Raw genomic sequence first — 72,089 nt, forward strand, 5'->3', positions numbered from 1 at the left:
AAGGGGAAAAAAATGAGATTACATGTAATTGACAGGCTATTCAACAAAGGTTTTAGTGTTTTCCTCCAGATAAAAGGCCTAATATCAACAACAGTGAAAGATAATTACCAAGAGTTTTCCTTTTCTTTCCACCTAAATTCCAAAAACTAAATGTTAAGTGTCTGATCACAAGTGTTAGCTTGTGAAAAGTAAGACCAGAGTGGTTCCCTTGAAAAAAATTTAAGATAGGAGGGAATATGGTTAGCAGAAGCCAGATCACTAGAAGAGAAGCATTTGGTGAACCACATTAGTAGGGTAAGGGTATGAGGCAAAATGTCCAGGGGAACTCAGAGAGCATGTCACTTAGGATTCATGAAGGATACTGTTTGCTAATAAGCACATCGTTACTTCTGTTTTATCTCTAAACAGAACGTAATATTGGATTTATGAATTCTATAGGTTTTGACAGTTAGAATTGGACAATGATAGTACAAAATGGGGTGCTAGTATGGAAAACACTGGTAAGTCGGTTATGCCATGAAATGGAAAGAACTGTGATGTTTAATTTAGAAAAGAGGCATAAGATGCCACAGTCACTAAAACATCAAAGTGGAGTGCACGGATAGCTTTTCAGACAGAGTCTCATAGGGCTGAGTCAAGAAGATTCAAAATCTGGTCCTCCTCTGTGTGCATTAAGCTCAGAGAAGGAATGGCTCTTCTGATCTGTGCTAACTGCCAACCTGTTATCTGCAATAAGAGTTTCCGAATCAGCCACATCCACTGAGAATCTGACTGGTTTCCTATAGAAAACTGACAGTGAGCAGCAAAATCAGTTATAATAAAGTTTCTTGGCATCTAAAGAGTTGGATGGTCATGACAGCTAACGCCTTAAGCAATGCAAACTTGATACATGACTGGAAGCTCACTATGTTCTACACCAGTGATAAAGCTGTTACTTATTTCTATATTTTTAAAAAGTCACTTATGGCAGCACTAAACTAAAACCTCTTTTAATAATCTAGTTTTCTAATAGGTATCCAACAAGTAGGAAATCAAGAAAGGAAGTTCTTTAGGGGACTGGTAATAAATCTTTAACCTATGATGATCATAGAGTGATCTTTTACTCTGCCAAACTTTTCTTTTTTGTGGGGTGGGCATGCCCCGAGACTTGTGGGAACATAGTTCCCTCCCTCAAGGATGGAACCTGGGCCCTCCACAGTGAGAGCAAGGTGTCCTAACTCCTGGATTATCAGGGAATTCCCAATCACATTTTTATTAGCATTAGTTACAAGCCATATTCAGTTCAGTTCAGTCATTCACTCATGTACGACTCTTTGTGACCCCATGGACTGCAGTACGCCAGGCCTCCTTGTCCATCATCAACTCCCAGAGTTTACTCATGTCCATTGAGTCAGTGATGCCATCCAACCATCTCATCCTCTGTCATCCCCTTCTCCTCCTGCCTTCAATCTTTCCCAACATCAGGATCTTTTCAAATGAGTCAGTTCTTCACATCAGGTGGCCAAAGTATTGAAGTTTCAGCTTCAACATCAGTCCTTCCAATGAACACCCAGGACTGATCTCCTTTAGGATCGACTGGTCGGATCTCCTTGTAGCCCAAGGGACTCTTGAGTATTCTCCAACACCACAGTTCAAAAGCATCAATTCTTCAGCACTCAGCTTTCTTTATGGTCCAACTCTTACATCCATACATGACTACTGGAAAAACCATAGCCTTGACTAGATGGACCTTTGTTGGCAAAGTAATGTGTCTGCTTCTTAATATGCTGTCTAGGTTGGTCATAACTTTCCTTCCAAGGAGTAAATATCTTTTAATTTCATGGATGCAGTCACCATCTGCAGTGGTTTTGGAGCCCCCCAAAAATAAAGTCAGCCACGGTTTCCCCATCTATTTGCCATGAAGTGATGGGACTGGATGCCATGATCTTAGTTTTCTGAATGTTGAGCTTTAAGACAACTTTTCCACTCTCCTCTTTCACTTTCATCAAGAAGCTCTTTAGTTCTTCTTCACTTTGTGCCATAAGGGTGGTGTCATCTCTTACAATTTACTGTTATTTTATCAGTGGATAAATTCACCAAATACTGGCAGAAAAAGAATGATATATCCTAATACTGCAAAAAGAGCAAGTCTAGGGGGAAGACTATAATAATACCCTGAGAAGCAATTTGACATCCTGTGGGGGCAAGTATATTGAACCACTCCCCAACTAGAATTCAGTCAAGTATCAAAAGCCACCAAGTACCACTCATTTCTTAACTCACAGTTGGAAATCTACTGAAGGATTTATTGCAGTTCAATTCCTTGAACATATTACATTTATTAGTGCATAATAATGGTCAATTAAAGAAAGTGCATGAGTGATAAGAGGTTGAGACAGCTAAAAGGCCTGGGCAAAAATTACATGTAATTTGTACTGTTTCTGTCACATACCATAAAGTTAACACACACCCACAATGAGTACAGCAAATAATAGTATCTGGTTTTCTTCATGTTTGGAGAACATGAAATTCTGCACTAATATTTCCTCTCCCTACAGTCCCCAATACATCAATGCTCATTTTCACTTCTGTTTTTTAAAGTGAAGAAGTGAAGTGAAGTCGCTCAGTCGTGTCCGACTCTTTGCGACCCCAGACTGTAGCCTACCAGGCTCCTCTGTCCAAGGGATTTTCCAGGCAATAGTACTGGAGAGGATTGCCATTTCCGTCTCCAGGGCATCTTCCAGACCCAGGGATTCTGTTTTTTAACTCTTTGCCTAAGGCAACTTTGAGACCTGATTATGCTGATCTTTTCTCCTTTCTGATAATCTGGCTAGAGCTGTTTGTATTCCACGCACGTTTTTTTGTGTTAAATACATAAATAAGATTACATTCTCTGAACTCCATGAGGCAGTCACCTCATCTCTTAAGACATTTGCTTAGCTACAGCTCTGTTTACCAACGTCCAGTCTCTGGATGCCTCCTGCTCTGCTATGCTTCTCAAGCATCCTTCAGCCGCCCCTGGGCGGACCCCTTCCCTTCCTAAGCCTGATAAGTTACGGCTCATCTCCTCCTATGGAAAAACGCTTCCACCGTGGCACTTCATTTGCCTAGCAGACTGTTGTCTTTATCCCTATTAAGAGATTGTATACTACTGTTTTGTTGTTGCTGTTTTTCCCTTTTGGCCGCGCTGAGTGGCTTGCGGGAACTTAGTTCTTCACCAGGGATGGAACCCGCGCCCCCTGCAGTGGAAGCGCAGAGTCTTAACTACTGGACCGCCCGGGAAGTCTCCATACTGCTGTTTTTGTTTTAGGAAGTCATATACTTCTGAGCTCACATTTAGTTCTGAGCGATCGGTACAAATTGTATCTTGGCTTTTCAGCCTGGTACAGCCCTAAGAAAACCGTGCGCAGAAAACAGCAGCCGCCTCTCACACTGACCCTAGGTCAATTAGATAAGCTGTTAGGGGGGATCAGTGAGTTTTTTAGAAAAGTTTTATGCTGCACTGAAGCGGGGGAGTCCCTACCAGGCGAGGCTCGGCCGGGGATGTGGAGCGCGGCAGGCTGAGAACCAGTGCCCGGCGCAAACGGCGCCGGTTACATTCAAACCACGGCGGCGGATCCGGCCCGGGCCGGAAGTGCTCGGCGCAGAAGGGGGAGGGAGGGACTGCCTCGCGAGCCGCCGCCGCTGCGCGCACGCGCGCTCGCGGGCTAGGGCTGGGGCTGGAGTCGCAACTCGGAAGCCGGGGCCCGGACGGGCCCGGAGTGGGGGGGCTGCCTGGGGGCGGGAGCAGCGGAGGCGGCCGCCCCTGGCGGCGGGTTTGTTTATCCCGGGGAAGAAGTTTAGGAGCGGGAGACAGGGGAGAAGGGCGGACTGGGGAGGAGGGATGCGGCTCGGCGGAGGCGGTCGCCACAGGGACTCGCCGCCATCACCTCAGCCGGAGAGGAGCCGCCGCTGGGACTGCCCGCCGCTACCCCTCACGTCCGGGTAGGTGCCCCTCCCCCGCCGCGGTCCCGGCCACAGCGGTGGTCGCTTGCTCCCCCCTCTTCCCTGGGACTCACCTGCACTGGAACCCAGCGGCCTCCTCCCGCATCTCGACACCCTCCTCTTCCTCGGCCCAGGACCCCCGCTCCTGAGGTGTGCCTCCCGTCCCCCGGACCTCCCTAACCTCTCGAGTGTCTACTTCCCCTGGGAATCATCCCCTCCCCCATTGACTCCCTGCTTCCTTTTATCAGGATCCCCCCGACCTTCCTCCGCAAGCCTTGCCCCTTTGCCTGGCCCAGTCTCCCCCCTTTATAAACTGTAGACCTCCGCGCCCGCCCTTTAATACCTTGTCTGTTTCCCACCCTGAGTCCTGCCTAGAGCGAGAAACTGCCCTCCACCCCCGCGTTCACGTCCATACCTCCTTATCCGAAAAGTATATACACTTGAAGTATCTCCATTACCCCGTTTCACGATGAATTCTCAGCTCTCCAGCCGGACCTCTCGGTGCCTCCACCCTGGTGGCCCTGCCCTCAATCTCCCTACCCCCAGATATGCATTGCCCTCTCAGAATTCTCTCTCACCAGGGACATCAGACGGACTCTGCGGGTCAGGGTCCACGACGTCCTGACTTACCATCTTTCTGCTCCCTCTGCCATCATTTCCCTCACTTTTGAATCTATGCATTTGTGTAACTGAATTACAGAAAGGCAAGGGGATGGGCAGGATTTTCTCCTTCAAAGCAGTAGGTCGAGTAGAAATAGGATTCACCTTCTGCTTATCCCAACTTTTGGCATCTTTCTCTGTGAATAGTGTCTTTCACAGCCAGACTTCTGAAGCTTCTGGTGCTTTGTATTTAAAAGACTCCTGGGCCTATATTATTTCATTATAATACTCATCTTCCTAGTTTTTCCATAAAACTGATGAACCTCCTGTTTCTTAGACTGGAAATTTAACTAATAAAAAAGTTCATACTTTGAAGCATTACATCTCTCCTGTCATAATGGGGAAGGTGGAATATTTCAAATTATCATCCTACTATTCTTGAGATAAATGGTGTCCAGTGCTTAAGAACTCAGACTCTAACTGAACTGTCAGGATCTAAATCCCTGCCTTTCCATCTACCATATCTGGCCTTGAGCAAGTTATTTAATCTCTCGGTGCCTCATATTCTTACAGCTGTAGAATGTGGATAGGAGTGTACTTCATAAAATGGTGGTGATAATTGCATAACTTAATTCAGGTAAGATACAACAGTGCCTGATAAAAGTTCAATAAGTGTTTTTTATCATCATTTCTTAGCTTGATTTGGCTATTGGTAGGTTAATTTTGAGAAAGGAAGTGGAGGGAAGGAAAGCTGTCTTTTGCTTTTTTTATTTTAACAGCTTTTTTGATGTAGGTATGATTCATATTTTGTTTCTGTATAAAGTAGTTCCTTCTGGTGTGAAGAGTATAGTTTTAGCTCCTTATTTTCAGGTAAGTTACCAGGCTATACGTTGTATCATTTTCAAGTTATCTATTTGGAAATTTAAAATTATCTTTGTTTTGGGAGTAACTGAAATTGTGCAGCATATTTATCATAGGGAAAAATGAGGATTTTACTGAGGAAAATTGTAGTACTACAATTAAATACTCAAAACTGATAAGATACTTCATACCTGCTTGTCCTTTATGTTGAATTGCTACTAAGGCTAGAGCTTTGGCTTCATTCAGAAGACATTGCTTTTCTCTTGTTGACGGGTTTTATTCACATGACTGTGTCTTAATGTTCCCCAAGTTTTGCTCTTTAAAATCCTGACTAATTTTGTCATATTTGCTCGCTTCCTGTGCATTGTTTTCTTGATACTTTTTTCAAACAACTCACTTCTTTGAAAAGTCCAAATAAGTTCTGTTAACTTAATGTTGTTACAAGTAGTAAAAGTTTGGAATCACAATTTGCTGTCCTAATTACACATAAAAACATGTGCATATGGAACTTTCAAATATTTTGCCTATGTATAGCTTAAAATTTTTTTTTTTTTTGTATCACCAATGGAATGTTCTTTAAACTTTGGGTGACACTGCCTCTGCTGCTTATGCTATTCCTTGACCTAGAATAACCTTTGCTCTTTCCCCTGCATATCCAAATTCTACCTATCTTCCACCTATTACTGTTTCCACATAGTTCCTGCCAACATTGGTTTCTATTTCTTGGCTTTCCTACTGTCTGTATTCTGCATTTTTGGCTTTAAATAATATAGACTCCCCAGTTCAAGAAAAATGAATCTGGTAGAATCATACTTTTAAAGTTCATAGAAACTTTGAAGGGGTGGAATGAAATTAACAATTAGTAGCTACTTTGTGCTAAGCACTATTCCTTTGGTTTTGAAAAGAACCATTCTTTCCAAAAATATTTAATGAGCACCTACATCATGCAGTCCATGGGGTCGCTAAGAGTCGGACACAACTAGGCAACTTCGCTTTCACTTTTCATCTCATGCATTGGAGAAGGAAATGGCAACCCACTCCAGTGTTCTTGCCAGGAGAATCCCAGGGACGGGGGAGCCTGGTAGGCTACCGTCTATGGGGTCACACAGAGTCGGACACAACTGAAGTGACATAGCATAGCATAGCATACATCATGCCAGACTTTGGGGAATACAAAAGAGCAGCCCTTTTCAGCAGGGGTTCCAGTAACTATCGGGCCCTATTGCTCTAAAGCATCCAAAGTATGTAATGAATTAAACTGCTCTTCAATGCACCTAGATTGGTGCTAGCTCTGCCCTATGCTTGAGAAAGAACTGAGGAAATAGTCACTTAACTCAGTTTCTGTAGGGTTTAAGTCCTCTGAGAAAAGTTCTATTAGAGAATAATAATACGGACTTTTTTTTTTTGTAATTTATATCTTAATGTGGCACTGACAGACAGTAAGCAAGCAAGAAGATAAAAGTATCTTCTAAGAGCACTAGTAAAATGTTAAAGATAATGATAATCACTAATACTTCTAAAGCACTGGGCCAGCCATTCTTTCAAATGATTTATATATATTAACTTGTTTAAACCTCAGCAATCCCCCTTTGAAGAGCCTTAATTATATTTCCGTTTCACAAATAAGGAACCTGAGAATCAGATTACTTCCACAAAATCACACAGCCTAAGTAAGCAGTGGAGCCAGGTCATATGGTTGTAGAGTCTATTATCCTTTGTTGCCTCTCAGATCTTCCAATTCTTCGTTGGTTACTTTAAACAAGATTCTTCACCTTTCTGGAAAAAAAAATTTATTTTGTAAAAATCTCAGCAATGGGGTTTACCTGTCTTTTGTAATTAATCCTAGGGGTAGTGGGAAGCCATTGGAGAATGTCAAACAGCTGAATAAGTTGCTTAAATTTTTGCTTTAAAACCATCACTTGGCCGCTCTGTTGAGGACATATTGGAGATAAGCAATAGTAAAAGCAAGGAGACCAGTTAGGCCAGTGCTTCTCAAACTTATCTGCGGTAAAGGATCTGTTTTGTTTTGTTTTACTTTATAGTTTGTGTGGTATTTTGGTAATGTACAATAAAATGGATATTGTGGCAGTGTCTGTCAAATTGCTCTAAAAATTTCTGAGTGCTCTCTGTTGCTGTATTTACCTTGTGTCACACCAGTAACAGAGTTTGTGGATCAGTATGGGTCCACAGATCACACTTTGAGCAGAACTGAATTCAGCTATTTTTGTAATTTAAACAAAAGGTAATGAAATCTTGGTCCAGACTTGGCAGTGATAAAGTAGCTAAATTCAACAAATATTTGAGAAGTAAAGTTAATAGAATTAGGTGGTGGATTCGATTTGGAGGTCTAAGGAGAGGAGAAGGCTGATTTCCAGGGTTGGTGGTTCTTGTGCCTAATACAGGGGAATACTGGGGAGAGGAGAGCAGTTTTGTGTTAGTTTCTGGTAATGGAGGACATGCTGATTGTAGTTCAGTGGGGAATAATCAGTATATAGCTGTTAGTGGATGTCTTAATGTGGAAGGTGGGGGATGAGATTGCCTAAGCAGAAAGTACATAGAGAAGATACAGGAATGTGGCCCCCTACGACTCTTCAGTATTTAACATTGAGAAGAAGAAATGGAGCAAAGGGGACAGAGAAGATATAGCCAGAGGTTGAAGGAGATTTTCCTTAGCAACACTGAAGCCAAGGCAATAGACCAAAAAAGGAGGGTGTGGCTAATCTATGTTGATTGAAGCTGAGAAATCAATTAAGTTGGAAATTAGAACACAGGGCTTCCCTGGTGGCTCAGTGGTAGAGAATCCACCTACCAATATGGGAGATGCAGGTTTGATCTGTGGGTCAGGAAGATCCCCTGGAGAAGAAAATGGTTAACCCACTTCAGTATGCTTGCCTGGGAAATCCTATGGACACAGGAGCCTGGTGGGCTGCAGTTCATGGGGTCACAAAAGAGTGAGACGTGACCTAATGACTTAAACAACAACAAAGAGTACACATTGTATTTTATGGGCAAAACATTTTATGTCTCGGTTGCCTGTCCCTCCATAAACTATTTGATTATGAATTTTGTTTTTTGTTTTTTGAATTTTGTTCATTTAACTGTCTGCCAAAGCAACAGTTACAGATTTAGGGTAAAATGTTATCTATAACATGAGCCATGTCTTCCTTCCTGAGCTCAGAGCCATGTTTCTGTTTATCACTATCTGGGTGTTCTATAAGCATCTCAAACTCATTCATTCATTCATTTAGAATATATTCAAATAGAATATAGTTTTTAAGTACTATTTATCAAGTATTAACTATTATTAGAGTTTTCGAAATTCACTTAGACCTCAGAGTCTAGGGGCAATGGACAGTTAAATGTTGTGTAGTGTGATTAGTGCTATCATAGCAGTTTATTCAGGTTGCCTTGTAAGCAGAGAGAAGGTGCCTTAGGGAAAGCTTTCAAAAGAAAGTAGACCATTGGGCAGTACATTTTGGAAGGACAAATAGAGGGATGGAAAGGGCAATGCAGGGGTAGAGGAGTTTATTTTGAAAGCTTGCAAAGGCAAGGGATTGTGGCTGTCACGTATGGGTGCTAGATGAGAGAGTTTGGCCATACTATCCAGAAGTTTGTTTCTTGAACTTGAACATCTTTCTGTTCGCTGTTTTGATTAATATCATCACTACCTATTTAGCCACCAAGCATGGAGATAGCTTCTGAATACCTTCAAAACATAAGGATTTTCTTTGTTATTGTCCTAGGTGGTGTTTTGTTTTTGCTGGTTAGCTTTATATTTTATAACCTATATTTATAGGATCATTAAGTAACTGATAGTATAACTTGAATATTTTGGTTATATTTTAATGGTTTTCTTTTTTTGGATGGGAGAAATTTTATACATACAACTTTTTCTCAGATTTAGAGAATTAAAATTAAGGCCTTGGTAAGGATTGCTAGGAGTTTACTCCTATCCATCAGATATATGGTCAGTGATCATACTTTGGGTCTCAGTGGAATAATAGCAGTCCCCTGATACCGTAAATGCTATTTTAGATAGTCTAAATGGTTATATCATAGTAGAACACAGTTTATTTTCAGGGATTCCTTCACAAAGAATGTTGTAATTGGCAAAACCTTAGTTGACAAGAAACAAGTGTATTAGAAAGAGAAATTATGTTAAGATGGGCTTTGTTGTTGTTCAGTCACTAAGTTGAGTCCGACTCTTTGATTTCAGTTCACTCAGTTGTGTCTGACTCAACCCCATGGACTGCAGCACACCAGGCCTCCCTGTCCCTCACCAATTCCCAGAGTTTACTCAAACTCATGTCCATTGAGTAGGTGATGCCATCCAACCATCTTATCCTCTGTTGTCCTCTTCTCCTGCCTTCAATCTTTCCCAGCATCAGGGTCTTTGCAAGTGTGTCAGTTCTTCACATCAGGTGGCCAAAGTATTGAAATACTGACTCTTTGCAACCCCATGAACTGCAGCATACAAGGCTCCTCTGTCCTCCACTATCTCCCAGAGTTTGCTCAAGTTCATGCCTGTTACATCAACCATCTCATCCTCTGCCGTCCTCTTCTCCTTTTGCCAGCATCAGGGAGCTCTTTTCCAGTGAATATTCAGGATTGGTTTCCTTTAGGATTGACTGGTTTGATCTCCTTGCAGTCCAAGGGACTCGAAAGCGTCTTCTCCAGCAACACAGTTCGAAAGCATCAATTCTTCGACACTCAGCCTTCTTTATGGTTTACCAACACAGTAAATAAAGGTTCTAGAAGACATCTGTTTTAAAAAAAACAGGATAGTCTCTATCAAAAATTTTGCTTCTGATAACCTTTCTTAAGTTTTTGTAGAAACATCATTAGATTATTCTAATCTGCTAAGGCAGTCTTCCTTCTATTTTATATTAAGAAAATTGTAACTTAAAAAAAAGTGCTTTTATTAGTTCCTTCTGTCTTTTGCTCCTCTTCTCCCTGGCTTTTAGTTTTTTAAATCTTAATAAATTCTTGGACGACAACTATATATTTTTTGTATATTATGGTTCTTACAGGTACACTTTCCCAAGTCTTTTATTTATATATACATATGTAGAACTCTTCAGATATTCTTCAGACTTACCTACATGTTCTAAATGAGGACAGGATAATTATTAGCATTAAATTCTGAATTATATAACTATGTGAAATAGAACTTTACATACATAAAAAATAGTTTTTTAAAAATTTGATCTACAGATATAAAATAGCATTGCCTCAAACTATGGCTGGGATAGGTTGTTTATACACTTAAAGCATAAGTAATATAGGAATAAAAATAATTAAGAATAACGGATACAAAAGAAGAGAGGTTTCACTCTGCTATTAGGTGATGCAGTATCTCAGAGGTTGTAGTGTAACTGAAAAGTAGTATGAGGCTTTTAAAATATTATTTGAAATTTAATACACCATTAAAGAAGATACCATTGTTTCCTGTCTGGGTATATTTACAGAACAAATTTTCAGTTTTGTGAAAGTTCATTTCCCTCCTGCCCTATCAAAATTAAGTGATTTTTAAGGTAAAGTGTACAGTTGGGTTTTTTTTAATTGAATTTTTTAGTTGTAATCTGGATGCAGTTTTGGTGTTTTAGTGGGAAATTACCCTGAAAGGTAGCTTTAACCACTAAGACAAAAGCAGACAAAGAAAAAATTGAACATTATTCATCCTGAAATTATCAAGGCAAATATTGACAGGAATATTTAAATAAATTGAATTTTTAAAAAACATTTGTTTATGGACTACACTAGTTCTTTTTTGCTGTGTGTGGGCTTTCTCTAGTTAAAGCAAGTGGAGCTACTCTTGGTTGCAGTGTGTGGGCTTCTCATTGGTGGCTTTTCTTGGTGTGGAGCACAGGCCCTAGGCACACGGGCTTCGCTCGTTGCAGCACATGGACTCAATAATTTCAGCTTGCCGGCTCGAGAGTTGGGGGCTCAGTAGTTATGGTGCAGGGGCTTACTTGCTCCGCAGCTTGTGGAATCCTCCCAGATCAGGGATCAAACCCATTTCCCTTGTTTTGGCAGGCAGATTCCTATGCACTGTACCACCAGGGAAGTCCTGAATGAATTGAACTTTATTTAAATTTTTTTGGTGGCCACTCTTAGGATCAGTTTAAACGTTTGTTAAGCAGTTAGCTATGCAATATGGCCATTAAGTTTAACATGTCCAGTTTTGTTAGAGTAGTTCAAGTAGGGTATGGGCATACACTGAGCGTATTTGATCAGTTCTGGTTGCATTCAAAGTATATTTTTTAAAAAACTGAAGAAACTTAGGTGAGCATTTTTATCAGTGGCGTTTGAGAACTGGCTTGAATCAAGTGGTACTGGTGAGGTATCTTGATTTATGCTTTCCTGTTGATTTTATTTTCTCAGGTATCTCATTTTGGCTGTTATTTTGGCTGCCAGCTTTTTTCCCACCCAAAATTCTTTATTTTTTCATCAAATTGTATAATGAAACTAGTTATTTTTCCCTAGCAGTATATAACCAGGTTAGTTCAATGTGGGCCTGAGAAAGTGACAACTTACTCCAGTGGAATTTACCTTACGTTTACCTGGAATTTTGTCATAGATCATTTTGGGGAAGAAATACCCTTTTTAAAGCCCCTGTACCAGACCTGTGAGGTAATTTAGATATTTTGTCTTACTTACTTAGCACTAACCCATGAGGGCCACAGCTTTTGAAGTGTACTTGCCAGCAGTTACCAGATGCACTGTTGTTTTATGTGTGCCAGAGAGAGAGCACTGTCAGTTGCAGTTGTAAAATGCCATCAGTTTCAGACATACTAAAATATATGTATATAAAAAGATGGGTATCTTAGAATTTGTGAAATGTGCCGTTAGTGCTGTTTCACTTTGTGGTTATCACCCAAGATCATCAACATAACTAGCCTCCCAACATCAAGTGAAGTCAGGATAAATTTAGTTTTACTTTACCTCAGAGATCTCTAGGCAGTATAGAAGTTAAGAGTGCATCCAGTCTGCTTTTTAATAGCTATCTGACTTTAGGTAGGTTACTTAGCGTCTCTGCCTCAGTATTCTTATCTGTAAAATGGAAAGGATCACCGTACCTACCTTGTAAGAGTTGTTATAAGAACCAAATGAGTTTTATTTACATTTAGAGTAATGCTTTCCACATAAATCACTTTGTGTAAATGTTGGTTAATTAAAAACAGTTAATTAAATAAGATTCTTATTCTTAATCTAAGAATAAGGAGATGCTTAAAAGGAAGGGGGAAAGGATCTAATAGTTCATTATTATTTTGTGCATACAACAGAGATTAAAAGTATTTTACTAATTTGTCTTTGAAAGTCTAATGTATTCGTAAGATTGCAGTCTTGACGATTTTGATACTTAAATTCATAAAAATAATACCACTGTATAAGGATTCAGTGAAATCCGCTTTCCTTTCTGTTATGACATATTTAATCAGAATATTGATGTGCTGTGACAGATGTCTTAAATATAACCTGTTATATACTTGTGATTCCTGTCAACCTCATAAGGAATTCATTCAGAAATGTTTTTAAGAGTTTCAATATTAAAGAACTGTATTTAAGACATCTGGCTTCTGCACTGTGAAATATATGGAGGAAAAGTTTTTATTTTTATATATGAGGCAGTTTTTATTTTAGAAGTTTTAATATGTACGTGATTTTGTTGCTTCACTTTTTTTTTTTTTTTGGCCGTACCAGGTGGCATGTGGGATCCTACTTCCCCGACCAGGGATCAAACCCGTGCTCCCGCCCCCCCCAGCATTGGAAGCACAGTTTTAACCTCTGTACTGCCAGAGAAGTTCCTATTGCTTCATATTTTTTTAGGTTTATTTCTTTCTTTTTGGCTGCACTGGGTCTTCCTTCTTGAGCCAGGGCTCGCTCTAGTTGAGGGGCTACACTCTGTTTGCAGTGTATGGGCTTCTCACTGCAGTGGCTTTTCTTGTTGGGGAGCATAGGCTCTAGGTGCACAGGATTCAGTGGTTGCAGCACGTGGGCTTAGTTGCTCTGTGGCATATGGGATCTTCCTGGACCTGGGCTTAGTTGCTCTGTGCCATATGGGATCTTCCTGGACCTGGGCTTAGTTGCTCTGTGCCATATGGGATCTTCCTGGACCAGGGATCAAATTCGTGTCCTGTGCATTGGCAGGTGGGCTCTCAGCCACTGGACCACCGGAGAAGTTCCTTGTTGCTTCATTTGAGATTTAGAGTCTTGTCATTTACCCTGATGTAAAAATAAGCCCTTCCTTTGAGCTTCTTGGTATTTCCCCTTTTGCCTTGTTTTTATTTCTTTTTGTTTTACACTCACATCATTCATTTATTCCATAAATTGACCAACTGTTAAATGCTGGATTCTGTATTTCAGTAATGAATTGGAAATAGCCCTTGACCTGGAAGACTCACTATTTGGGATTTATTACTACTGTTTAGTCATTCAGTGCATAGGCACAGTACTGAAGACTTGATATATCCACTCTTCTTGTTTCAATCCTCGTAACTACCCTGCTAGGATAGGTCATTACTTTTCAAATGTTTCCATTAAATAAATGGCAGAGAAGAGTGCCCTTTTAGGTGGTGAAGATCTGAGTGTGGACAAGGTAATGTGGAGAGGGAGAGCTTTGGTGTTAAAATTCTTTTCAGATTAGTGTCTTGTCCTAAAAATGATTTGACTGTTGCATTCTGTTACCCTAATATAGCCTTCTTTGTTTTAATGTAGAAATGGTTTAGATTAGCATGAGGGAGGATTTTTTTTTTCAAGTGTTCTATCCCAGTTTTGGCATGGAGGAGAGGTGGCACTGGGAATCAGATTGTGTTATAAATGTTTAGCCATCAAAGTTGCTTATTTATTATATATTGATTTGTTTTTCCAATTTTAGGTAGACTTTTATTGGAATGTAACATACGTTCATGGACATGCATGTAACATCATACAGCAACAACACCCTTGTGTATGCCTTCTTAAATCAATTTTTATGTGATCCATCGGTATAGTGTGGTAGCTTCTTCATTCTCTTTCTATTGTATTCCATCCTGTTGTATGACTGTGTATATATAAATACTGTAATTTATCCCTTCTACTGTTGATGAACATCTTGGTGGTTTCCAGTTTTGAGTCACAATGCCTAATATCCCTATATTCTTGTACATATCTTTTGCTGCACATGTGCACATAATTGCTGTAGTAGAATTTTTGGATCATATGTGCTTTTGTTCCATTTCAGTTTATATTACTCAGTGTTTCCAAAGTGTCTTTTCAATAGTGAATGAGGGTTCTATTTGTCCCACATACTCTGCAACATTTGCTTGATATTGTTTGATTTATTTAGCTGTGCTGGTGGTTGTAAAGTGGTATGGCTAGTTTTTCAAAATATATGTGATTCCTTTCTTCAGGCATACTCACATACCCCTCCCGTGTGCACACCAAAGGAAAATAGAGACTTGTATAAAACTCATCAAATGATTCTGGTTGCCTTGTCAGTTGGTAAGATGCAGAGTATAAAACAATTGTAAGTATAATTTAAGGAAAATAATGCTGTCATGAAAATTGCAGCTTCACTATATAGTCTACTGACTTTCTGATAAATGGTGCATTTCTGCCTAGCTGTTGCTAAACATGGGAAAGGTTTTAGGATTTTGCAAGCTGGCAAAAAGTTCTGTAGGCCCTTTTATTGAGTTAGTCTGTAGGATTGCCCCAAAGCTCTAATTATGCAATGCTGAAATGCACTTGCTCTTGACTGTCTACCCAGATTGTAGGTTGTGTTCATTCATTTTGTGAGGTTTTGCTGCCCCTTAAATAAAGGAAGTGCTGTCTACACAGCCAAGCTTACTCAATTTTCAGAACTTGAAAGTTGAGCAAATTTTACCAAATGCTCACAGCTTGCTATGTTGTTTTAGACTTAATTTTCTGTTATATGTGAAATCTTTCTTGTGTCACAGAAGACAGTATTGCTACTAGTATTTTTTTTTTTTAATTATCAGATTGTATAGCAAATACCAAGGATGTGACAAATATTTTTACTTGTGTATCTTTTTGAGGCTTAGGATGTGGTAAGTCTCTTCTCATGCCCCAGTGAATATAGATCATGTTAGAATCATATGTAGGGAAGCACCATTCCTGTATCTTTCAGAAACCATAATTAGTTGTTGATTTCTTCCATTAAAACACTCATAGAGATTCATAACTGCAGATGAACTCATAGTTTTCCCTTTTTAACATTGTCTTAGGCATTTGTAGAGCTAGTATTTTAATATCTGATCTTATTTTTTAACTGCTACAAAGTACTGTTCCTGGGTAGTGCAGCTCTTTGATTAATACTGGTGCTCTACATATTCTTGACTAGCTACTGATTTGCTAGTCATAAGAATCTTGAAATTATTAGCTTATCATGAGAAGAGCTGAGATGGCATTCATGTAGTTAAAGTGTTCTCTTGAAGGTATAAGAACATCTATTTTGCAAAGCTTTTCCTTGAGAGGTCAGGGCTGGTGGGTAGATGGCAATAGCCTCCTTTTATATACTCTAGGTTGACCATGTGTTACATCATTTCAAAAACACTGAATTAAAACCCAGGGTCTCTTAACACAGTGTTCTTCATGGATCAGCTTCATTTCTTTCTCTTTCAACTTCTTTCTCTTTGTCTGCCCCCTTCCCCCCTTTTTTTTTTCCATCTTTTTTTGCCTCTGTAAACTAAGCAGCTATACGAAATGTTTTCCTTTAAGGAGGATTAAGCCATTTTAATGGTTATAGACATGCAGGATATAAAGATATAGACAATTTCTTTCCCCTAGATTTTATAATTTAAGAGTTCCTAAAAGTTGTAGTTCCTCATATCTTTCTCAAAGATGATGATTTTTCCTAATTTTGTCTAGGTTAGTACTAGTTTATGTCTTCTGTCCCAGCATCTTGTCTGACTTAACATTTGTAATGTCTAATTTTTAATGAAATATTGTTAACAACTGCTTTAAAATAAGCCTTAGTAGTTTGGTAGAATTTTTATTTCTAGCTGCTGCCATGGTGTGGTCTAGTGATAGGTAAGAGACATGTGTAATAGTGAGGTCTGTCTTAACAGGTGGTAAAATTTTAAGTACTCCTCTCTTTCCCGAACCCATCTCAGATACATTATAACCAGTGACAGTATCAGGGTGGGGCTCTCCATGATTAGAAGTGGGCTTGGACATTAATGATAAGGAGCAATTAACTCCTCTTGGTCTCAGGTGATGGTAAGAGACTTGATGCCTCTGCCTTCATCTCTTTGGGCACCAGCCTGTTGTTCCATGTTCATGCAGCTTACAAGATTCATGAAATTAGAATGATGGCAGCAAGTGGTATCAGTGGAAAATTGTAGGTTATATAAGCTGAAATTGTGATTGAGTGGTCCTGGAATAGAATGGGTAAGCAGCATTTTTTAGTAGAGCTTTGTGTGATGGTGGAAGGGTTCAATGATCCCCACATTCCATCATTGGTAGCCTTTGGTCACTTGCATCTATTGAGCACTGAAAATGAGTCTAGTACAACTGAGGAGCTGAATTTCTAGTTTAAATATTTTGTTATTTGGTAAGACTTTTTTATTAGCAGTTCTACTTGAGCTGCTTTAGCTAGGTATTTGCCTCCCTGACCTTATCTATGTTTCTTCACTGCCTGGCTGATTTAGGTTCTTAATGAATGTTTGCTCACTAAATGCTAGATGAACGTGAAATTGTTCCAGTGTCCTGGAATTCTAGAACAAAGAACATTGCTTCAGTTCAGTTCAGTCTGTTCAGTTGCTCAGTCGTGTCTGACTCTTTGTGACCCCATGAATTGCAGCACGCTAGGCCTCCCTGTCCATCACCAACTCCTGGAGTTCATTCAAACTCACGTCCATCGAGTCGGTGATGTTATCCAGCCGTCTTATCCTCTGTCATCCCCTTCTCCTCCTGCCCCCAATCCCTCCCAGCATCAGAGTCTTTTCCAATGAGTCAACACTTCGCCTGAGGTGGCCAAAGTACTGGAGTTTCAGCTTTAGCATCATTCCTTCCAAAGAACACCCAGGACTGATCTCCTTAGACACTTTTTAAAAAGTGACTTGAAAACTAATAAAAGTAAACTACTGTGTTTTGTTTTTGGCCATGCCACTTGGTTTACAAAATTTTAGTTCTCCCACTAGGAATTGAGCCCTGGCCATCAGCAGTGAAAGCACGAGTCTTAACCACTGGTTCACCAGGCAGTTGCCATGTTTTTTACTGTAATTAAATGAGAAGAAGGAGAACTTTGAAGAAAAATGACTTATGATTTTTAAAAAATAATACCTTGTGGAGGCTAAAGCTTTAATCAAATGTTTATTCATATTTTCCTAAAATAAAAGAGATGAGGGGAAGAGTAGGAAAAAGGAGAGGGAAGGGAGGAAATACAGCTTTTATTATGGATGAATGTTTTAGGACTCAGATAAATCTGAACAATGCCTAGGGTTAATGTAAGTGGATCAAGAATTGGCAACTAACTGTGCAGAAACTACAGTAAGTATTTTACGGACCTTATCTCTTAACACTCATTATATTCTTTCTGAATGAAAAATTATTCCCTTTCTGAGGATGAGAAAGGTAAGGGCCAGAATGAGAAAGTAACTTGTTCAAGAGTTATAAAATCTAAAAAAGTTTTTTTTTTTTAATTTGCATTATGTCATGTACAGATCTTTTCCTTTGTGTCCATTTTGATGAGTTTTGACAGGTATATTCACCTATGTAACAACAGCCCAATCAAGATATAGGATCATTTCCATTACTCCAGAAAGTTCTCTTGAAGATTATGCAATTTTTAAGAGACACTTTGGGCATCAGTTTATCTTTGTACAGCTACACCTCCATGTTACTTGCATTAAAAGGGAGGTGGAAGCTGTTAGAGATAAGCAGTGTGAGAGCAGCAGCATTCATAGCTCAGTAATAGCTGATGAAGAGCCAAATGATAAAGGTTAAAAAAGCAAAAACAACCTCAAAAACATATTAAGGCAAATTTAACTGTTCTTCATAATTCATGAGATTATTACTATTTTGTAAACTAGTTCTATTTTTGAATTTTATATGAGTACTCATACACATTGAACCAATTTATTGAGTGCTTTCTGTGTACCAGGCACTATATTAGGTGTTGTCTATACAGTCTCATTCAATATAGCAGTCATTTGAGATATTACCATTTATTATTCCCAATTTACAAACAAGAAAAATGAGACCCAGAGAACTTACACAGCTGCAGGATTTTTACCCAAGTCTAAAATCAGAAACCAAATTCTTAACCCTGATGGTGTTCTGTCTATTATTCTATAATACTAAATGCTACCTGGTACTTTGATTTTTAGGAGGCAACAAATGATATGCTGTCTAGTAAATATGTAATACTTTTCCAGTCAGTCAGTTCAGTCGCTCAGTCGTGTCCAACTCTTTGCGACCCCATGAATCGCAGCACGCCAGGCCTCTCTGTCCATCACCAACTCCCAGAGTTCACTCAAATTCACATCCATCGACTCGGTGATGCCATCCAGCCATCTCATCCTCTGTCGTCCCCTTCTCCTCCTGCCCCCAATCCCTCCCAGCATCAGAGTCTTTTCCAGTGAGTCAACTCTTCGCATGAGGTGGCCAAAGTACTGGAGCTTCAGCTTTAGAATCATTCTCTCCAAAGAACACCCAGGGCTGATCTCCTTCAGAATGGACTGGTTGGATCTCCTTGCAGTCCAAGGGACTCTCAAGAGTCTTGTCCAACACCACAGTTCAGAAGCATCAATTCTTCAGTGCTCAGCTTTCTTCACAGTCCAACTCTCACATCCACATGTGACCACTGGAAAAACCATAGCCTTGACTAGACGGACCTTTGTTGGCAAAGTAATGTCTTTGCTTTTCATTATGCTATCTAGGTTGGTCATAACTTTTCTTCCAAGGAGCAAGCGTCTTTTAATTTCATGGCTGCAGTCACCATCTGCAGTGATTTTGGAGTCCAGAAAAAATAAAGTCTGACACTGTTTCCACTGTTTCCCCATCTATTTGCCATGAAGTGATGGGACCAGATACCATGATCTTCGTTTTCTGAATATTGAGCTTTAAGCCAACTTTTTCACTCTCCTCTTTCACTTTCATCAAGAGGCTTTTTAGTTCCTCTTCACTTTCTGCCATAAGGGTGGTGTCATCTGCATATCTGAGGTTATTGCTATTTCTCCTGGCAATCTTGATTCCAGCCTGTGCTTCTTCCAGCCCAGTGTTTCTCATGATGTACTCTGCATAGAAGTTAAATAAGCAGGGTGACAATATACAGCCTTGACGTACTCCTTTTCCTAGTTGGAACCAGTCTGTTGTTCCATGTCCAGTTCTAACTGTTGCTTCCTGACCTGCATATAGTTGACTTCAAATCTAGTCAGTATGTCTTTGCTTAGTATATGCCATCTTATACAATAGGCAGTAGTTATGTAAAGTTGAAAATAGAATCATCTCAAGGAGTTCTTCCTGTTTGATGAATTGAAAAACCATAGTATTTGCAATTAAGAATCCTGGATTCAATTTCTGAGTTACTTTTTTGGGTTTTGTTTGTTTTGTTTTGTTTTTTAACTCTGTTATTTTAGATCATATTACTTCTCTTTGTCAGTTTCTCTGTAGAAGTAGCTACTTCATTTAGTTGTTTAAAGGATCGAATGAGATAATATGTGTAAGAATAAAATTCTAAACTATGAAGTAAAACCTTATGGATTACTATACTAATAACTACATTTGATTAATTCTGTATGTGAGGCATTGGTTATGAAAGTGTTTGGGTAGTAGCTAAGAAATTATTCATTTTGCTGAAGAAAATGGTATGGGAATAAACTTAAGTGTTTGGTTAGTAAATGTTTTACAGAAGTGGCAATTAAGGTGGGCAGATTAAAACACTGTTGGTGCTTAAAGAAGAGATATGGTTAACTTATCTATTGTTTGTTCATTGAGATAGCTTCTCTCGAATTTGAGAAAAAAGTGCTGTTATAGTTTATAAATTAGAGCCCTGATAAAGGTTTTACCTGAAGGGACTTGGGAGGTCTAGTTCATATCATGTCTTCGTTCCTTGTTTCCTCCACTTGTGCTCACTGTGGAGCACAAGTCAGTGATTGCGGAGGGGCTGAGAGAAATAGACTATAAAGGAACAAATGAATGAGTAAAAACAAAAAAAATAATAGGTTAGTGGTCTTGCAGCTTGCCATACTGAGTTGTCTCCTGACTGCTAGTTTTGCCCTTTTTTGGTTCACCACAGTTTATATATCACTATAATTTAAAATCTTATTTCATGAAGTTTAATGAACATAGTTATAAAGTGCCATGCTAAGCATTTAAATAAGGCTGATTTTTTAAAATCCCAATACTGTCTATAAGATTTCTGGAAATAACCTCATTTTAAAAAGTGAAATTATATGCTTCATATATTTTTAAGGGAATATGGCCGTTAATACAGATCTATCTAGGCTTCTAATTTTCTTATTGTGCCTTGTATCTAAGTTATTTACATAAGTAATAAGAAAACAAATGAGCTTGTAGCAACTAGCATGACATACATATCTAGTTATTTTTAAATGATGATTTTTTTTGAATGATTGCCAAAGATCCAGAGTGTCCTTAATATATAATGCTACAGGAAAAGCAATCAGGTTTTGAAGTGATTGGTAGTTTATTTTTTCCCCAAGAAGGTCATTGATTTGCCCTGTGAGGAGATCATGTAGTGATACCAAGTACCTCTTGGTCTACAGTGTATGAGTCTTCCTTTATAAGCTTACGATAAAACTGGATCACATTTAGTGATTCTTGCCCTGAATGCTTTGTTTAGCCAAAAGCTCAGTTCTGTGCAAGAGCATATGTGATCTGAAGCCAAAAGGGACTAGGGGTAGAATCCAGATCTCTCAACACAGACTCCAGGGCTTTTTTCCATTTTTACCTTTATTAAGATAAGCTATAGTGTGTCTCTGTTGAGAAATGTTAAATGATTTTTACTTTTACTCCTTTAAAAAAAAATGTTAAAACAACAGAAATGTAGTGATTTTTGTGGGATTACAGTGTGTGCACACAGGGATTCCTCTCTGTTTTATTTTTTTTTTTTTAAGGAGAACTTTGGTGTTGAATGATAAGGCAACAGTAAGCAGAGGTTTTAAATTCCTGTTTGTGTACAAACCTTCCCCAGCAAGTATTAATGACTTTAGGACTTATCAAATAGAGAAAGAGTTGGTCTTAAAAAGTCTATTTTGTCTGTTCTAATTAAGTTTCCATATATGTATACTTAAAATTTCTTCCTTACTATTGGTGTTAGAGGATGTTATAGATTTCAAAAGAGGTGCCATAACACTGAAATAAAACCGTGGGACAAAGAAGTTGAAAAATAGCCTAGTCTCTCAGAATAACACCTAGGTAGAATATTGAAGTCTGTGAAGACTGAGTCATAAGTGGAGGACAAATGGATAGCTGCAGCAGTGATGATGAGATGAATGTATTATTGGTATTAATAGCTTTCTAGTCTAATCCTCACACTAGAAATGTGGTCCTCAGTGTGAAATTCCTAGATCAGCACCATCAGCACTACCTGAGACTTGTTAGAAATGTAAATTCTGGGGCCTGACCCAGACCCACTAGACCATTAACCCTGGGATTGGGGCTCAATAATCTGCTTTAACAAGCCTTCCAGGTGATTCTCATGCACAATTAAATTTGAGAATCACTGCCCTAGAGAAATATAAAGCTGTGAGTCTACCATTTGTAATTATGTAAGAGGCTGAAACTACTTATTTGGACCATATCAAGTTACAGATAGTCTGCTTTTGATTTACAGAAACTTCAAATTACCAAATTCTAAAGAAAAGTCACCTTTTATTTTGGGCAGAGAGTTCAGACTGTAAACAATTACTTCACTTAGGCCTCTGTTAATAGCCAAAATAGGAAAAAGTTAAAGGCCCAGGTAAAGTAGACTATGGGGCTTTCCTGGTAGTTCAGATGGTAAAGAATCTGCCTGCAATGCAGGAGACCTGGGATTTGATCCTTGGGTCGAGAAGATCCCCTGGGGAGAAGGAAATGGCTGCCCACTCCAGTGTTCTTGCCTGGAAAACTCCATAGACAGAGCCTGGCAGGCTACAGTCCATGGGGTCACAAAGAATCAGACATGACTGAGCAACTAACACAACAACAACAAAGTAGACTATAAAGTAAAAGGAAGTATTTGCTCAACCCCTGTGGTGGGGAAAGGCGGGGAGTAAGGCCCTGTGGAATTTCATCATCGTTAGCTGTAACTCCTGGAGGCCAAAACCCTCCTCCTGCTCTCCCCAGCTCTTTCCTCTTATGTAGGAGTATATATAATCAGGAGGAAAGAAGGGTCTTTCCACCCTTAGCCAGCTTTTTTTTTCTCTCTCGAGGTTTCAGAATATTTCCATTGCAGTATCCTTTATCACCCCCTGTTCTTGTTCCCCAAAGACTTTTACCAGTACCTGTGTCTAGGTGTGATGCCACTGAGTCTAATCACTCTCCTTAGAGTCACAGTTGTTTCTGTTTCAAAGAGAAGCCTTTCTCTCTGTGTTATATACACTCTAGTGAACTTTAGTAAACTTGAAATAAACTGGTTTAAGTGAATTATAGCTACAAGATGGCTATTCTCTTTTTGCATCTAGGTTTGACTTAGCTATTCCATTAATTCCTCAGACCATTTAATTAGTCCCTTCCTTAATTTTAAAAAATAGATTCTAGGCCTTGCACTGCAGAAATGAAAAGAAAAACCTTCATGGAGATCATAGTTTAGGTAAATACAAAACTGTGCACCTAAATCTCAGTCATAAAAGACAGTAAATGACGGGGGTACGTGATAAAGGTGGTAGGTATATTTAATGTGAACTGACTATGACAAAATGTGGTCCACTGGAGAAGGGAATGGCAAACCACTTCAGTATTCTTCCTTTGAGAACACCATGAACAGTATGAAAAGGCAAAAAGATAGGACACTGAAAGATGAACTCCCCGGGTCACTAAGTGCCCAATATGCTACTGAAGATCAGTGGAGAAATAACTCCAGAAAGAATGAAGAGATGGAGCCAAAGCAAAAACAACACCCAGTTGTGGATATGACTAGTAATGGAAGCAAGGTCCCATGCTGTGAAGAGCAATATTGCACAGGAACCTGGAATGTCAGGTCCATGAATCAAGGCAAATTGGAAGTGGTCAAACAGGAGATGGCAAGAGTGAATGTTGACATTCTAGGAATAAAAGCAAACTAAAATGGACTAGAATGGGTGAATTTAACTCAGATGACCATTATATCTACTACTGTGGGCAGGAATCCCTTAGAAGAAATGGAGTAGCCATCATAGTCAACAAAAGGGCCTGAAATGCAGTACTTGGATGCAGTCTCAAAAACAACAGAATGATCTCTGTTCGTTTCTAAGGCAAACTATTCAATATCACAGTAATCCAAGTCTATGCCCTGACCAATAATGCTGAAGAAGCTGAAGTTGAACGGTTCTATGAAGACCTACAAGACCTTTTAGAACTAACACCCAAAAAAGATGTCCTTTTCATTATAGGGGACTGGAATGCAAAAGCAGGAAGTCAAGAAACACCTGGAGTAACAGGCAAATTTGGCCTTGGAGTACAGAATGAAGCAGGGCAAAGGCTAATAGAGTTTTGCCAAGAGAATGCACTGGTCATAGCAAACACCCTCTTCCAACAACACAAGAGAAGACTACACATGTATATCACCAGATGGTCAACACCGAAATCAGGTGGATTATACTCTTTGCAGCCAAAGATGGAGAAGCTCTATACAGTCAGCAAAAAACAAGACCAGGAGCTGACTGTGGCTGAGATCATGAATTCCTTATTGCCAAATTCAGACATAAATTGAAGGAAGTAGGGAAAACCACTAGACCATTCAGGTATGACCTAAATCAAATCCCTTATGATTATACAGTGGAAGTGAGAAATAGATTTAAGGGACTAGATCTGATAGAGTGCCTGATGAACTATGGATGGAGGTTCGTGACATTGTACAGGAGACAATGATCAAGGCTGTCTCCTAAGAAAAAGAAATGCAAAAAAGCAAAATGGCTGTCTGAGGAGGCCTTACAAATAGCTATGAAAAGAAGAAAAGCCAGAAGCAAAGAAGAAAAGGAAAGATATAACCATTTGAATGCAGAGTTCCAAAGAATAGCAAGGAGAGATAAGAAAGCCTTCCGCAGTGATCAAAGCAAAGAAATAGAGGAAAACAATAGAATGAGAAAGACGAGATCTCTTCAAGAAAATTAGAGATACCAAGGGAACATTTCATGCAAAGATGGGCTCAAAAAAGGACGAAAATCGTATGGACCTAACAGAAGCCGAATATGTTATGAAGAGGTGGCAGGAATACACAGAAGACCTTTACAAAAAAGATCTTCACAACCCAGATAATCACGATGGTGTGATCATTCACCTAGAGCCAGACATCCTGGAATGTGAAGTCAAGTGGCCTTAGAAAGCATCACTATGAACAAAGCTAATGGAGGTGATGGAATTCCAACTGAGCTATTTCAAATCCTGAAAGATGATGCTGTGAAAGTGCTGCACTCAATATGCCAGCAAATTTGGAAAACTCAGCAGTGGCCACAGGACTGGAAAAGGTCAGTTTTCATTCCAATCCCAAAGAAAGACAATGCCAAAAAATGTTCAAATTACTGCACAGTTGCACTCATCTCACATGCTAGTAAAGTAATGCTCAAAATTCTCCAAGCTAGGCTTCAGCAATATGTGAAGTGTGAACTTCCAGATGTTCAAGCTGATTTTAGAAAAGGCAGAGGAACCAGACATCAAATTGCCAACATCTACTGGATCATCGAAAAAGCACAAGCATTCCAGAAAAACATCTATTTCTGCTTTATTGACTATGCCAAAGCTTTTGACTGTGTGGATCACCACAAACAATGGAAAATTCAGAAAGAGATGGGAATACCAGACCACCTTACCTGCCTCCTGAGAAATCTGTATGCTGTTCAGGAAGCAACAGTTAGAACTGGACATGGAACAACAGACGGGTTCCAAATAGGGAAAGGGATATGTCAAGGCTGTATATTGTCACCCTGCTTATTTAACTTCTATGCAGAGTACATCATGAGAAACGCTGGGCTGGCTGAAGCACAAGCTGAAATCAAGATTGCCAGGAGAAATATCAATAACCTAATATATGCAGATGACACCATCGTTATGGTAGAAAGTGAAGAAGAATCAAAGAGCCTCTTGATTGAAGTGAAAGAGGAGAGTGAAAAAGTTGGCTTAAAGCTCAACATTCAAAAAACTAAGATCATGGCATCTGGCCCCAGCACTTCATGGCAAATAGATGGGGAAACAGTGGCAGACTTTATTTTTTGGGCTCCAGAATCACTACAGATGGTGACTGCATCCATGAAATTAAAAGATGCCTACTCCTTGGAAGAAAAGTTATGACCAACCTAGACAGCATATTAAAAAGAAGAGACGTTACTTTGTCAACAAAGGTCCACCTAGTCAAGGCTATGGTTTTTCTAGTAGTCATGTATGTATGTGAGAGTTGGACCATAAAGAAAGCTGAGTGCTTAAGAATTGATGCTTTTGAACTATGGTGCTGGAGAAGACGCTTGGAGTCCCTTGGACTGCAGGGAGTCCAGCCAGTCTATCCTGAAGAAAATCAGTCCTGAATATTCATTTGAAGGACTGATGTTGAAGCTGAAACTCCAATAGTTTGGCCATCTGTTGTGAAGAGCTGACTCATTTGTAATGACCCTGATGCTGGGAAATATTGAAGGCAGGAGGAGAAGGGAATAATGACAGAGGATGAGATGGTTGGATGGCATCACTTACTCAATGGACATGAGTTTGAGTAAACTCCAGGAGTTGGTGATGGACAGCAAGGCCTGGCGTACTGCAGTCCATGGGGTCGCAAAGAGTAGTACACAACTGAACTGAACTGACTGGCAAACCAATTTCAGTTTTCTAAATGGGTTGCTGCTGCTAAGTTGCTTCAGTCGTGTCGGACTCTCTGCGACCCCATAGACGACAGCCCACCAGGCTTCCCCGTCCCTGGGATTCTCCAGGCAAGAACACGGGAGTGGGTTGCCATTCTAAATGCGCATATCATGTTAAATACTCCCCCCCGAACCAAGCTTATAATACTTCTTAAAAGTAAGTGTCATGATTATATTGAGGTTCATTTTACATTAAGAGTAAAAAGAATAGGAAGCTACCTTCCCACTCCCAGTTCTACTTCCCACTGTTTTTCTATAACTGTAATTTCTCTTACTTTATTTACAGGCCAGTTCTAAAACTTTTAAACCCAGATATTTATAATGTGATAATATAAATATTTACTATAGAACAAAGTTGAATGGCCTCACAGAATGAAATGAAATCCTGTGTACAATGGAAAATTTTCTAAATATCAAATTATAGTGGATTCTTCTAGTTTTTTTTGGTTTTTTTTTTCAGTTTCTTTCTCTTCCAAGACCTATTCAGTTCTATTGTCTTTTCAGTCCCATGATTTTTTTCTTTAGATTCCTTTTTCATTTGGTTAGCGCTGTGGTCTTCAAAAGAAGCATCCACGTAAAGGGATTTCACAAGATCATTTTAGGGGGTGTCAGAATATATTAATAATTAAATTATTTGATTTTATCTGATTATTTTTAATTCTGTATGCTTTGTATATATGTTAGTATAATAGTATGTTAATTTGTAAATAGACATGTGTGCTGAGGGCATATGTTTTTTTTTTTTTTACTCATCAAGTCATGTCATACAAAAATGTTTAGAGTTCATTGAGTAATTTTCAAAATAGAACGGCAAACTTCAAGTATTTGCTATCTGAAAATGTGCTTTATTCAGCTTGCAAATGAGGGCTACACTTCATTGCAGTGGCTTCTCTTGTCCCAGAGCACAGGCTCTAGGCACATGCGCTCACTGGTTGTAGTTTGCAAGCCCTAGAGCATGGCCTTAGTAGTTACGGCACACAGGCATTTGCCATGCATCATGTGGAATCCTCTCAGACCAGGGATCAAACCTAATTTCCCTGCTTTGACAGATGGATTCTTAACCACTGGATCACCAGGGAAGCCCTATTTCTGTTACCCCTTGAGGAACACCTGTTAGGTCTCCTTTTGGAATATTGTATCTTTTCTATCTGATCTCCAGCTTCCTAACTTCTCTTATTTCCTATATTCTTTGCATTTTTAGTTTGTCTATTCAAGAATAATTTTTATCAAGAGTAGTTTCCGTCATTTTATTGTTTATCTTGCCCATTGAATATTTTATCATTTACATTTTTAATTAACAAGAATTATTTTCTGACCATTTTTTCAAAGACGCTTATATTATTTCCGTCTCCTAAATTGTCTCCATTTCTACCATTGTTATTTTGTTCTGTTTTACATTTTTGGACTGTTTCCCAAATGTCTGTTGTGATTTTTCTCCTTTAGTTTCTCTGCTAATCTTTTCTTATCTAATTGATTTTTCTGCTAATTTGTCCCTGTTTATCTACCTTGAACTAGTCAAAATTTCTGATATACCAATATCATCCTTATTTTCCAGTCCTGTTATGACTTCATTGTTTTGTTAAAATGTGTTTTCATCTCATTGGAATGTTGGGAAATAAGAGAGACAGCTAAGTGTGCTCACTTCACTGCCTTGAACTGTGCACTGTTTTCAGGGTTCCATTTTGGCTATAGTATGTGATCCAGATGTCTAGAAATTAGAAAGTTGATAAGGCCATTTATCTATCATATGAGTTTGGAGGACAGTATGAATTACCTTTGCTTTGTCTTTTCATTTCTTTGGTTTTGTGTGTGTGTGTGTGTTTTCTGTTAGTAACATGCTGGAAAGATTGTCTTTAAGAATTTAGTGTAAGCTTAGGCTTGAATGTAGCCTAGGCAGGCATTGCCAAATTTTAGCGTTATAATCCTGGGCAAATTACGTAAACCTTTTTGTACTCTATTTTACTCGCCCGTAACATTGGCAGAAACAGTGATTACCCTTCTCATAGAGTTATTTTGGGAGTCAAATTAGACAAATACTTAAGCCTGGCATATATCAAGAAAAAGCCTCTACAAAATATTTATTCTTGATATTATTAGATTGCTTTCTATTCAGGAAAAAGTTACACATTTTAGATAGCCCTTTCTACAAAGTGGGCTAATGAAGTGGATTATTATGAAATAAATTTTCACAATGATTCTCTGTATAATACTGAAAATGCATTTGCAGAGAAAACTTCCTCTGATCCATGAGCTATTCCCTCTTAGTAAGTACCTACTGGAATAATAGTAGGATCTTTACATGATTAGGCTCGTAGGGAGCTAATAATTAAACACTCAACTAATTGTATCATTTTTCTGTGTGTATACTTCTGTAAAGGTATAATAAAAATGTATATTATTCTGGTCTTCTTGACTGTGTTCATAATTCCACTTCCTTCCCCACTCTCAAACTCTTTAAGTTGTCCCAAAACCCAGCTTCTTCTTGTGACTTAAATGAATCCCCTTTATCATTGACTTACCTGTTTTCTAAACTACAAACCTTGATATCACCCATAATTCCTCAAAACCTTATCATTTATACCTCTGCTCTTCTGACTTCTTAAATCTTAAGTTAGTTTTGCCTGTTTAAAGCTTAGAATGGATTTATACAGCATGTTTGACTCTTTGGCTTAACTTTAGGAGATTCGTGAGATTCATTCAGCCTGCATGTTGTAATAGATCATTCTCATTGCTGTATATTTCACTATATGAATGTACCACAGTTTATCCATTCTATTACTTATGAACATTTGGGTGGTTTTCAGCTTTTGGCAGTCACAAGTGCTTTATTGCTTTGTCTGTATTTATACCTAAGGCCAATCTATAAGCTGTCTTGTACATATATTTTGAAGAACATGTGAGTGTATGCTTTTGACGGTGTACCTAGGAGTGGAATTGATGGGTTTCAAGGTATTTAGTTATTTAGCTTTAATAGATATTGCAGTTTTCCAAAGTAGCCACTAAGTAAAAATAGGACTATTTATGATTTTTTCTTTCACATTGTATGTCAGTTTTAGAAAGTGATGTTCTTCAGGTGATTTTCTCATTTTATTTAAATTATCAACTAAGTTGGTAGTTAAGTTGATGTAACATTTTCATGATATCTTCATTATCTTTTAGAGCATTATTTTTAGTGTTGAAAATTTGGTTCTGTCTCTTCTGATGGTTAGTCTAACTAAAGCTGTCAATGTTACTACTTTTTTCTAAGAGCCAGCTTTTGGCTTTGTATTTTTTTCTCTTGTACATTTTTTTCCAAGTCACTGGTTCCTGTTCATACCTCTGTTATTCATTCTACAGTCTTTGGGTTTTTACTTATTTTTTTGTAGCTTTTTTAGATAGAACCTTAAATCATTGATTTTCAGCCTGCCTTTTCTGATATGTGCACAAAAGGTATAAATTTCCTGAGTATTATAGCTACATCTTTAAAAAGTTTGGACATTCCTTATCTTTAATATTCAGTTCAAACTGTTTTTTAATTCTCATTGTGATTTCTTTCTTCACCCATACATTTAGAAAAGTTTCTTTAATTTTTGGAGATACAGGTATTTTCTGGTTATCTTTGCCTTATTGATTTTTAACTTAATCTCACAGCAATTAAGGTTTATACTCTGAATGATTTCAGTGACCAGTATTTGCAAGATTTTCTTTATCCTGCAGTAATATGGTCAGTTTTGGTAAATATTTCCTATGCTATTGAAAGTAAATTTCATTCTTTTGCTTTTGGGTATTACGTCTTGCTCCTTGCCTCTTGCCTTTTTCCGTTCCTTCCACCCTTCATAAATACATATAAATATATGTATATATGGAAGGGACAGAAAATGTATATACATATACATTCATATATGTATATATGAATACATATATGTATGTTTGCATATTTATATATGTCATTAAGATTGTTCTTTCAGAAGTGAATTAAAGTCTCCCACTGTGATTATTTTTGAATCAATCATACTGCATACAGACAATTTAGAATTGTTTTCATGATTGACCTTTTTTCACGTTTTATTTTCCTCTTTATGTTCCCTAATGCTTCTTGCTTTAAAATCTCTTTTATCTGATCCTAATATAGCTGTACCTGATGTAAGTTATATATTTTCTCTTTCTTTTTAACCTAGATCTTTTTATACACTTATACAGGCACAACTTTTATTGCATTTTACTTTATTGTGTTTCACAGATAATGTGGGGTTTTTTGGTGTTTTTTTTTGGTTTTGTTGTTTTTACAAATTGAAGGTTCATGGCAACCTGGTTTTGACAGATGACTGTTAGCATTTTTAGCAAGAAAATATTTTTAATTAATGTATGGACATTTTTTTTTAACAGAATACTACTGCACACTTAGTAAGCTACAGTATAGTATAAACATAACTTAGATGCACTGGAAAAGAAAAAAGTTCTGTCAGTCACTTGTGTTATTCACTTTATTGCAGTGGTCTAGAACCCACAATATCTATGAGGGATGCCTATATTGAAGTCTTCTCCAAACAGCAAATACAGTTGACTCCTGAACAAAATGAAGATTAGGGGCACCAACCTCCTAAGCAATTGAAAATTCTCATGTAACTTTATAGTCAGCCCTCCATATGTAGTTCCTTCATATCTATGGTTCTGAATCTGAGGCAAAGCTACTATACACTGTGGCTAGACTCAGCAAATATTCTTAGGAAAAAAGTATCTGTAGACTTGTTGGCTTGGCTTCAGATTATTCCCTCTTCTCTGGAATCTTGGGACCCTCTGTTCTGGTTGCTTGAGTAGCTCTTAACTCCCTCTAAATAGATAGTTACTTTATTTTTATCCAGGTTTTTCTGCTACATAGCATAACTTAGTTCTCTTGCAAGCTTTTTCGTTATACTCAGAGGTAGAAGACCCCATGATAGCCTCTAAGTACTTTTTGTATACATTAAATTATCTTGGTTATTACCAGTCTTAACCACCACTGCCTAAATTATCTTCAGCTGTCACCTGTGAAGTTTTCCTTGCTCTGTGTCTGTTCTAGTAATCACATTATGCTAAGTGTAAGTACTTCACCTCATTGGGAAATGAGGTACTATAAACTTTTAATAGGTAAAAGAAAGAACCAGTATCTGTAAGATTACAGAATTCATGACAAAGCAATGATTCACATCGGTCTTAGAATAGAACTCTTGCTATTAAAATCTCTGCTATAGTTGTGGTCTTCTATAATTTGTTTGCTTCCTTTAGAACCCAGCTCAGGGACCACATCCTCCTGTCCTGAAGGTGCTCCATTATTACTCTTTACCTTCCTCTATCATATTACCATATTGAAAGTAATCACACATGTACCTGTCTCTCCTACTGTATTATAGTCTTCTCCAAAACAAGGACTGCATGTTATTCATCTTTGTAGTACTTCCAAGTTCAACAACTAATTCCATTAGTCTGGAAGCTTGATAGCTAACACACGTAGGAATACTACACAGTTGTTGAAAATGACTCTCTTGAGGGTTTTTAAAAATAATCCTAATAAACTAAAGTACTTTATTCTCTAATAGTGGCTAATTTAGTCTCCATAGTTATAGAAGAGACTAATTTCATGTGACTTGCTTTGTGATAAGTGCTTTATTGTGGTGGTATGGAACTGAATCCTTAATATCTTGAGCTATGCCTATGTATGCTAGTTAAAGTGAGGTCCTTAAAGGCATATTCTTATCTTTTCCCATAGTTGTTAATACTTGTCTCAAGATAAATTTCTAGGATGAATCTGACCAAAAAAAATTTCCCTTGATATTAGCTATAAAATTGTCCTAGAAAAGATTTGCCAGTAACATTTATATGCTTCCCTGTAGTTTTCCTGGCTGTATGAATTAATAGTTTAAAAGAATCTTGGACTATACTGTAGTGAAAAATGGTATGGGTTTTTTTTTTATACTCTACTGATTACAAATGAATTACAAATTATAAATTCAACTCTCCCTCCCACCCTGCTTTTAGCTATTTTCCTGCAAATTGCTTCTTCATTTTTTCCTGAATTTTTTTTGAAATAATTCTTGGTTGACAACCATCTAATTGGTTCTCATGGACATCAAATAACACATAGGCATTTTTATACTTTTAAAATTAGTAGCTTATTAGTAGTATCATTTCCTTTCCTTTTTTCCAGAAATTTTACCATTAAAAAATGAGAAAGGAGGTTATTAAAATGTTACATATATTCCCACAAGAAATGTATGAGAGTGCCTATCCTTAAACTCTAACCATTTTTTTTTTTTTTTGGATTATTACGATAATGCTGGGTTAAAACATGGCTTCTTAATTTAGTTTTAATTTATACTACTATAATTATGAGTGAAGTTCTTTTTCTGTGAATTAATTTGTATTCTTTTTTCTTTCTAATTTTTAGGAAATCATTAAATATTAGGGAAATTACCCCCTTTTTGTGCTCTATACATTGCAAATACTTTTGTTGGTTTGTTGATTTCAAGATTGGTCATGGTGGCTTATTAGCTTGCTTCAGAATCACTGGCAAAAGTATTGACTAGGATCGGGCTCTTTTCACATGGGTAAGTCAATAATCATTGCCCTTTTGGTACATTTATTAACTATGAGTTTTCTTAGAAATATCCAACTCATATTTCTGCTCCTGTTTCTACCTTCAGCCCAGTAGACGACAGTGGTAGTTTTACTAGAATGGGGCTAGCCAGGAAAATCAGAGCTTTGCTGCCGGATGAGGTGGACTTGATCTGGGGCCAGGAGGGGGTGGGAAGACCATGGCTTTGGCAACTGAAAGTAGCAAACTTGGTTTAAAAGAAAGGGGACAAACCAGGTCAAAAAAAAAAAAGAATGAAAAGCCAAACAGGTATCAGCAGCAACTGCACAATATGGTAGAGATAGATACTGCAGTGAAGTCCTAGCAAGTTACTAAGAAGAAAACAGCCATGCATAGAAAAAATAAATCATTATGCAGAGTTGCTGCAGTCCAGCTTTAAGCCAAGTATTATGAGATATGCAAAGAAATGGGAAACCATGATACATATTCAGGGAAAAAAGCAGAAGCCAGACATAAAACTACATATTGTACAATTCTGTTTACATGGAATTTCTAGATAACATATAACTATGGGGAGCACATTAGTGGTTCCCTAAATTTGGGGGTGGGAAGGACTTTTGGGGATACTGAAAGTACTCAAACTATATAAATGCACAGCTATATAACTAAACTCACTAAAAATCATTGATCTGTACATTCAAAATGAGTGGATTTTGTGATATGTAAATTATACCACAATAAAACTGTTTAAATGTGGAAGGGGAACCAACATCTTTAAAACAACAGTACTCTTATTAGTGATCTCAGCTCCCTGTTGTGACTGTCAGTCTGCTGTTGTGTTTTCAAACGTAAATAACCAATTGTAGTTTATAAAAGTAATTGAAGACAACTGGAGGTACTTCAATAAGAGAAGTACCTAATTTTTATGTAGAAGTGAATAATTGTTAAAGTGACAGTGTACAATACTCTTAAACTGTGTATTCACTTTTCTTTGAGACACTCTTACTACCTCCAACCATTTATCTCCTCTCTTCTTGCTTCATTAAGGAGCATCTTCACCTTCACTCTTCTTCACGTCTCCTTTAATGGTCGTTGTGACTTACAAGTGCTCCTCATAGAACATTCTGAGTGTTATCATCCTGACTTTCTTGTCTGGCTACTTTGCTGGTTCCCTAGTTTATTGCATTGTGCTCCAAGTATGTGATACGATAGGAACTCTTCCGTATGTGAGGAACCTACATAAATAACATTTGGGTCAGTATATTAGTATAGACGCCATTATTGAAAGGGGAAATAATTTAATCATAAAGGAATAAAAACCTGACATAGTGTACAATCTTTTTGCTACAGCCCCTTTCTCCTTAGAACTCTGTAATAATTAATCCTGTTTCCTATATGTATTTAACAATGAGAAGAAGAATGGGGCCATCTTGATTCTTATTCCTTTAATGGAGCATAATACTTACTCAGAGCAAATATTCTGCATTTTGAATGAAATCCTCCCCTTTTTTCCTTTAGTAGTTTCTTCTTATAGGACTCATATGGTTTTCTTCGCTCATTAATTATTCTTAAATGAAAAAGAGTTCTCCAGACTTGAATCTTTGTACTAGAATGTAATCTTGAAACCATCCATACCCCTGAAAGTACAATAATTATGTATATCTTTTGGATTTTGCTTCTTTCTTGTGTAGACTTCTCCAAATTGGAAAGCATCATCTAGTTACTAATGTCCTGGCCAGGTTATGATGATTGTGTGTCCAAATGGATATAGTTCAAGAACAGCTAATTGGGAAGAAATTTTATGATACAGTAGATGTTATCTGGTAGGAAACACCGATGTGGACAGAGTCTTATCAGAGAACCTGTGTGTCTGAGATAGAGGTAGAGTTCTGTGAAATATAATTCTTCAGCATTGCCTGTTAGGTCACATCCTTTGTTTATAGTTGATCAAAGCTTTGGGCTCTGACAGATGAGTAAGTGATATTTGTAGTTTCCAGGGCTGTTCTAACTTTCTAACCCTTTTGATTTTCACATATATGTCAATAGAAAGGTGAAGGAAAGTGAATCAGATATTCATTGCTGTCAGTAAGTTTCCATGTGATTTTTATGTTTATGATCTTGCTGTTACAGTATTTTATTTTTGATTTGTGATTATTTAAGTATGCCTTTGTAAAATAGCTTCTGTAAGTATTAACTTCATTTAGATTCAAGTATTACATGGCATAAAGGCTTATGATTTATTTCTTAAAAAATTATTTTTCGTTAATTTAAATGAAATCACATTTCCTCATAATATAATTTGAGAAAGTAATTGTTTTATGACTGTTTAAATACTTCTTCCATCTTGATTCAGTTAAACTTAGTGGTTATTAAATGAAACTTCTTTTCTTTGTAGTAAAGTACTCACCTGTGTGGGATATTGCATACATCTTAGAAGACTGCAATAAAGTGGCAATGTCTCGGGAACCCACCCCACCTCTCTCTGGAGATATGTCTATCGGTCCTATAGCAGAAAGCTGGTGTTATACACAGGTACATGCTATTAAAAAATGCCTTACTTTATGCTAGATATTGTATAATATTTTGAGAATACTATGAAGCACTTCAGCATTGTTATTAGAAGTGTTAGGAGATGAGTCATAGGATGTTCAACATGTGACAAGTCAAGAATGTAAAAGTCATCATTGTAAAAGTTGTTTTCTGAATGTTCCAGGTTAAAGTAGTAAAATTTTCCTACATGTGGACCATTAATAACTTCAGTTTTTGTCGAGAAGAAATGGGTGAAGTGTTAAAAAGTTCAACATTCTCATCTAGCCCCAGTGACAAAATGAAATGGTAAGATTTTTGTTTTTTTCAGATATTTGTTTTTGATGTAATCATTAGCACTTTATAGATTCATTGTTAGTTTCTAAATGGATATTTGTCAGATTTTTACATTTGATTTATAATAAGTTCCTAGTAGTATAGAGAATTATAAAGAACTGTGAGAATATTGACAGGAAATCTGTTGTATTATTTAGATTATTTAACAGATGATTTCAGTATTGCGTCTCTCTTGAATGTTTAAACTATTATCTTCCTCCATGTGAGCCTATTGTTTTATTTTAGGTGCCTGAGAGTAAATCCAAAGGGATTAGATGATGAAAGTAAAGACTACTTGTCCTTATATTTGCTTTTAGTCAGCTGTCCAAAAAGTGAAGTTCGAGCAAAATTCAAATTTTCCCTTCTGAATGCTAAAAGGGAAGAAACAAAAGCAATGGGTAAGTGATTTCCAAACTGACTGGAAGACGTCTTTATGTAACTGTGTACATGTACTGTGACTTTTGCACTTTTCCCTAGAAAAACTTAGGATTTTTTTTCCTAAAATCTGCTTAACCAAAAACATTTCATTTTGGCTGATAATGTTAAATGCCAGGGTAAAATTACAGTTGTTTTACTAAGTCTTCATAAGACGTGTAAAATTAGTTTTAAATCATATTTAAATTTTTCATGTCCTAAAATGACATTCATTTTTCACTTGTAAAAATAGCTGCTGTTAGGACAAGGTACCTGGTTCAGTGCCTGGCATATATAATAAACGTTCAGAAAGCATTTCTTTTTCTTCCTTGCCATTTTTGCCAGATAATAAAATCTAAAGAACAATGTGAATGGTGTTTCAATGCCCTGATATTTTGTCACTGTAATTTTTTTGAGCAGTGGACTAAACAGTGACTGAAAGGAAACGGTTTTTCTTAGTCTTAGAACCTGTTAAATTCAGTTCAAGCCTCTGAATTATAGCCAGCTGAAAAAGTAGCCTGGCACTTCATAGTAAAAGATCATTATAGAAAATGTACAGTGTGTATAGTAGGAAAATATATTGTGCATTAAATTTTAAGTGATTTCTAGAAGGGATTAACAAAATCAAGTAACATCATTACAAAAAAACTCTCCAAAACACATTTTAAATACTATATCTCCTTGCTGAAGTAATACATAGTTTCACATGAATTTTCATAATTCTGACATGTAAGATAAGATAATGTCTTAGTTCAGGCTGCTGTAAGAAAGTAGCATAAGACTGGGTGGCCTATAAGCAACAGACATTTATTTCTTACAAATCTAGAGGCCGAGAATCTAAGGTCAGAGTTCTAGCATGGTCACATTCTAGTGAAGGCTCTACTTACAGACCTGCCCACGTTGCATTGTGTCTTCACATGGTGGAAAGGACTACGGAGCTTGTGGAGTCTCTTATAAGAGCACTAGTCCCATTCATGAGCATCTCTACCCTCACAGTCTCATCTAATCCCAGTCATTGGCCTCTTAATACCATTACACTATGGGTAGGGTTTCAACATAAAACTTTTAATGGTATACATTTAGTCCATAAAATGGAGTATCTCAATTAGATGTATTACTGGTTTTCTACCTTCAATTTGTATAGCAATAGTGAATATAGAAAGGACCTTGTTTATTTCATAATATATAGTTATTAACCTGTTTATATAAGGCATAAGAAACATTTACTTTAGACATTTATTAAATATTTTACCCATCACACTAAAACCATCTTGTGGACCTTGATGAAAATTGTTTTTAGAGGTAATGGGATTATGTTTAAAGACCTAAGCAATGATAGGGGACTTTTTTTTTAGCTTTTTCCTCCAGTTACTGGATTTTTCTCTAGTTCCATAAAACTTATATCAGTGGGATGGTTATCCCAGGAAAGCTCATATCACCAGGAATTATCACCAGGAAGGCCCTGGTGATTTAGAGCATCCTTTTTTTAAAGGAAGAAGCAAGAAATTAATATTTCTAATCTTGTTCTGATATTAGATAATGAATACTATGCCTTTGCCAATGTGTTTTGATCCTACTTTATTATTAAATGGCTTAGATTGTTTGAAAGATCTCTTACTTCTCCTTGAGATTTGATCTGGCTTTTCTTCTACTTAGATATCTAGGAATCTGGAAGTGAGCTCATTGATAATAGCCAGAATTCGTGGTAGTACTGTGAAATGATCTGGTTCTATCTAGTGTGACTCTTACCATTTTACTTATGAAAACACATATCTGTAATTTATATGATGGATGTATTGGTCAAGTCCTGTTTTTGCACATTCATTTAATTGTTATTATTAGCAGAATGTTTCTTGAATACTTGTTTTATTTAAACTTATATTGTGTTTTCCACCAGAAAGCCAAAGAGCATATCGATTTGTACAAGGGAAGGACTGGGGTTTTAAAAAATTCATTCGAAGAGATTTTTTGCTTGATGAAGCTAATGGTCTTTTACCAGATGACAAGCTTACATTATTTTGTGAGGTGGGTACATTTTTTTATTCAAGGAACTCAGTGTTTGGTTATATTTAGTAGTAAAGCAAAAACATGCACTAGAACAATATTGATTGCACTTTTTAAATTAACTAACTGGTATAATTGGCAAGGTTTTATATAAATATTCTAAAAGTAAAAGCTAACAAGTTCTTAGAAATCAGTATAGTAGCCAGCCTGAAAAAAGTCCTATCGTTAGCTATAAATTGTTTATACAGTTATACTATCACATACTTCCTCATACAAAGACTCTGAATGTGTATGACTTTATATGAAAATTTCTAAATATCTTCTTCATTCTGAATAATTCTAAATGGCCAGCATTTTTTGTCATATTCAGATTGATGATATTAAATATAGTGGCTTATCAGTTTGAATCCATACTTGCATGGTAGTGAAAGTGCCTGAGAAAAGATTGGGAAGCTTTTTGTTCACTTATTCAAACAGATGTTAGCATTATAAATAATGGCATCTCAAAATTTTTAAGCTACACTTTTGTTGTCAAATATATGATATAATCATATGCATGAAATGCCATCTTTTGAAAGTTGCTAGCATTGCCCCTTCCAATAATTTACACTTATGATTTGTCTTAATTTGAGGCTTGAACTAGCTTCTGTCATTGTTATTACATAGCTTTATCTATATGAATTGTTGAAATGATTGGGTAACCTCAACATTAAATATGTTTCAGTAGGTTATTTTAGACAGATGAGTGTCTTAAAAGCACAATAACTTACTTAACTGCTACTGAATTAGCTTGACGCTTCTTATAGAAAATGTGTAAAATTTCTTGGCAGGATTACAAATTAATTATATGTCATTATGCTGTGTCAGAAGAATAATTGAAATATGGCCCCAGAGACTACATAGTGCAAATGGAATGCATCTTATTTTCACTTAGACAAGTTAAATGAACTATAAGATGAATTTGTTATGAATACTATTATTTGGTTGATAATGCACATAGCACAAGTGTCTTGAGCAGAGCTTATCATTAAATAATTTGATAAAAATACACACTAAAGCATTTGTTGCCAATAGAGAGATATTCTAAGTAGTATTTAAATAATTATAGGGTGTGTTATTTAAGCATTCTTAATATAGAATATTTTCAGAATTTTAGTAGTTATCCTAAATTTCAACATACTAATTTATTTTAATCACATAATCATAGAATTTAAAGGACATTAAAGGCTATGTAATCCAATTAAGGAAAAAAAAATCTACCTACTGCAGCTAAAAGTCGTTTTGTGAATTTTAAGAAACTGTTTCTGTTTTTAGAATTGAAATATTGTTTACTAAAGTATGCTTCCCTAAGTATATTTTATTGGAACCTAGACAACTAAAAAATTCAGAATGAAGGCTGAAACTAAGATTTATTTTGATACATGTTTTTGAAGTATATTTTTTATCTACATGCTAAATTTTACATGCTAGTCATCTCCTAAAAATAGAATCCACCAGTGACATACATTTTAAGTTGATCACATTTAGTGTTAGATACTATAATACATACCTTTACTGATAGAGACATTGATACCTTGGGCACTGTATATAACATAGGTGGGCTTTGAACAAACTTTCCTCATGCCCTCCACCGTTTCTTCCATACCTCTCATTGATGCCCTTCCTTCTACAGCATCTCCAGCACTGCTTGCAGAAGAGGAGGAAGCATTGCACTGCCCTACCTAAAGAACTGCCTCCTCCCCCTCCCCTGCAAGTGGTGCTGTAGACAGGTAAGGCAGTTTGGTGCTACCCTTTTGTGCAAGACATAAGTAATCTTGCAAGTCCTGTGAATCAAGTAGCCAGAGCTAGAAGTTTCTGTCAGTGTAAACAGTTCTTTCTGCTGCTGCTTTTCCAAAGTGATGCAGAAAACAGGAATTGAAGAATAAGTAGGAAAAATAGAAAATTGGTTAGATTAATTTATCTTTTGGAATCCAACAGATTTTAAATAGTCTCAATCTGTAGATCCATGCTAGTCTGTGGTAAACAGAAGACTCTATATACAGATAGATAATATAGGTAATGAATTTTTCATAAAATTAAAAAAATTCATTTAGAATTTTCTTTCCTCCTATTTTTCTGTTACTAAGTTATCCTTTCTGTTTTAATATACTTTTGGTAATGGATGGGAGTTGTGTTTTATTCTCTAAAAATGACAGAATGGAAAATTGACAACCATATTTCTATCACCCAGTTTCTAAAAAAGGATACCTATATTTGAAAGCCAGAAAGTTTAAGACCCACTATTCAGGAAAATGATATGAAATTGGACTACTTAGAAGTTTCTCATTTTAGAGCCAGTGTGAGGGATGGTTCAATAGTTGATTAGAGCATTAAGATTTGTAGTACTATGCACCTTTGTAAATTCCTAGCTAGTCTTTACAATTTGTTTAGAGAATCGAGACAATTTTAAAAATAGGAACCAGTAGTCACCTTAATTCCACACTAGAGGAGACCCAGATTTCTAGGACAGTCATAGCTGATTAGAGCCTGCACATGCTCATCTTTAGTCTGAATTATATCCTCAGAGTTGAGCCAAAAGCAGATTTGAAAAAGAGCTGTCAGAGGGGTTTGAGGTATTACTTTGCAGCATTTGTCAGTTTTGATTATTGTGCATTTGTCATTTTATTTTGAAAGAACAACCACTTCAGAAAAGAATCTCAGCCTTTCTTCTGAATTTTTTTTTACTCTTAAGTTCCATTCATAAGAATGTTCATTACCTATATTTGAATATGTACTAGAAAAAGCTAAAATTTTACCAATTTCTTTATTATAGGTATTAGAAAAAATAATCATCACAACTCATTGCATAACAGTTTAAATTAGATCATTAATTTCTGCTCTGTAGTCCCTTGAATACTCTTCAGAGTGTATGAAACGTTAATTCTGTCTTACTTAAAATTTGTGGCTGCTGTGATAATTATATGTAGATGCGTATGCCAATAATATAATTTCTTATGAATTACAATTATATATAGTCAAATATAACATCAATATGTATGAAATATCTTTTTTTAATCTTTTTTCCTTCTATCACCTGATTTTTGTGAAACTTACACATTAAATATATTGTTTTGAGTTAGGATTATTAAACAATAAATAGAACTTAAGAAATCTTTTCCTAAATTTAAATATGATCACATTCTTATGACTCCACTACATCCTACGTACTTTATGCAAGTAATTGAACTGTTCAATTCACTCCAGCTTTTGCTCACTAGAAGTTACAAGAGCAGTGCTGATATGAACAAGTGAATAGTGTCTTTGTGACCCTTGACTAAACCCTGAATAGTGATACCAGTATTTTTTATTTAAGTATCATTAAGTTATAATGTATGATATAACAGCAATCAGGTAAGAATTACTGAAGATTTTTCCCGTTTTGTAATTTGTAAAATTTTAGAAACAATTTGAATAGTTAAAAGTTAATAGAAGAATTTTTATTGGAGGACTTATTTGTATGCATAATGTCTTAGCTCCTGTACTTGAAAAAACTTCTTGCAAGATTGTTGCAATAAATCCCTTCAGAGCCATAACTGCATTAAAGTATTAATACTGCTGCTGCTGCTAAGTCGCTTCAGTCGAGTCTGACTCGGCTCCGCTGCCCCTGGGATTCTCCAGGCAAGAACACTGGAGTGGGTTGCCATTTCCTTCTCCAGTGCGTGAAAGTGAAGTCGCTCAGTCATGTCCGACTCTTAGCAACCCCATGGACTACAGCCTACCAGGCTCCTCCATCCATGGGATTTTCCAGGCAAGAGTGGGGTACCATTGCCTTCTCTGACTATATAGTGCTGCTGCTGCTAAGTCACTTCAGTCGTGTCCAACTCTGTGCGACCCCATAGATAGCAGCCCACCAGGCTCCGCCGTCCCTGGGATTCTCCAGACAACTACACTGGAGTGGGTTGCCATTTGCAAAGAATGCTAAAAAAGGGAATCTGGGAATGTAGGTCTAGTCTTCCTCTGATACTGACTAGCAGTGGGTTTAGGATGCTTTAGTTATCTTCTCTGGATCTCACTTTTTCAAATTTTTTAATAAAATAAGGTGATTGGATTAGATGATTTTTATGACATGTTTTCAAAAAGATTAGTAAAATCAGGAAAACAAAATGGTTAATGAGAATATCCTCGGAAAATAGTGTTTGTTCATTCGTATGAAATAGATGTTATTACATCTAGGTGAGTAAGGACTAATGAGACTTAATATTCTCAAGCATTTTATATTAGACTATTATTATACTTTCTTAGCATGTTAGTAATTTGGTCCATTTTATCCATTTCTAGTGTACAATTTCTACAGTTTATTTGTCCATATACATACCAATACTATTAATTAAAGAAAACCTTATGAAATACAGCTTTAAATTAACAGTCATCTATTGCTGCATAACAAACAACCACAAAATTTAGCAGCTTAAAACAGCATTTTTTGTGAAAGATGGTTCATTTACTCTGAAACATTTGCCTTACCAGTTGAGGTAGTATTTTCTTCCACTTATTAAATATAATATGAAATTTCTAGTAATATTAATAGTGTATTCCTTTTCTTAAAGTTTGTGCCAAACTTAGTGGTGTTTTAAGATTTCATTTAAAATATAGTCATCTTTAATGAGAAATAATTTAATCCATATTATGTTGGGCTCCATGTAAAAGCAAAGTTTTAATCATCAGTTCAGTTCAGTCACTCAGTCGTATCCGACTCTTTGCGACCCCATGAATCGCAGCACGCCAGGCCTCCCTGTCCATCACCAGCTCCCGGAGTTCACTCAAACTCATGTCCATCGAGTTGGTGATGCCATCCAGCCATCTCATCCTCTGTCATCCCCTTCTCCTCCTGCCCCCAACCCCTCCCAACATTAGGGTCTTTTCCAGTGAGTCAACTCTTCACATGAGGTGGCCAAAGTATTGGAGTTTCAGCTTTAGCATCAGTCCTTCCAATGAACACCCAGGACTGATCTCCTTCAGAATGGACTGGTTGGATCTCCTTGAAGTCCAAGGGACTCTCAAGAGTCTTGTCCAACACCACAGTTCAAAAGCATCAATTCTTCGGCGCTCAGCTTTCTTCACCATCCAACTCTCACATCCATACGTGACTACTGGAAAAACCATAGCCTTGACTAGATGGACCTTTGTTGGCAAACTAATGTCTCTGCTTTTTAATATGCTATCTAGGTTGGTCATAACTTTCCTTCCAAGGAGTAAGCGTCTTTTAATTTCATGGCTGCAGTCACCATCTGCAGTGATTTTGGAGCCCAAAAAAATAAAGCCTGACACTTGTTTCCACTGTTGGTTTTAATCATACCAACGTTTATTTATTGATTATTTCATAGATAAATTAAAGGTCTTTGAATCGAACTAAGTTATATTGTTCTGTTTTTTTAATGAAAGATTTCCATGAACATTAATAATTACATTGTTTTATGAGAATCCTTATACTTTAAAATTTAAATCAATATTACTAGATATTTAAATCAGTGTTATTAGCATTGAAACATGTAGGGACAATACTTATACTTAAAATGCTGCCCAAATTGCATATTATAGTCTGTAGTTTTAAACATTTTAAAATATTCTAAAATGTCATAAGTGTTATGCTGTGTTTATTATATGTTCAATAAACTTTAAATATTGATAGTTCTGTAATGTGAGGAAATAAAAAATTAAATTTCTTTCTCCTCAGAAAAGTATTTTCTCCTATTTGAATTTGGAATTATATTATGACCTTTTTTTGTTGTTGAGAAATAGTTTTTGTGATTACTTTAATAACTGAGCATTCTCAGAAATCAGTAAGCCATTTATTTACATAAAATGTCACTTAAAATGATCTAATTCGTTTCAATTTTTTTTTTTCTGTATCATTTCTCTCTTTTAATTTGTGACTTTAAATTCAGTTCCCAAATGTTAGCATTTTTGATACGGAGTACATTGAATTTTCTACGTGATTTTAATGATAAGTTTAGGTTGAAACTTAGTAGCTTACTACTGATATTAATTTATGAAAGTATTTTTTCTTGCTGTTCTTTTTTTTATTAGGTGAGTGTGGTCCAAGATTCAGTAAATATATCAGGACATACTAATACAAATATGTTAAAGGTACCTGAATGCCGACTAGCAGAAGATTTAGGTAATCTCTGGGAAAACACAAGATTTACAGATTGCAGTTTTTTTGTGAGAGGACAAGAATTTAAAGCTCATAAATCTGTTCTTGCAGGTACTTTCTACTTTTGAGTAACATATTACATTTCTTTCATAAATTTTTGCATTAAATAATGATGCTTAATCTTGTTACAGCTCGATCCCCAGTTTTTAATGCCATGTTTGAACATGAAATGGAAGAAAGTAAAAAGGTAAACCTTGTTTAAAGGGCTCACATCTAATTTATATACATGTAGAATTTTGGAATGTATATTTTACAAGTAACAGTACATGTTCTTATTGTTAGGATTTTAGAAAGAAATAAGAGGATGGGGTGAAATGGGTTCTGTAGTAGAAAAATAGATTTAGCTTAATGTGGGCTAACATTCCAAATAACAGCTATTGCTATTGTGGTGTGTCACAATAGCAAAATAAGTGAGTATTTGTTATTAAAAAAGGATAGCTATCTGAAAGGACTGTTCTGATCCATACCTATTTGAGAGTTCTCCGGTTAAGGTGTGTATTCCTTATTTCCAGACTTTTGAGTTGATTTTGGAATTTGTTTTCTAGAACAGAAACAATTCCTACATTCTTTTTACCACTATAATCAGAATAAGTGTATTATATTTAATAAAGGACATAAATGATGTTATTATTAGTCTACTTGAACTGTAATACTACCCATTTGGTTTTCCCAGATATTTCTCTTTTATCTGCCATTTTGAAATGTAATCAGACTAAAGACCAGAGATTGATTTTTGCTGGTTGTATTACATGTGCGCCAACTGGGCAACTCCTTCCTAAGTTTATTTACGTGGCTCAGCTTTCTCCTCCCTAAAGAACTAGAGGAACAAAAAAAGTTAATAGCCATCTTCCTCTAAGATAGAGGTCAGAAACTGAATAAAGATATATTTAGTTTGACCTTACACATTTGTTTTTATTTATATTTGACTTTTTAACTGAGAAACTGGGGTTTCTATTTCTACATGGTAGTGCTTGACTTGGTATACTTCTTCTTAGACCTGCCTGCTTAACTTTTAAAATATACTTTAATGAATATTTGAGTTGTACATGGCTTAAGTGCAGATTTTGGGCTTTTAAACTATTGTCAGTTTTGCTCTGGTTCATTATCTATGTGCTTTTTTGAAATACAACATTTTTTGTGTTTTCAATACCAGAATCGAGTGGAAATAAATGATGTAGACCCTGAGGTTTTTAAAGAAATGATGAGATTCATTTACACAGGGAAAGCGCCAAACCTTGACAAAATGGCTGACAACTTGTTGGCAGCTGCAGACAAAGTAAGTAATTAGGTCTTAAAGAGCTGAAAAATGTCCTCAAGCTTGACATATCTAGAAAGCTATCATCAAATGAGAACCCTCAATAACTTGAAGTATTGAATTAATTTATACTATTTGAGGATGCCTCTTGAGAGTATTATGAAATAACACAGTGGGATAATATGGAAATGAAAAAATTTTAAATCAGTAAGACATAAAAATATCTTGAGCTGATTTAGAGTATATGGAGCAAATGGAATGTTAACTCAGACACAGTAGTTTTGAGTGTATCTTTACTCTGTTTTATGAGAACACATGCAGTAGTGCAAATAATTTATTGCAATTTTGAGATAGTCTTAAGATACATTGCATGATGTTCATCTATAAAAAAGGAAGAAAATATTGTGTATTTTTTCTAATTTAATCCTGTATTCATAGATTTATTTTTTAATACAAGGATATAGAGAAAAAAAACATCTTATTTTGTAATGTTCTTTCACAGTGCTAAATTCTTGAAGATAGGGAAACAGTGTAAAAGTGGCAGGAGATTTCAAAGTCAGTAGTTCTCAATCCTGAAAATGCTAAAGCTCATTGGGAGCTTTCTCCAAAAGTACTAATATCCATGCTGCTTCTGTCCATGTATATGTCTGTATGTGTTTGCATGAATATGTATTTATAGTGATAATCATACTCATTTTGAAAAATGTTACCATAGGGAGAAACTGGGACAAGTGTATATGGAATCTTATTTCTTATAGCTTATAGCTTTCTTATTTCTTATAGCTTATTCAAATCTGTAACTGTCTCAGAATTTAAATGTATAAATGCCATTATAATGGAATGCAAAATACAAAACACGTAGACATGAGTCTGACAAAAGATGTTCAAGACCTGTATGCTGAATATTACAATATACTGATAATAGAAATTCAGGTACACTTCAGTAAATGGAGAGAAAGTCTTGTTAATGGACAATGCACTTCTCTTTTGATTAGGAGAAGCAGCAAGTCAGTATCAAAATCCTAACCTGCCTTTGCAGGGATGAGGGGTACAAATTGACAAGCTGTTTTAAAATTTTATATGCAAGTGCAGGGACCTAGAATAATCAGATAACTTTGAAAAACACTATTAATAAAATGGAGAACTCATAAAGCTTTAGTATTTAAGACACGGTTGTATTGGTGACAAGATAGACAACTCATTGAAACAGAATAGACAGTACAGAAATAGACTGTCACATGTACGACTCTATAATTTTTGATGAAAGTGCAAGGATAGTTGATTGGAGAAACGATAGTCTTTTCAGTACATGGTGCTGTAGGAATTGGTAGTCTGTACCCAAGAAGATGAACTGTGGTTGAACTCTTGAAAAAACCGAATTCTGTATGTGTACTTCACATCATATTCAAAAAGTAACACAGAATAGATTATAAACCTAAAAAAATCTTAAACTTCTAAAAGAAAATACAGGAGAATGTCTTTAAAGTCTTACATTAGGCAAAGACTTCTTGGCTATGACACCAAAAATATATAAAAGGAAAAATGATAACTTGGGCTTCAATGAAATTTAAAACTTCTTCAGAAGACACAGGTGAATAAAAAGACTAGCCACAGACTGGAAGAACATATTTGCAAAGCATAACTGATGAACAACTTTTATCCAGGATATATATGATAAAGGTCTTTCATATTCAGACTACATAAAGAACTCTCAAAACAATTATAAGTAAACACAGTTATTTCTAAAACTAAAAATATTTGAATAGACACTTCTTAAAATAATGTCCATTCAGTATATCAAAAGATGCTCAACCTCATTAGTGTAGTATAAGTTAAAACCACCATGAGATACATCTATGATTGTTACAACAGCTAAAATTATTAAAAGCATACAAAGTATGGTCAAGGATGTGGACTCTCATATACTGCTTATGAGAGTGTAAAATGATACAACCACTTTGAAAGACCGTTTGGCAATTTTTTTAAAGTTTTACACTTAACCATATTATCCAGTGCATTTATTTATAGGTTTATACTCAAGGGAAAAGACAGCATATGCCTGTTTAATGACATATGAATGTTTGTAGCAGCTTTATTTGTAACGGCTAAAAACTGGAAACACCCAAATGTTCATCAACAGATCAATGGGATACCACTGAGCAGTAAAAAGTGTAGAACTATTGATACACAGACAACAGCATGCATGAATCTTAAAATAATTATAATTGCTGGAAGCCAGATAAATACAAGTGCAAATTGTATGATTTCTTTTATAGAAGACTTCAGAAAATGTGAATTCTAGCAGTAGAAAACATATCAGAGGTCTTGCCTGAGGTGGGGTAAGAAAGGATTACAAAGAGGTAGAAGGAAATTTGGGGGATAATGACTATGTTCACTCTTGATTTAATGATGGTTATGTGGCTGTATAAACTTCAAATATGTGCATTTTATTGTATGCCAGTTATACCTCAGTAAAGCTGCCAAGTATGTTCTCTTCACATGTATGTCAAATACAAGTTATGGTTATGAGTATTAAGCTTTATCATTTTTCTTCAGGATTAAGTAGTGACAATATGCTGTGTCCTGACTGGTGTTTAAAATATTAGAAAAGAGAAATATACTCATTAAGAGTATTAAGTAATAAAGGTATTTTTGTTTGTTTGTTTTTTGAGTACTAAGAGGATTTTAAAGAAACTCTTTTTTAAAAATACACTATACCTTGCGTGTGTGCTCAGTCACTCAGTCTGTCCCTTTGGACTTCAGCCCTCCAGGCTGCTCTGTCCACGGGATTCTCCAGTCAAGAATACTGGAGTGGGTTGACAGTTCATCCTCTATCTTGAACTAGATAGAAATTTTCTTAAGATAGAAATTTCTTAAGAAAAATTAGTCTTTATCTTGAATACAGTAACTCATACTTTCTTTATATTTAAAATAAAAACTTTTAAAGTACCCTCAGTTCGATGTATAATATGCTTTAAATATCATGTATTTAGAACTTGGCAGTTTTGAATAAATGTTTAATTTTGTGTTTTCCTTTCTGGATAGTATGCACTGGAACGGCTGAAGGTCATGTGTGAAGAAGCTTTGTGTAGTAACCTCTCAGTAGAAAATGTTGCTGATACCCTTGTCCTTGCAGATTTGCACAGTGCAGAACAATTGAAAGCACAAGCCATAGACTTTATTAATAGGTAAGCTGTGCTTGTATTTCAGTGGACATGACACCTTCAACAGTTTTTCACCTGACTTTTTCTTAAGTGTGTTTAAATCTTCAATGCAGGTGCAGTGTACTTCGACAGCTTGGGTGTAAAGATGGGAAAAACTGGAACAGCAAGTAAGATGACATCAGTTTCTGACTTAAAGTTGATCTGCATACATGAAATTAAGTGTTTGTTGCATAGCCTTTTGTTCATCTACAATAAGTATGAATCCAGATATTAATGACATGAAGCAAACTGCCAGTTTAAAAAAATAATACTTTAACCATGTAGTGGATTCTTGAGGCTATGCTCCCTTGTAGATCAGCTTGTAATGTGAACTGGGATGGACACTGTCTTTTCTTAAGCATATATGTTCACATTAGCATGTGGCTCAGTCCAGGTATTTCAGTGACTACTAGAGACCCTGTGCCTGCCCCTTCAGAAAGCATTTCTAAAAATGTGGGAAATATTTATTTTATCCTATGAGGAAATGTACCCTCCAGGTTTACCTGGAAAGTCTTGACATTTGAGTGCCACTGCTTCTTAGGGCAGCCAGGTACCTTGCATCACATCTGCATTAGGTTAATTACCTAGCCTTCCATAAATGGTAGCAATTTGATCTTTCCCCTGGTAAAACTGGTAAGGAGCAGGGTAGTCGTGACATCTTTCTAAGCCTGAATCTTCAGAATGACATAACCATGAGAATTTATTATTCCCTTTTTTTCCCCCTTCTTCACTCATTTTTTGAGTGACTTTTTTACTCTTTGCAGTTACTCAGAATCAAAAGGAGAGTCAGTAGGTTGAAGAATTTGCATCTGCTTTTGATTAGTTTTTACCTATGTACCATTAAACTCTGTTCTTGGAAATTATCAAAAATTGATGTAAGAAATTAAAAAAAGATTGTGTCAAAGACAAGAAAATGAATGTTTGACTTACAATTCCCTTGCTTTCATCTGTTTTGATAGATTTGAAGTTAGTTAACTGAATTCTTAATAGTTCGTGAATTCTGTTTTCTGAAGGTAAAAATGAGTGAATACTTTTACTAGCTAGTCTGTATATTAAAAAAAATCGAATGATAATTTTGTGATGCTTCATACTTTGCCACATTCAATCTCTGATTTTAGTCTGTTAAAATATTTTACAATGTCAAAAAAATATAAGCTTATTCTGTATCCCATGTAGAAACTATGGTGTACATAGAGACCATCAATAGATACTTGTTGAATTAAATCAATGAAAATATCAGGCATATTAACAATCTGTGTGATTCTAAACAGCGAGTTGAAATTATAAATGTGAAAGTACACTGGTAATTTGATGTCAGGCAAATTTTTTAATTGTTATTAGCTAATGTTTAGTTCAGCAAACTAAACTAAATGCCTAGCATCAGTTTTGTGTCAAGCACTATGCTGAGGTGCTGCATATAGAAACAAGTATGAGGAAAAATCCTTGTTCTTAAGAAATTTATCTAATAACAGAAACACATCCATGCATATTTCATTATAATATGGTAAGTAACGTCATAAAGAAGGGTATGTTCAGGACACAACTAAGGCTGGAGGTTTAGACGTAAAGATGACTGAGCTTTGTCTTAAAATCTGAATAGAAATAAGCAGAACTGAGGAGGAAATAAGAGGCATTGCAGACAGAAAGCATCGCTTGAATCTAAGTATAGATGCATGAAGCAATAGTAGATCATTCATTTAACAGATATTTATGAACACAATATATGTTTTTCATGCCTTCCTGGAGTTTATGGTTTAGCAGGAGATATATAGGAACTAAACAAAGTAGTTGAAATAAAGTGTAATAATAGGTAAGGCAGAGCATACCCATCTGAGCACATAGCAAAAGGACCTGACCTAAGTGTCCTTTTGAAGAATTGTTGTATAAAGACCTGAAGTATTAGTAGAAGTTACCTCGGTGAAGAAGAGGGAAGAGGTGGAAAGGTATGTCCCAGAAAAAAAAAAAAAGATACAGGCGTGCAACGGTTTGAAGATAAGAAAGAAGAGTATGGGGATGAGGAGTATGAGAAGCTGGGGAAAAAAGTCAAAGATCAGATCATGGAAGGCCATCTAAATAACATTAGGGCTTTTAGACATTATTCAAAGAGGATGGTCATACAGTAAAAGAGTTTAACCTAGAGTAGAATGTGATTGGGTGTTTGTTTTAGCAGTCTCTCCACATGCTTGAGCGTGGGGAGGTTGAGGTGCTGGTGGTAATTAAGGAGCATGGTTATGTATAGGTAGGCCAGTTAGAAAGGTATTGAAGATAGTCCAGGCAAGAGATGAAGGTAAAAATTTGACTTGATTAGTGATAGTGGGGCTAGAAAGAAATAAAAGGATATAATATTTTGAATGGACAGTCTATAACATTTGGGTATTATTTGGATGGTAGGTAGGTAGAAAGGAGAGAAGACAGGAGACAAGCAAGGATAACTAGATTTATTGCTTGAGTAACTGTGTTAACTCAGAGCATGTTGTACATCCTTTAACAATAAACAGTTCAGTATTGCTGTTGTTGTTATTATTAATATTTTACACAGTGCCAAAGCATGGAATGGGAGGTAGAAAGCTAGGGGGAAGAACTGGGAAACTTTGTTTCTGATTTCTCTTTCTAAAGAACCTGTGTACTGGCATTGGAGAACAACAGAAGAAGACCTTTTTAAGGTGTTTATTACTGAGGTAGCATGGAAGCTGGTTTGAGAAGAGCATGATAGGAGAGTAGAAGACAAATTAGGAGACTGATAATAATTCAAGCATGAGATGTTGTGGGCCTTAACTAGGGATTCAGGATACCTTTGGGAATTCAAATAGGGCTTTAATGGTTGATTGGAAAGGATGGCATCTAGGGTGACTCCCAGGTTTCTGACTTGAATCACTGGGTGATGATGGAAGCATTAGCTTATTGGAAATGAGAGAGGAAGAATTTGGGGCTCAAGAGAGACATGTTGAGTTCTTATCCTCATTCTGAAATTTACGGTTTTCAAGGCATGTCCAAGTAAAGAAAACAGGCGGTTGGGGACAGACCTTGTGGGAGGCCTAGGACTTAGCAAATCACTGTTTATCATTGTTGAGTATGATCGTTAAAATTGTGAAAGTGGCTGAGATAAGATGAACAGTGAATTCTAAAGAAGAATAGAGGGAAAACTTGGAACTCTAGAGAAAACCTGTGTGTAAGAGCTGGAGAAAGGAGCTCTTGAAAGAGTGAGTGTAGAAATGGTAACAGTGGGAGTAGAGCTCTGCAGACAAGTGTCATACACTTCAGGAGAGTAGAATTTGCAGAAAAATTGAACAGTTTCAGTTACAACAGAAAATACCAATAAGGTAAAGATGATATTTTAATGAATTCAAGTGGTGTGAATACATAGGGGGACAGAATTTTGAAATCTGTAAATTAAAAAAAAAAATGACAGTGTAACAATGCATTTTGAAAAGTACTCCTTAGTAAACATCTCTTACTTTTATTTTTCAGCCAAGCAGCGGACATAATGGAAACATCTGGGTGGAAGTCCATGATTCATTCTCACCCACATTTGGTAGCAGAAGCCTTCCGAGCACTAGCATCTGCACAGTGTCCACAGTTTGGTATTCCACGAAAACGGCTAAAACAGTCTTGAAACCTTCCATGAACTGTAGAAAAATGGAATTGACTTTTACTCCTCCAGGTCCAGAAGGATTCTAATACACAAACCATAAGCGAGAGTTGTTTCTGTTGTCTTGTCCACAGAACAGAAGCTGAAAAAGCATATTGCTTGCATTTCAGGTGGATAATTTATGGTTTATTCTTCAGCTTTAAATTAGACTGATTATACTCTAATTCACTTCAAGGCCTTAAATTATCTTCTGTGACTTCTCTTGTTCATATAATACTTTAATTTTTTTATTGTGCCTTGTCATTGTGACCAAGGCTATGCAGGATTGCACTAGCTCCATAATGCAGTAATATTGATAACTGAAGATAGTAAGTTCAAACAGATCTTCCATTAGTTTGAGAAAGGCAGATGAGTTTTGTAGGCTTTGTCCTGCACTAAAAGTTTAAAACTAGGTTTTCCTTTAAAAAGCACTTGTGTTGGAGATGACTGGTAATGTTTCTAGTCTACGTTCTGTAAACACAGGAGAACCTGCTTACCTTCAAGGTAAGTTATGGCAATACACTGCTTCAGTTCTAATTTATTTTTCTTTTCAGGGGGCAAATATGCAATGAATTGGCCCAAATTTTTAGTGAAATTTGTGATGTTTGTATGTTAATTGTCCAGCAAACTAAGAGAAGCATAACAAACCTTTACTTGTGTTTCTTTGTGAATTTATCCAAGTTTACAATGATTGAGAACTGATTGAGGTTAAGATTTCAATAAGAAGAAAGCATGTTTAGTGCTGAATTAATTTTTTTTTAATTTATAGTGACCTACATTTACATGAAGAATTCTATATGTTAAAAGTAAGGATGACCAAATGTAAATTTAATGACTGGGCCAATTAAGAAGATATATATGCACTTTTAATGTGTAATTTTTATATGCTAAATGGTACTTTTTTTTTTTTCTTTTGAGGGAATTGATGTGGTATTATTAATTGTCTTAACTTTTGAAAGAATTTTTTAAGAAAGATGGAGGCAACTGGGATGTTTGTGATAATAGATAAGAAAGATATTCCCAATTACAGTTACATTGGTTTGACTTTCAGACATTCATTATTGAATTTACTACTGTTTGATCACACTTTAGAGAAGGCACCTGAACAGTAAATGAATCCTAGGCAGTCTACTCTCCTTCTAAAAACAATGAACTGTTATTATGTGAAGACCAAAGGAGAGGACCCTTAGAATATGTCAGGCTACACTCTGAAACCTTTTTTCCTCCCGAGGTTTCTCCTGTCTATCTCAGTAACTGTACCAACATTGTGGATGATAATTGAAATAATGCATAATGTGAACAGGATAAACTGTTTATAAACTGCTTTTCACAGGCCAGTTCTTTATTATAAATGAATTTTAGCTTTAAACACATACATATCTTCAGTTTGTTCACAGCAGAGGTCTGTTCTAGTGCATTGTCATGGCGAAGCAGGAGTGATCAGTGTCAAGCCCTGCATCGGATTTCCTGTAACAGTGGTAGTATGCTTCTTAGGCAAGATTTGTGTTTGACCACAAGGGGAAAAAGTGTGTCACTGGAAAAAAGAATGCATATATTATATATTTACCTATGTAACTATTCTCCAGATTAAAATTTGTATAATTTGTTTATTTAGTTTTTGAAGTTAGGGCAAATGGGAAAAAAATGAAGCTAAAGTTTTAAAATAGATATTATTTTTGTTTTCTATTAGGTATTTACTGAATCCTAATATGCCAAGAATGATTCGTATTTACATTGAACAAACACTGTCAAATAACCATTTGTTATCCACATCAAACTGAAGTTTGAAAAGATGGTATTTTCAGATATCTTCATTTCTTCTTTTGTAGTTTGAGTCTTTGTTGTATTAAGTTAAATTTAATATTGAAAGACTACCTTGGGATAGAAGAAGGATTCTTAGATATGAATGGACTCTGTCCTGTGTAAGAGTATTATAGGGAGTAGAAAACTATGTAAGAGTATTACAAGGAGCAGAAATTCACTTCTTAGCTAAACCATAAGATTGAGCCTTTTAAATTTACAGTGTGCAGCTTAAAAAAAAAAAACACATACATACACACTTTAAGGATTTGAGATTTTGCCAGGGTCTTAGAAGAAAAAAATTCCTCTCTCAGGCCCTAGAATTTTGTTGTCACATATTAAAAAAAAAAAAAAAAAAATACTGGTGTATCCATTTATATCAAATGCACACAGATGCATTGTGAATTAATTCACTGCTTGAATCTACATTTCTAACCATAGTGACTTCAGTGGTAACATCTATAATGTACATTTCAGCTTACCCTTACTTTTGTGTTTATTGCAAATCTGAAGGGTTTTATTATAAAGATTTTTTTTTAGTTTGGTAACACATTTTGTACCAAAAATGTCAAACACTGTGCTGTAAGGATATCCACGTTTGTAGAAATGTCCACTTTTCAGATAATTTAATGCCTACCAATTATATTAACAGAATCACATGGTAGTTGATTTATTTTTTTTATTTATTATGTATATTTTTGGTATTGTGGGTTCTTGAGGCATTGTAAAACTGTTAATGTATTCTGAAATGAGTGTTCTAATAGCCTTTAAAAAAAAAAAAACAACTATACACATGGTTTTCAGTAGACACAGATTTTGTTCAAAGCAGTGTTGCCTTTTGAACTAAAGCCTGCTCCTGTTTCCCTTTTGTCACCTAAACAGCTCTTTCTTAGAAAAGTAGTTACTGGTCTTAACGTTACATATTATAAAAGTAACCATTGGAGAACTGTTCTTTAGATTGAGATACAGAAACACTATATTTGTGCCTTTTTCATTTTTTAATTTTAGTGTGTATCGATATTTGGAGCACAAATATGAAGGTGCCATCACATATGGCCTGCCATTGTTACCTCCTTGAATACTCATGTGTCATTGTCTTGAAATAGTAATTGGAGATCCTTGCATGTATTATGTGGTCATTAGGCATGTGTGTGTGCGTGTGTATGTGTGTATATGTATATTTGCTTGGATTTGTGTGTGGTATGTTCAAAAGTGAATTTCTGAAAATAGGACTCAGTTAAATGTTGAAAGTTTAGGTTAGTTGAAATGTATTCCATTTAAATGTGCTTTATTTGGGGGGACAATTGAGGAAATTATAATTCTCAGAAATGTGACCAATTTACTGCATGATGAAATGTGAAAACAGTGCCTTTTTAGGACATCAGTTTTGAAATTGAGTTTAAAAATATAATGAAGATCTCTTAAAAATTTGTCATGAACATTAATGTTTTATTTTTAAACTAAATTTAAGTTAGAGCTTAAATTGCCAGACATGTAATTGACTAATTTATTTACCCATTTAAGTTTTGTGCATAAATTCAAAATCTAAGCAGAATCTTTGTATGCTTCCTAGTGTTAACTAAAATAGAACACTAGGGACTTCAGTAAGTTGTTTTGTTTAAGTCCAACTCAGCAAGCTTTTCTCAAAGCCAAGTCTGCTTGAAGAGATGAATTATTCTGAGTTGGATGTTCATGCTCTTTGATGGGTAAAATGAAAATATTCAGTGTACTCTTGGAAAACAAGGTGGGTGGGTGGGTTTTAGTGTTTTCAGATTATAAAGACAGCACTTTCAGCACACATAAGAGTATTTTGCAAACCTCTTTTATACAGATTATGAGCTCTACTTTGTTTAAGTGTTAAAATGGAATGATGTAAATTTTAGGTGCAGTTGAACAAATATTGAGTGCCTACCATGCGAGATTTCCTCTTCACTAAGAATGAAATCACCACACCGTGTCTTCTGTTTGCAGTATGTGGACTTTACGTTTGAAAAAGAATTCTTATATTTAAATCTTTTTTTGTTGTTAGAGTTTATCATTGTATACTGTAACCCAGTTAATTTTTGCCTTCAGTTTTTTAGAATGAAAATATAATTTGAGTCCCATTTTTGAAAATAAAAGTCTGCTGAAATTATTTAAAAATTAGTTCTGGGGGGAATTGATTTTCAAGATTCAAATGTATAAAGACACATTGAACTTTTCAGCCTCATTTTTAATCAAGCTGATGTCAATGATGAGATACATACTTTTTGTATCTTGTTGCTGAAAATATTTTTTGCATTTCAGCACGTTGAGTTAAAATAAAGTTGTTACTACTTATTCAGAATTATTTGGTTTATTTTGTGTTTATTTGAAAAGTATGAATGATTCTTTTTCAGATTACTGTGATGTTTTACAAGAAGAGCTATGTATTTGATGTGGTAACCTTTAGAATTATGCATAGTAATTGTCTTTTCTACATAGGGAAGCTAGTGTTTTTTTGGAACCTACTAAAGACCTGTTCCTGGGGGTATTGCATATGTGTGTATTTGCTTCCCTCGTGGCTCAGATGGTAAAGAATCTGCCTTCAATGCAGGAGACCAGGTTCAGTGCCTGGGTAGGGAAGATCCCCTGGAGAAAGGAATGGCAACCCACTCCAGTATTCTTGCCTGGAGAATTCCATGGACAGAAGAGCTTGGTGGGCTACAGTCCATGGGGTCACAAAGAGTCAGACACGACTGAGCGACTTTCACTTTTCACCACCTTTCTTGAGTGACTTAATGCTCATATTATGTAATTTAATGTAGCACTTAAATATTTCCTTTCCCTGGTCCTCCTACCCCTTTTTAATTTCAACTAATTATTTGCTGCTGTCAAAAAGAGCAACTTTTGGACAGCATATTACTGGGCCAGCTTGGTAGCAGCAACATAATTAGTGCTTAAAAATTATGGCCAAGAACTTCTTAGCTATCCAGTGGTTAAGACTCTGCCTTCCAATACAGGGGGCATGGCTTCTCTCCCTGGTGAGGAAACTAGGATCCCATATGCCACAAAATGTGGCAAAAAATTTACATACAAACATACACACATATATGGCCAAAGTGACAGAAATGTACAGTGAAAAGTCTATATACTCAACACACACATACACACACACTGAATTATCCTTAATAAAAGGGTTGAAACACTTAAATATTACCTATACAACTACAGTAAGATAGGACAAGTGGTCATATTGTAAACTTTGAACTATATTTGACCTTCTCCCTTATTCTGCAGCAGCTGGCCCCCTTCATGCTTTACTTTAGAACACTTGAATGTTGTGTTTTCTTCATTCTATCACCTCATTCTTTTCTAAGAGAAGTCAAGACTGGCATTTGCTTTGATCACTATTTTTAGATAGAAGACATTAATGGAGACATTTACATTATTGCTGCCTTCTTACATTCTGTGCTGAGGTTTGCATGCATCTGCAGTGGATAGTGGCAAAGGAGCTTGTCATCCCTGTTATGAGTACTTCATTTCCCCTTCTCTCTCTGCCCTTAATTCCCATTTTTAAAGGATTCAGGTATAGTTCTGTCCAGTCTGTAACATCAGAGCCAAACAATTCTTTTGGTATCTAATCTTTCCTCTTGTCCAAATTCAGACCTGGCCTTAATGGGTAAGTGCAAAGAAAAAAATTGCGGGATTTAGGAATAGCAACTGCAGCATGCACACACGCATAAAAGCAACCACTGTCATGAAGACTGATATTACCGACACAGAAGGTTTTTAGAATGTGTACTTTATAAATGCCCAAAGTATGTGGGGGTCATTGGAAAATTTTGCAAGCGTAAGAAAAGTTGAAAGTAGTATGCAATTGAAAAAGCCTAGGAGCCTGGGTTTCCCAGGTGGCTCAGTGGTAAAGAATCTGCCTGCCAATGCAGGAGATGTGGGTTCTATCCCTGGGTTGGGAAGATCCCCTGGTGTCGGAAATGGCGACCAACTCCAGTATTCTTGCCTGGAGAATTTCACGGACAGAGGAGCCTGGTGGGCTCCAGTCCATGGGTCGCAGAGTCAGACACGACTGAGCATGCACACAGGCAACGAACTGACTTTCTAAAGGACTAGGTAATATTTTACTCACTGGCCGTGCCACTGTAATATGAAAGCAGCCATAGACTGCGAACACAAGGTGACTCTTCCATTGCTGCTAAGGCGCTTCAGTCGTGCCCGGCTCTGTGCGACCCCATAGACGGCAGCCCACCAGGCTCCTCTGTCCCTGGGATTCTCCAGGCAAGAACACGAGTGGGTTGCCATTTCCTTCTCCAATGCATGAAAGTGAAAATGAAAGTCAAGTCGCTCAGTCGTGCCCGACTCTTGGCGACCCCATGGACTGCAGCCCACCAGGCTCCTCTGTCCATGGGATTTGCCAGGCAAGAGTACTGGAGTGGGTTGCCATTGCCTTCTCCAGACTGTTCCATTAGAACTATACAAAAGCTGGCAGTGGGCTGGATTTCACTTCAGTGCTACAGTTTGCTGATTTCAGAAATTTGAGAAGAACAGAGGAGTTCTGGAATAGCAGATGTGAAGGAAAACCCTGATGGCCCACTTGAAATTGGAGCGGCCATGACTTTACAGAGGAGGAGTTTGCATAATTGGTTCAAAAATAATTGAAATAGAAGGAGTGATTAATGTTTCTAACAAAAGTAGTGTGAGTAAGCAATAAATTTAAATAAAATTTAAACTGTGTTTCTTAGGCAATACTTTTTAAGTAAAAAATTTTGAACAAGACTTCTTAGCTGTTTAGTAATTCACTTCTAAAGTTAACACAAATTATACAGGGACATTGTATTAACATAGTACCCAAAGCACAGAAATCGCTGAAAAGTGATCAGAAGTATTTCAAGCGTAGGAAGTTAAGGCTTAAAAGGATTGGCCATGAGTATTAAACTGTTAGAAGGAAGTCTGACCAATTGTAACATTGTTTACAAATATGGCCGTACTGCAGTCCATGGGGTTGTCCGAGCCTGAGCAACTGAACTGAGCTGAACTGAACTTAAAAATATAAACATTGAAGTTTGACCCACAACCCTACAGAAGGTCCTCCTTCCCTTCCCTCACTGATGAACCCTGGCTGGTTCACAAATAGAAAATGTAAAACATGATGGTGATCACCTACTGTAAATAAACAGGAAACTGGATGAGAGGAACAAGGGGCTGGAATTGGGAAATAAAAGTGCAAAATTCTTCTATAAGTTGAGAATTTAAAATGTTTTCTCACTCAGTTTTAAACTTTGAGTTATAAACATTTAAGCATTTTTTTGAGAATAATTAAGCTATCCACTGGTAGCATTTAATATGTATTCTCAAAAGCACAAAATACTGTGTGTGTGGCAAAGTCAGGGGAAAGAACCAAGTAGGAAAGGAAAAAGGAAGAAAACAAAGATAACATCACAAAGATCTAGCAGAAGCAGTATGACAAAATGTATCTACTACCAGAAAAACCTATTCAGTGATTATCTCATTTGTGGTGTGTTATAGACATCCTTGTTCTTACGGGGTTTAATAAAATCAATAATAAAATATGAGCCTGGGAATAGGAGAGCAGTGGGTATTGTGTAGTACATCTCAACAATAGTTATGCTAGCCAGGCAGAGGAGAGTGTTTTTATAAGGGAGTAAGTGTGGAGGCTCAGGGGTGAGAGGAAATGGTGGTTTTACTGAAATTCAGTAGAGATGAAAAGCAGTGCTTTCTGTTTGTGTAGTTCCTCTGTGTGCAGGTCTTTTTTCTGAAGGGAGTAAGAATGAATACAAGTGAGAATTCTGAATGAGTACCTAGGACTGCAGTCAGCAAAGGCCTTTTGGCCAAATTGACAATCAAGGGGGGAAAATGCAAACAATTATAAAATAATTACCTCCACAAAAGTCTTGGAACTATTAATAGGTTGACTTTATATGGAAATTATTTGAACTTTCTAGGACGTTCATGATAATTCACATGATATAGGCATTGAAGTAAACACTGAAAGATAAATTCAGCAATACTTTTATTAAACTAGTGTAATATGAAACCAGAAATCCTTACAAAACTGCAAAAAAAATGAATATATGTAAGATACTAAGGCATTATCCTAGTGATAGCAGTAGCCTAGTAAATGCTAGTTCCTGGTGTCTTTCTCCCTTTTACTAAGAGAAAACCCAAAAATGAGGCTTACACACCCATCTCTATTATAAGCATAAGAAAATCCTAAATAAAACCCTAAGCTAGAAAGCAGTAATGAAAAACCAAGTCACCTAAGGTTAACCTAAAACTCTGAGGATAGTTCAGTATTATGATGCAATCCTCTAATTGAACTCTGCACAAGATATTCTCAGAAACAGTATGAGAGATTCTTCAAAACCATTGAGACCTCACCCTCACACCATTAGCCAAAAACATCACAATGACAAAACATTAGGGCAGTTCCCCAGAATCAGGGCCAAAATACAAGTAGTTTGACAATATGTTTATTTTTTTAAAATTATTCTAGAAAGTTTAAGCAATGGAATAGCTATGAAGAAATGTTAAGTATGGGAAAGGAAACCTATATTTGAAAGGTACATATAATTGTTGTCCTAAAAGACCCAAATTCAATTTAAAATTTAATGCTAGTTTAGTAAAATAGCTAAGAAAATCTGGAGACACTCTGCAATATAATAGGTCGTGGCAGGAATCATTTATGAGAAATAAGATCCCAATTGTTGTTCAATCGCTAAGTCACATCCAACTTTTGTGACCCCATGGACTGTATCCTGCCAGGCTCCTCAGTTCATGGGATTTCCCAGGCAAGAATACTGGAATGTGTTGCCATTTTCTTCTCCAGGGGATTAGGCCCATGTCTCCTGCATTGTCCGTTGGGTTCTTAACTGCTGAGCCACCAGGGAAGCCCATATTCTTGCTAAATTAATCCTTTTATCTTCTTAAAAGATCTTTACCTACAGTGATACTCTTCCTTTTGAGATACAGATTTAATGATTAACATCATCCCATCAGCTTTCTTACACTGTTTTCAAGGTATATCTTTTTCCATTTTTTGTACTTTCAGACTGCCTGTCTTTATGTTTAAGCATATTTCTTATAAAGAGGACATAGTTGGATCTTGCTTTTTTAGTGTGAAAACCCTGCAATTTACTTGGATGTTTAGTCTATTTCCAATTAATGTGATTGTTGATGTGTTTGGGTTTAACTCTCCCATCTTGATATTTATCTCATCCACTTGTTTCTTCCTCCATTCCTGATTTCTGTTGAAGAAATCACTTATTTTTGTTTTTTTGTATATTCCCTACGATTTTCAACATAAATTTTTATCTTTTAGAACAAAATAAAATTTTGCTTCTTCCTTTCTATTCTTTATAATTTTTGTTTTGTTTTGAGGAAGGGGCTTATTTCATTATCTACAACCCCCAGTGCAATGTTGAATAGTTGGGAAAAGAGTGAGCATCATTCCCAGCTTGCTGAATTAAAGAGGAAAAGTTTACTATTTTCCATTAGGTATGGTGTTATCTGCAATTTATCATGCAATTTATCTGCAATTTATCTGCAATTTATGCTTTTAACAGACACAAGCTTCCTTCCATTCCAGGTTTGCCGGTTTTCTCATGAACAGGTGTTGAATTTAGGCAAATATTCTTTTTTTATCTGTTGAGATGATTTTATTCTTTTAATGTGAATTGCTTTGAGAAATTCAAATTGTTTAAACCAATCTTGAATTTCTGGAATAAAGCCACATTGGTTACAAGATACTCTTTCTATTTTACTGGTTAAATTTGCCAGTATATGTTTAAGGAATTGTGTGTGTGTGTTTGTGAGAGATTTTGGTATGTATATGTGTGTTTTGTTTCATTTTATCTTGTAGTAGTGTTCTTGCCTGGAGAATCCCAGGGACGGGGGAGCCTGGCGGGCTGCTGTCTATGGGGTCACACAGAGTCAGACACTACTGAAGCGACTTAGCAGCAGCAGCAGCAGTTGTATTAGGTTTTGGTATTACAATTATTCTAGCTAAATTATTCTAAAATGGGTTAGGTGATGTTCCTTTGTCCTCTATTTTTGAAAGAGACTGTAACACGGCAGTATTGCCTTCTTAAATGTTCAAAAGAATTCACCAGTGAAGTTACCTAGACCAGAAATTTTCTCTCTAGGAATTTTATTTTTATGCAATTTATTTAATAATATAAAGCAATTCAGATTTTTACTTCTTTTCATGGACATTTTGGTAAATTGTGTTTTTTTACTTATGACAGTTTTATATATGTTGTCAAACTTAACTGGCATGAATTGTTTCTCATCTTTTTTCTCATCATGTTTCCTTTTTGTATCCTTTTAATATTTATAGAATCTGTAGTGATACCCATTTTTCATTCTTAATATTGGTATTTATTTTCCTTTAGTTTCTTGACTATCATGGGAGGAGTTTATCAGCTTTAATTAATCTTTTTGAAGATCAAATTTTGTTTTTTTAATCTTTTGAATATTCTTTCTTATTGTTATTTTCTATTTTATTGATTTCCTACTTTATTTCCTTCTTTGTAGTTGCTATAAGTTAAATTTCCTCACCCTTTTTTAAAAATGTTTTTAATATTCTATTTCATTTCCTCTATTTACTTTTTAGGCTTTATTGTTTTGCATTTTTAGGAGCTGTTTTAGACTTAAAATATATATCCTTAACTTATCACAGTCTACTTATAATTAATGTTGCATCATTTCATGTAAGTTATAAAAAAAAGTACAGCTATTTAATTTCATTTATTGCCTCCTCCATCTCTTGTACCACCCTTGTCATGTGCTTTATTTCTGTATATGTTATGGTGGTTTTGTGTTTGCTCAATCATTTCTGACTCTTTGTGACCCCAATAGACTGTAGCTCCCCAGGCTCTTCTGTCCATGGAATTCCCTAGGCAAGAATACTGCAATGGGTTGCCATTTCCTCCTCCAAGGTTATATACCTTATAAGCCCCCAAATTATCATGTTATTGTTATTGTTCTAAACAGCCAATATCTTTTAAAGAAATTAAAAGAAGGAAAATAAAATATTTTCCATTTAACTGCATATTTACAATTTCAGTTCTCTTTACCTATTCCCCTAGATCTGAATTTTCTTCTATTGTTTTTGCACTTATTTAGATAATTCTGCACAGAGTTAGTGAATAAGTTAATGTTTGATAATTAGAAAACTAAGCAAATATACAAAAACGTTTGTTAACCCTAGGGAACAGAAATAATCCTACAGGGAAGAAATGTAGTCAGATCATACTATGTAGTTTAACTGGGAACTACCATGATATGTAAACACTGAATATTGCCATAGCTACAAACTGTGATATTCTTAATCTTTCTCAGTGGGAAATTGACAGATAATGTCTGAAACTAAAAAGTAAAAGAAATGATAGGGGAATCCCTTGGCAATCCAGGGGTTTGGACTCTGTCATTCCACTGCAGGGGCATAGGTTCGATCCCTGATTGAGGAACTAAGATCCCATATGCCAAGATTCAGCCAAAAAAAAGAAAGAATAAATAGCTGCAACAGCAAGTTTTGGAGTTGTAAAGAAGGAGGAGTTGAGAGTTGGCTGAGTTTGCCTCTGGGAAGCAGGAGTGGCAGTTAAGTAGGAGCTGCTCTTTCTCACACAGGTTTAGTTTTACTGTTTGCCTTTTTTGCATAATGTACATGTACTAGTCTGATAACAAAACAATTGTTAAGCTAATGGGAATATTGCAGTGAGTGGGAAAACATGAGTATATAAGAATCAATTTAATGGACTCTGTAAGATTTCTGACTATACACATTGGGATGATTTTCAATAACATAAAATTGACCTTAAATAGGAAAAAAAAAAAGACACTTGTTCTGGTCTGTTTAACAAGAGGGAAGGAAATGGAATCAGAGCAGATGATGGTAAGTTTACACATTTGGTGGTAGGAAACTGAAGGGCATCCTGGTTCGATTTGCTATAAAAAGTTAGCAGGAGAATAAAATGCAAGTGCCAACAGCTTTTCCCTGAGGCCTAGCAGGGATGAAGAAAAGGGGATTTTGTTAATCATTTTAAAAATTTCCATTGAGGCTTCCCTGGCAGTCCAGTGGTTACAACTCCCCTGCTTCCAGTGCAGGGGGCACGGATTTGATCCTTGGCTGAGGAACTAAGATGTCAGATGCCATGCCGTGAGGTCAAAAAATAAAAATTTTAAAAATGTCCATTAATTTTTTTTGTCATCACGTTCATTCTTATAGCCTGACACTTCTTAGTTTATTTTATATGTATTTCCTTTCATGATTTTTCATCTGCTTGGTCTCAGGTTTATTCCCTTGAAAAGATATTTGTAGTCTTTCGAAGACGTGTTCTTTTCCTGTTCTCTGAATATTCAAAATGTGCTTTATTTATAAATATCAGAGGGCTGTTAGCATGAAGAAAAATCTTAAATGTCCATATCCTCCCTGTAATTCCCTAACTCCTGTGCTTTGGAAAGTGTATTGTCAAGATGGGAAGGAAGCTGGAAATTGAATGGGTGTATAACACAAAGTCTCCTATGTGTAACTTTCTGCCTTAAGGAGCCAGATAGACACACTTTGGACCTAGAGGAAGGATTTAGTAAACTTGATAACAGTGACTGAAGAGAGCTGCATAGACGTTGGAGAGATACTCATCCTAGGCCATATGATTAGAACTGGGGTCCGCAAACAGCTTTAGTTTCCTAAGCACACACAGATTTAATTAAGCGACTGAGAGTCAGATGGGATCCTTCACTGCTTACCAACTGTGTGTTCTTGAGCAAATTACTTAAACTCTGAGTTTAATGACCCATTTTTTAAAACGTTAATAACTTTATTACCTTATAAGAATGTTCTAAGGATTGAATGTCAGAGTGGATGTGAATGCAACTCTTACACTGACATACCTACAGGCACATACTTGGCTATAGGAGAAAGTAGCTCTCATCACCACCACGGGATCCATCATTAGCTAAACTGAACACCAACTCTTAGAAATTTACTTTTGGAGAATGAAGAGTTTTCACCTTTCAATGAGACAGTTGGCCATTAGTTTAAGATTCTGACGTGGGAAGTAGAAAAACAAAGTGGAGAAAGATGAGACTAATGTGGAAAGCTAGGAAAAGGGAGAGAACAGTTTGAGAACAGTTGCACAACGAAGATGCTGAGCTCCTAACTGGGTCTGATGGCTCTGAGAATGGACATAGTGGTAGACTCAGTATTTCCAAACTGTGCTAATATGGCCAGTGTGTGAATGTGAGTTTCCCATGAAACTAATAAAGCTTCTGCTTCAAAGCCCCTCACTTGTACACATGAGCTCCTTCCAACACTCTGGGATAGAGTTTGTTATATGATTGCATATGCATGTGTTTTCATAAAATTTGCAAAATAAGATGTTCGGACTGCAATTGGTTAAGACTGTCGTTTCTTTTCACCTCAACTTTCTAACACTCTTTCCCTTGTATTGGGTGGGGTGGTATTGTACTGGAGTGGCCCTAGGCATTTTGAGCCTCCAGACCAGGGAAAGATTGAGTTAGGAACACATTTAGTTTGGGTTTTGTGGGATCTATGGAGGAGGATGACAAACATCCATGTACAGTTAGTCATTGCTAGCTGGTTCTGGTGTAGGAATGACTTCCAGAAATAATCCTATGGCCCACCATTGCAACTTCCCAGAAACAGTGTAAAAAAAGGTGTAGGGTTAAATGTATCCTGATATAAACATGCCCTACTGCACCTGGCATTGAAGTAGATGGGTAATGTGCTGTGCTGTGCTTAGCATCTGACATGCTCAGTCGTGTATGACTCTTTGCAACCCTATGGACTCTAGCCCACCAGGCTCCTCTGCCCATGAGGATTCTCCAGGCAAGTATACTGGAGTGGGTAGCCTATCCCTTCTCCAAAGGATCTTCCAGACCCAGGAATCAAACTGGGGTCTCCTGCTTTGCAGCTGGATTCTTTACCAGCTGAGCTACCAGGGAAACCCGTATATAGGTCATAAAGGAGTATTAATATGTGATGTGTATAGAGTCACGTGACCTGTGGGAAAGTCTCCCAACCCTCAGATGCATAAATTTTCGAGAGGTGAATTCGGTTCTCATTAACACCTAGGAAAAATGGAAGTTGTATTCCGGGAGAACATAGTACCTTATAATGAATGCCCCATATGTAAGTTGTGAGGCTGAACTTTTTTAAAAAAGCTATCAATATTATAACATAGGTTTCATCAGCAATTTTTCAGGCTGAATTATGTTTCTGTTACTTCTTTTGAGATAATATATTACAGAATTATCAATATGAAGAAGTATTCAAAGGTTATGCAAACTGTAGGGAAGAAGAGAAATATAATGTCAGGCCATTAATTAATAAAAAGCATCGTGTTTGTTTTGATTTTGTGATGTCTGTATTTATCACCTTTTAAAAGTTTGTAATTTAGTGTGATTTCTCATTCAAAATAAAAATTTACTTTTCTAGAAAATTTTGCAGTGGTAATTTAGTTCTTTTATATTATTATTATTATTATTATTATTTGCCTAAAGACTCCCCCTCTGGCCCCTGCCAAAGTGGTATAAACTTAAAAACTCTCAAACCTGACACCACCCCCAGACAAGTTAGATAGTACAGGATAGAACAGATTTTCTAGAATGGGATGTTAGCTCACTGCTAGCACCACTAAGAATTTCCGGTTAATCATGAAGCGAATGGTTCCACAGACGGGACTACTCTCAAAAACTGACTTTTCTTTTAGTTCCTTAGCTACAGACTCTTAATTCTCCATAATGGATCAGCTGCCTCCTAGAGCAGATGTTGGCCAAAACCGTTGGGTACCTTTGTGCTTAACGACTTTCTCTTTGAAATTAGCAAGAGAGCTCTCAAGTCGTCTTGTTTCCTCCCAGCAAAATGGGGCAGCCAGGACACAGGACCTTGAGATGCCAAAATAAACGTTTTGACATTTTCTTTGTTAGTGCTACAGGTAAAGAGTGCATCCTAGTTTTTCTCTTCCTTTTTTTTATTCCAGTGGAGGGAGACCCTCTTTATGTCTTGCAAATCCAAAATTGGGCTTGAATTGTTTCTGAGATAAAACCAGGTGCTCTTTATTGCAGTGATTACAAATGAAATATTGATATTGTGGATATTCACATTGTAATTTAAATGCAAACTGCTTTTAAGGATTTGTTTAACTCATTCTGCATTACTAACCTTCAAAAGTGTCTGTAAACTTCCATAGACCTTGTCATTAAGTACACGTTGAAAAGTGAAAGTTAAGAAGCAAACTGTTTCTACTATTTTTTTTTTTCCTCAGCAAGCCAGTCTGATAGACCAATTTACAGTAGGATCAGTTCTCACTTAAGGAACAGTTGTCATATTACCTTGTGTAGTTTGCTATGATTTCCTTTGTTCAGAGTTTTGCATTTATAACCTCTCATGTCCTAAGAGCAAAGACCTTGGTGCTTCCCTAGGAAAAAGGATGACTTCCAATACCATAGTGTAGTAAAAGGAGATGGACCAGGTCAGATCAATTTAAGGAAGAGCTACTTATTTTCAATTTGACTTTCATCTTTATTGAGGCTGAACCAATGGATTTTTTTTTTTACTTTTTATTTTGTATTGGGGTATAGCTGTATAACAATGTGATAGTTACGATAAACAGCAAAAGGACTCAGCCATGCATATACATGTATCCATTCTTCCCCAAACTCCCCTGCCACCCAGACTGCCGCATAACATTGAACAGAGTTCCATGTGCTGTGGTGCTTGTGCTGTGTTTAGTCACTCAACAGTGTCCACCTCTTTGTGACTCCATGGACTGCAGCCCGCCAGGCTCCTCTGTCCATGAGGATTCTCCAGGCAAGAAGAGTGGAGTGGGTTACTGTGCCCTCCTCCAAGGGAACTTCCTAACTCAGGGACTGAATCTAGATCTCCTACATTGCAGGTGGATTCTTTACTACTGAGCCACCAGGGAAGCCCAGGTCCTTGCTGGTTATCCATTTTAAACATAGTAGTATGTACATGTTCATCCCAAATTCCCTAACTATCCCTTCCCTGTGGCTTCAGAACCATAAGTTCTGAAGCAATAGATTTTTAAAATAAGAAGACCCATGCTTTGGTTTCTTGATTCTTAAAAAAAAAAAATGTTGAACCAACTTCCTGAACTAGAAGCCATGGAAATGAAAAGCCAGCAGAGCAAACAGATGAAGCTGAGTGTTTTGTTAATCTGTAAAGTCAGCATTCCTCACATGGTCCATATTCCTTCCTCCTGGATCAGACATCTGCTTGTTTGTGTTTTCCATCCAGGCAGTGTTTTATCCCTTCCCTTCCTCTCCAAAATGTTTGTTGATTTTCAGATTTGCAGGAAGATCTTTATGTGATGGCTGTGTTTATTCCTTTGCAGCTCTTGATATAGTAAAATGTATCTCTGATTCTTGTCTACATTCAAGTTTAGTGATTTCCTAGCTTCTTGGTCAATATTTGTACCTCTTCGGGCTTTGAGTTTGTTTTGTGAGAAGGAGGCTGAGAATTTCTTCTTCAAATTGCTTCAGGTTAAGTGACCTTCTGCCTAGGAGTCTTTCAGTTCAGTTCAGTTCAGTTGCTCAGTCGTGTCCAACTCTGCTTTAGGCCTGTATTTTTTAGCTGATCCTCTCCTACTCCTTTTCTCTCTAGTCCTCTATCCTTTCTTCTCCCAGATCAGTTCCCCTTGATTTCATTGTCATTCAGGGAAGGCTGGAAGAATGAGAAATTATTCACGGCTCTCATCCTCTCTGCTGGGACCTGCAGAGGACTCAGTCCATCCGGACAAGATGACTACAAGGTGACATCAGACAGAAAACAGCTTCTGCTTAGAGACCACTGGATCTTATACTGAACTGTAACCAATGTTGAAATCAGAGCAATACACAGTGAATGATGGTCAGCTTGGAAAGGGACATTTTCTCAGAATTGTGAAATAGAGTTTATCTCTTTGCTTCTGGGAGAGCTAGCACCCTCATCCTGCATAAGATGTCATTTTAGGAAAATACTCATGGTACAGAAAACTGAAAAACCATGGATTAGATCATATACCTCTCCAGTCCCCTGAACCTGAGGTCCAAACTTCATTATTATTTATGTTTAATCCACAGTTCGTACACAGAAATGAAGTTGCTGAGTCAAATGGTAAAATATGTCTGCATGTTTGATAGTTAATTGCAAGTTACCTCCACAGAAGCAATTTGTGCTCCTGCCAATGAATGAAAGTGTTGTTTCCCTTCAGCTTCACCAACATGAGACATTGTTAAATGGCTGGAATTTTCCTGACATAATATGCTGAAAGTCTTATTTTAGTATGGTTTTAATTTATATTTCTATTGTTGCTTAGTCACTAAGTCTTGTTCACCTCTTTCACAACCCCATGGAGCCTGCCAGGCTCCTCTGTCCATGGAATTTTCCAGGCAAGAATACTGGAGTGGGTTGCCATTTCCTACTCCAAGGAATCTTCCTGACCCAGGGATCGAATTTGGGTCTACTGCATTGGAAAGCAGATTCTTTACCGCTGAGCCACCAGGGAAGACATGTATATGAATAAAGCTTAAATTTTTTTTTCATTTAAGGAACATTTTTTCCCATAAAAAGCGTATATATCTCTTTTTTCCCTTTAATGTTGTAGATTGTGTAGATCGTAATCTCATCATTTGTGTAAAAGCTCTTTATGTATTAGAAGAATTAGCACTATACTGCTATTGTAAATTGGCAATAAATACTTTAATCACTTATACTTTGCCTTTGCTTGTATTTTTTTTTTTTTTAACTGAGTAGAAGTTTTTATTTTTATGGACACGAATGTACCCATCTTTTCTTTAATAGTGTCTAGATTTTGATTCAGGTAGAAAGAACTTACTGCAAGTTTGCAAATGACTTTCCTGATATTCTCCTCTAGTAACTTTATATATTTTTTAACATTGGATTATTTGATTCATATGGAATTTATCACAGAATTTTTTTTAGCTGTTCCAACATCACCTACTGAAAAACCAATTTTGTTCCCTCTCATTACAGATGCCACCTTTATATAGATCTATCTCTGAATATTTATTTTGTTCTATTTTTTATTTTGTTCCTTTGTCTTTTTTTTTTTCTTTCCTTTCTTGGCTGGACTGCACTGTGCCCTAATCAGGATCTTCCTGGACCAGGGATCAAACCAAACCCACCCCACCCCCGCCCCCGCTACCCCTCCACCTTCGCAGAAGAAGCACAGAATCTTAACCACTGGACAACCAGGGAAGTGTTCTCTTGTCTTTTTTTCATTATGAAGAATTTATTATCTGTTTTACCATCTTATAGATCTAGATCCTTTTCAATGCTTCTGTTTTCCAGAACTTTCCATGCTGTTTTTCTCATTTATTTTTCCATGTAAACTTTAGCATCACTTGTTGAAGTTTTTTAAAAAGTATCTTGTTGGCATTTTTGAGATTATATGACATTTCTAAATCAATTTAGGGAGGACTGACATCTTGTTATTTTTTCCCCCTATAAATTATATCCTTCTTTGACTTAATTAGAAATGGGATTTTTTTTTCTTCTACTACATTTTGTAACTTGTTTCTGGTATATATGAAATCCATTGATTTGTGTATATTAATTTTCTACTCTGCTACCTTATTGAATTTTCTTACTGCATGCATGAGGAAGTTTTCAAGTTAATTTTACTATCCAAGTAAATAATCGTATCATCTGCAAATAGCGATAGTTTTATCTCCTCCTTCTCATTTTATACAGGCAATATATTATCATTGAATAAAAATTTAAACAATACAGAAATATTTTGAATCACAAACAAGAGTCCTTCCTATCTTCCCCCACCAACTATTTTCCCCAAGTATATAATAACCACTGTTCATTTAAAGCTCTTTCTACATATTTCCATAAGTCTATATGTAAATTTATACATAGTTTTGTTTTTCTATTTTTATATTTGGAGTAGACTTTATGTACTATTATTTTGTATAGTTATCTTTAAGAAAATATTTTTGAAACAATTGCAAACTAGAAGTTCCAAGTACAGAACAAAGAATTTACTCCCCTGCGTTGTTCTGAGGAAGTTACTGACCTGATAATCCATAACTCTGAATACTTTTATGTGAATTTCCTACATCAGGGATGCTAGCCAATAGCACCATTGAAATCAGGTAATCAACATCAGTATGTTAAATCCGTCTAAACTGATACCCCATTCTCATTTTGCTAATTGTCGTAATCATGTTCTTTATGATGAAAGTTTGAAAGTTTGCCCTTCAGCTTTGCATGTTGCATTTGATTGTAATAATGTGTCTTGTGTCTCCTTCAGTCTTTCCTTGAGTTTCATGACCTTTACAGTTTTGAAGATTCATGGCCAATTATTTTGTAGAATGTCCTTCAATTTGAGTTTTTGAATTGGTTTAGAATTTTTCCTCTTCTCATGATTAAATTGAAGTCATATGCAGGAATACACTGGCAGGAATATCACAGAAGTAAATCTGGGTTCTTCTCATTGTATATTTGGTGACACATGAGTCCCATTTATCCCATTATGTTCACCTTGATTATTTAATTAATGTGCTGTCAGCAGGGCTTTTCCACTGAAAGGCAGCTTTTTAATCTTTTTGAAACTAAACATTTTGTGAGGAGTTACTTTGAAACCACATAAGTATCCCATGCTTCATGAGACTTTTTTAGTTGGTTATGTATTTATTTATATTTACATGAACATGATTTTCTATTTTATGCAATGGGTTATAATCCATTACTATTATTATTTCTTTTGATGGTCAAAGTGT

The 72,089-nt window shown here is 36.3% G+C and overlaps 1 protein-coding gene across 5 annotated transcripts; it reads left to right on the forward strand.

Moving 5' to 3' along the window:
* Nucleotides 1–3,688: 3,688 nt before the first annotated feature.
* SPOPL (speckle type BTB/POZ protein like) lies at nucleotides 3,689–56,646 on the forward strand. 5 transcript variants are annotated; one of them, XM_070389828.1, is made up of 12 exons: nucleotides 3,690–3,963; nucleotides 32,815–32,974; nucleotides 35,357–35,493; nucleotides 35,675–35,796; nucleotides 36,070–36,221; nucleotides 38,135–38,262; nucleotides 44,308–44,485; nucleotides 44,566–44,621; nucleotides 45,588–45,710; nucleotides 48,735–48,877; nucleotides 48,967–49,020; nucleotides 52,361–56,646. In XM_070389828.1, the coding sequence occupies exons 2-12, from the start codon at nucleotides 32,971–32,973 to the stop codon at nucleotides 52,503–52,505; spliced, it is 1,242 nt and encodes a 413-aa protein (XP_070245929.1). In that variant the 5' UTR covers nucleotides 3,690–3,963; nucleotides 32,815–32,970; the 3' UTR covers nucleotides 52,506–56,646. The 5 variants fall into 5 exon arrangements, with proteins under 5 accessions (XP_070245933.1, XP_070245929.1, XP_070245943.1 ...); XM_070389832.1 differs by lacking the exon at nucleotides 48,967–49,020 and having other exon boundaries at nucleotides 3,689–3,963; XM_070389842.1 differs by lacking the exon at nucleotides 32,815–32,974.
* The last annotated feature ends 15,443 nt before the right edge of the window (nucleotides 56,647–72,089 follow it).

Source organism: Bos mutus, chromosome 2 (genome assembly GCF_027580195.1).
Source record: "Bos mutus isolate GX-2022 chromosome 2, NWIPB_WYAK_1.1, whole genome shotgun sequence".
In the NCBI taxonomy this organism is placed as follows: domain Eukaryota; kingdom Metazoa; phylum Chordata; class Mammalia; order Artiodactyla; family Bovidae; genus Bos; species Bos mutus.

Excerpts from the sequence above, each read along its gene's own strand:
- SPOPL (XM_070389828.1), top strand. Across the intron at positions 35,494-35,674 it reads AAAGCTGGTGTTATACACAG|GTTAAAGTAGTAAAATTTTC; the intron begins GTACATGCTATT and ends TGAATGTTCCAG. Across the intron at positions 44,486-44,565 it reads TCATAAATCTGTTCTTGCAG|CTCGATCCCCAGTTTTTAAT; the intron begins GTACTTTCTACT and ends ATCTTGTTACAG.